The 70,023-nt window shown below is 46.3% G+C and overlaps 2 protein-coding genes and 1 long non-coding RNA gene across 4 annotated transcripts; 1 reads left to right on the top strand and 2 right to left on the bottom strand.

The window, feature by feature from the left end:
- Nucleotides 1–17,246: 17,246 nt before the first annotated feature.
- Nucleotides 17,247–26,857, bottom strand: CKB (creatine kinase B). 2 transcript variants are annotated; one of them, XM_040067057.2, is made up of 8 exons: nt 26,758–26,857; nt 25,694–25,906; nt 24,408–24,562; nt 23,366–23,498; nt 22,300–22,471; nt 20,722–20,845; nt 19,818–20,007; nt 17,247–19,234 (listed from the first exon to the last, which is right to left on the bottom strand). In XM_040067057.2, the coding sequence occupies exons 2-8, from the start codon at nt 25,884–25,886 to the stop codon at nt 19,056–19,058; spliced, it is 1,146 nt and encodes a 381-aa protein (XP_039922991.1). In that variant the 5' UTR covers nt 25,887–25,906; nt 26,758–26,857; the 3' UTR covers nt 17,247–19,055. The 2 variants fall into 2 exon arrangements, with proteins under 2 accessions (XP_039922991.1, XP_039922993.1); XM_040067059.2 differs by lacking the exon at nt 25,694–25,906 and adding an exon at nt 25,046–25,233.
- A 1,604-nt stretch (nt 26,858–28,461) lies between these two features.
- On the bottom strand, nt 28,462–31,627 carry LOC120754691 (uncharacterized). The gene is made up of 3 exons (XR_005701526.1): nt 31,503–31,627; nt 30,299–30,477; nt 28,462–28,805 (listed from the first exon to the last, which is right to left on the bottom strand). It is a non-coding gene; the product is annotated as an uncharacterized LOC120754691 (long non-coding RNA).
- Nucleotides 31,240–54,260, top strand: TRMT61A (tRNA methyltransferase 61A). The gene is made up of 4 exons (XM_040068573.1): nt 31,240–31,339; nt 33,969–34,332; nt 44,253–44,519; nt 52,858–54,260. The coding sequence occupies exons 2-4, from the start codon at nt 34,002–34,004 to the stop codon at nt 53,184–53,186; spliced, it is 927 nt and encodes a 308-aa protein (XP_039924507.1). The 5' UTR covers nt 31,240–31,339; nt 33,969–34,001; the 3' UTR covers nt 53,187–54,260.
- The last annotated feature ends 15,763 nt before the right edge of the window (nt 54,261–70,023 follow it).

The following is a 70,023-nucleotide window of genomic DNA, read 5'->3' as shown; positions in this document are numbered from 1 at the left end:
AGTGCAGGGTTCAGTAGTCCTCCCAGTCATATGGAAAGACTGTGGCATATCTGGAATTTAAATAAGAGCTCTCTCCTATTCAAAGCTCAGCTATACATGGGCCCGTTGGGATAATGTGTAGAGGCTTTTAATCAGTGTTTCCCACAGCTGCTGTGTCACAGACCACGTTGTGGATTGCAATTGAATCAGGCCTGCAGCCAACCCAGAGAGCTGTTCCCTGTGCAGCCCAGGTCTGGAGCAGCAGTGTGTGCCCAGCCCCTGGGCTGGCACCTGCTCTGCCACGGTGCTCAGTGTCCCCAGAGGGCTCAGGTACCCCTGGGTGTGGGCAGAGGCCCCTCCAGCCAGTGTCACTCTGTATTTCAGCGTGGGGCTGGTTGGGTGTTTCTTGCTGTGCTCTCCGAGACCACATCTTTTCTTAGTAACTTAAAGTGTTAAATATTTAGAGAATTTCAGTAGTTGATGGTATTTCTGCCATCTGGGAAGGGTGGGGTCATACTAATGTAAAGTTTTGCGTTCTAATTTACACTGCAGATGTTTAGGAATAAATACAGTTTTGGAAAGCTGGTACCGCTGTGGATAAACATTTAATTTAAAATATGTAGACTTGTAACTGTACAAACTCATTTCTGTAAGTTTTCATAGAAAAGTCCTGGCAGACAGGCTCATATTATTACAGGTCACTGGTGCTGCCAATTAAACCCCTGATTTGACGTTCTGATGAAGTGGAGTTTTGAAAATTCCACCTTTGGAGTTTTCCCCCTCCAGTAGCAGTGAATTATTTCATTGATTTCACCACTGACAATTACTCCATCGCTTCAGAGAATAAACTGTGATCCAACAGGAAAGGGCATGAGCTTTGGATAAAGCTTAACCTAGAAAAATTAATGATTTTTTTAGAAGTTCAGTTTTTTCATACCCAAGACCAATCGGAGATCTGCATTGCAACAGCAGTAAATGCTTAAAGAAAACCAAGAACAAGGGGGATATAGGAATTGCTGTCTCTGTGTGTGCTCCTTACTTCTGGCAAACTTAAGAGCAGGAAAAGGCAAACCAAAAAACTTACCTGGATATCTTGATGGTTTTCATGTTCCTGTTTCTGCCACTGCCTACAAGCAAAGGGGCTGGATAAAATGAGCAAAACCATGGAGGAACAGTCTCTTGACCACTGAGTGCTTCTGAAGTTGAAACGGTTTGGTATTCAAAACAAAAGGATTGGAAAGACCCTTAACTGTTCTCTTTTAGCCTTCTAAGAATGCTTTAACCTTTGGTACAAGCAGCAGGTTCTTGTTCCAGCGATAACAGAAAGCAGAAGGCTGCAATACCAACACTTTGAATCCTGCAAGTGTCTCTGCACAGAAGCAACATTTAGGGCATTAATTGTCAGCTGTGGGGAGTTCACCTTCACCTACGAGTGCCATTAACACCTTGTAGTGGTTGTGACTTAGCAGGTAAGATGTTTATTGCACGGGAAAAAAGCTTTTGCTTGGTTTTTGCTTACGTGTGTTGAGCACTTGGAACAGCACGTTCAGGCTCAGATGTAAAATCCATGAGAAGTGGCCATGGTTATGGTTGCTGTGGGAACCACAGCGTGGAATTTCAAGGCATAGAAATGTTGCAGTTCTCATTCCATTTATACCCTTATGTTACCATTTAACATCCTTTAAAAATTCAGGGCATAAAACCAAAATACTTGTACAGTTTGTGTTTCCTTGTGGTTACTGATCACATTGAATGTATTAGGTGAATAAAATCAGCTAACAAAATACCTCACCACGAAAATAAGTCTGTTAAAACATATGGGGATGCAAAATCAGAAAGTAAAGCTACTGGTGTTACAATCACATGGTTTTCATCATTTGCCTGTCTCCACGTAAAATCCTGTTTGCTTGGAGGTGCCTCTCACCACGACCTCAGCAACAAACAGCAGAATTTCTAAGCACGGAATAATTTCCTCCCCCAGCTCACGCAGTCAAAAGGCATGAAATGAAGTGTTTCCACACGTGTTTCCACATGGATGGGAAAAACACATTGATAGGAGCTTGGAGGCGTTGTTACAATGGTCCTGTGTCTGTGGTGCCCAGGGGAGCAGGGGCTGGTGGCGGGTGGTACCCGCTGAAATGTCGGGATGGATGGACGGAGGGATGGATGGATGCATGGATGGATGCATGGATGGTCGGTCGGTCCCTCCTGCACGGCAAGGCGAGCTGCAGAGGGACGGTGCAGTGTCTGCAGCAGCCACAGGATGTCTCCCAAACGCAGACACTGCTCTGGTTGGGGTTCTCTTGGAATTTTTTTCAAGAGCTCCGTGGATCACTCCCTCCCCGCGCTTTCACATCGGTAATCACTGTTACCATCCGCTCGGACAACTTTGACTTAAAAGCATTACGGAGGAAAACTGACCACAAGATATTGATGGTAACTATTTTTCAATTTGAAATACGCCCTAATGATACATTTATTTTTCCATTAAGTTGCATTGCTTTCTGAGCTGAAGTGTAGTTCCAACGGGATTTACCTTTCCCATGGAAAACATGTAGGGCTACAAAGCCCCTTTTCACTTCTTTTTTTAAGCTTTGTTCAGTCTCCTTTCCTAGAAAATGACCATGTCGGGCAGCATGCTCTTCTGCTGAGAAGGGCAAAAGTCATACTGAATATTTAAATTCATTTGCAGCTCATTTTACAAGTAACAACCTTTGGTTTCCTCTTCGGAAATTTAATTACTGAAGTTATTTTGCTGTTCATCCTTTAGTAATCAGCCTAATCAAGGCTGCAAATTGCAGCCAGCCTTTTCTAAAATAATCTGGGATCACTTGCCATTTATATTCCACTGTATTAGTAACTCTCTAAAGCTTTATGCCTGGCATTTTCCATGCCTGCAGTCTATTTTATTCTTCAAACAAATCATGTCACGTGTGCTTCAAGTAGGCAAGAAGTAAAACTTCCTTATTTGCTCAGGAGCTTTTTTCAAATCACATATTTTGCCCCAGCTTTCACTTGTATTGTAATCCAAGTTTTGCCGTTGTGGGATTAATAGTGACTGGTACTAATATTTATCACTGGGGTGTTTGGTCCTGGCAAGTGGGAATGGAGAAGCTGTTTATTTCAGGCTCCTCCGTGCTCGTTCTGTGAAGGAGTCCTGTGTCTCATCCCCTCCTTCCTGCAGTCCAGAACCAAGGGCTGCTGCTGAGCCCTTTTCTGAGCCTCTCAAGGCAATTCCTGGAGAGTTGGTTGTGGTGAGGGGCGTGCACAGGGTTCACCCCATCCTGTGTGACTGCAGCGGGAGCAGCAAAAGCTGAATTCTGCTGTTGGGAAATTCTGTTCCTCATCACTGATCTGGGAGCAGCCACCAGAGTAATTTTGTTAGGTCAAATATATTTTAGTGGTTTTATCTAACTGACCCCTTGATGAACCTCTTTACCCTTGGCTTCCAAAACTTGTTGCTTGCTCCTTATCTCCAGAGACAAGCCTTGGCTGAACCCATTTGAGCCTCAAGGGACAGTCCCTTTTTAAGGTCTCCTGTGGTGTCAGAGGTCCATGAGTCTACAGACCAAATCTGTGAGTGCTTTTTCTAGCTGGAGGAAGAGTACAAGTGCTCTCATGGGAAGCATCTCCACGCTGCTCCATGGTGCAAATCATGGCAAAAGCAACAGGATCTCCTCAGTGTTCAGTCGAAGTGAGTCCAGACCTGCAGGATGGCTTAGCTCAGTTAAAGTCAAGGCTGTAATGAATCTAGAATGCAGAGCAGTCCCTAGGACAGGGGGAAAGAGTGCCATCAGTTCTGGATGGCTTCAGTTCCTGGCTGTTTTCCAGGCCCCTGGTTAGGGAATCGACCTCCTCAGCAGAATGCTCTTTATTGGGTGTGCTCTGTCATGTGGGGGTCCGTGCAGTGATGAAGGACATCACCAGAACACCCCAGCGAGGGGCTGAGGCCTCTGGGTGCTCATGGATGGGCCAGGGCTGTCCTGCTGCTGGGGCTGTCAGGGAGCAGCCTGCTCTCGCTGTAAGACTGCCACAAACAGGAGGAAAAGCTTGTCCTGACCATGTTCCTGTGGGAAACCACGTCCATTTTTCTCACTGGTTGTCCTTTAGCTCCACTTGGACATGAGAATGAGTACTGTAAGGTGAAAAGGGAGACATGGTGGGAGCTTACCAGTGACAGAAGAAGAGCCCAGTGAGCAGCGCTTCGAAGTGTGGATTGTTTGTGTGGATTTGAGTGTGGAGCTCAGTGCACTGTTTCCCATGCTGCCTCCCGGTCTGTTGGAACACACAGCTCCTGGACTGAAGCTGCAGCCCACAGGGGCTGCACAGAGGGGCTCATTCCTGCTCTGAGCCCTGCTCATGGCACAGGCAGGGAGGTTTCTCTCTGACCCGTCCCCCTCGCTCGCTTGCAGGTGCCACAGCTCCAGGGGGCACAGACTGAGCGTACACCAGCCCAAGCTCTCACACACCGTGTGTGTCTACATGAGGCAGGTTTCTCTGGGAAATCAGCCCAAAAACTGTGACAGCTCACAGCAGGGACCAGAGCTGCTGGCCAAGAGGCATCTCGTCTTTAAAGGTCGCTTTTTAGGTCAGAGCTGCGCTTTGGGTGAATCCTGATGGAACGGGGGAGAATTCTGCTGGGTGCAAAGGGGAGCTGAGCTCTGGTTTGTGCACCAAGTAACTTGGGGAGCTTAAAATATGAAAGATGCTTCTTCAATTTTCTGTCTATTGCTGACGTTATGAGCTGGGTCTGCCAGGGTGGGTGTTGCATGATGCAAAACAGTCAGGAAAAGAATGGTCTTATGTCTGGCTAATTCTGCTGAAGAAGTGGGGAAATGTGGAACCACCTTTGCAAAGCAGTAGAAGTAAAGGCAGTGACAAAAGCATTCATCAAGGATAAAAATAAAGCAGGGGGACAAGAGCCAAGGTTTATAGGGACAGACACATGCTGTTTATTTAACCAGCATCCAGCATTTCTCATTAACTTACTGTTACCTCTACCTTACCCTACCCTTCTGTACTCCAACAACATATGAGAATAAAGAATGTTTCATCCTTTCCTTTTTTTGTCATTCAGATGATGCCTTTTCCCAGTTCTCTGTCTTGGGAGCAGTACCATTCCACATTTCCTTGCAAAGCTGAGTTTCATTGATCTAGCAGCAGAGTTCAGGGAAGGCAGGGGATGAAAACGAGTCCTAAAATGGGACTGAACCAAAGATAGACATGCTGCTAAATGAAAAACCAAAAGTCTGGAAGTAAAGCTCTGGATCAGCACGGTGCTGCATGGAAATTTGTGGTTATGCTGATTGCACCTGTTACACTGGCTATGCTGGAGGATTTTCTGGATGCCTCACAGCCAGGCTGTAGGTGTGGAAGTGCAGTGCAGAAGAGGAGGCACCCCCAATCCTGATGGTGACTAACCGAGGCTGGCACAACGTTCAAGATGAGAACTAAGCCTCAGTCTCTTCTCGAAGGGGACTGAACACCCACCTGGCTGCAGAGCACCCTCCAGCCTGGCTTCTGGTGCAAGAGCAAGAGGCTGAGGCATAAAAACAGGTTGCCCATGGAAAGAGCTGCCATCTCCAGTTGTGGATGCCCCATCTCTGGAGGAGTTCAGGGCCAGGTTGGATGAGACTTTGAGCAGCCTGGTCTAATGGGAGGTGTCCCTGCCCACGGCAGGGAGCGGTCACTAGATGGTCTGTAAGGTCCCTTCCAACCCAAATCATTCTGTGACTCTGTGAGCAGCTTCTTCAGCTCACAGACCCTCTTTGTGCAGCTTGGGAGGACCCAATCAGCTTCCTGTGCTCATTTAGAAATCAGTGTACGTGCAAAGGCTCCACAGCCACCAGCAAACCTGGGCTCCCAGACCAGTTCTTCAGCTGCTGGTGCTTGTGCGGTGCTGTACAACTTGCTGTTGAGCCTGAAGGCCACAGAGCCTCCTTTCCTCATCTTTCTAGGGCAGACAGCAAAGGAAATGAGGTGTTAAACCCAGTAGGAGCTAGAGCACAGCCCTGCTCAGCCTTGATGCCACGGGAGACAAAAAGGCCTGCCAGCAATCCCACTCACCAGCTGCCGTGTGGAAAATCCTAGAGTGTGCTGAGATTCAGGGAAGGGTACTAAAATCTGTCTTTGTGGGTGATGGGGGTCCCTAGATAGCCCATGTCCTGATGCAGGAGACTGAGCAGAAGTGGAGGAAAATTTAGAGGAGGAAAGGTTGGGGTGATCTCATCTTGGCTTCTATTTCCAAGCAGGTGGACTAGATCTGTGGATTTGAAAAGGGAGTAGCAGCAGTTCCTTCCCTTGGCACATTTCTCCCAGGCACTGCTGGAGGACTGGGTCAGTTTTTAGCACAGGCACTTGTTCCTCCTCCCAGTGCTTATAACAGGGACCCACTACAAGTGCGTGGTCACAGTGGCCACCCCTGTCTGCAGCAAGGGTCCAGCCTGGCAGGTCCTGGAGCAGCACAAGAAACAAGAGCCCCACAGCACATCCTCCTCTAGGCATGATCTGCTGCTCTGAACTTGTACAGCAGAGCTCTGGCTGGCAGGGGTGGTGGCAGCCCCAGAAAGGGCTGAGCTGGAGAGTGAAGGACAAAACTCTGCCTGATGATAGCAAAAAGTCTCTTCCTGTCTCAGCTGGTTTCATTTCTCTGTTCTGGTCTGGGTTGGGGCCAGGACACTTCTGAGCTCTGGTTTCTTGTCTGATTGCTAAACCCACTTCTTCTTTGGCTGGCTGAATGCTTTTCTGCTGCCATTCCACACGGCCAAGCCTGGTGCCTGCGTGAAAGAGGAAGGGAAGGTCCTGCTCTCTCACAGAGGGAGTGGTGCAGCTTGTACAAGCATCCGTCACAAGGCAGGAAGAGCAGAGTCAGACTTTCCCAAGGCCCAAGTTAGATCTCTCTCTGGCCGCTGCGGTGAGCGCGGGTACGCTGACGTGCAGGACCACAGAAGCTCTGTTTGTAGATGTAAGTGGAGTACTTTGAGAAGGCCCCAAATTTCCTTCTCAGCAAAGTGAGGTGATACATTTTCACAGTACTGTGAGAACCTCCCTCCAATTTTCTCTTGTGGGGAAGGGATTCACAGTATGCAAGGAGGACCTTCAGGTTTGTTTTATAGTCATAAGTCTCAGCAAAGAACCAGGAGGAAGCCCAATACCACAGCCCTGTGACTACTCGTCCCGTGTCCAAGCTGCTGCTGTCCTCCCTGGAGGAGGACAAATTCAGTCAGCTCTGAGGGCCAGCCAGTGATGTCTCTGGGGAGCCAGAAAGTCCCTTGGATCTTCACAGTACAGAGCTGGTGTCTGTCTGCAGCTGCTGGAAGGGACTGAGCATCTCAGCCCTGGCCGTGGCTGAAGCCTGGGAGCTGGGGCATCGTGTGCCTGTCCCAGGGAGGGAGCTGGGGCGTCCGTGCTGAAGTCCCCCGGGATGGATGACTGTGACTGCCCCACTTCCACTGCTGAAGGAAGCAGCAAGAAGCTGTTTTGTGAATCTCTTAGCCTGCAGCGATCCATAACAGCCTGGAGCACGGGCTCATGCTCAGACTGCGATATGCTTGAACTCAAGAGAAGCTTTCTCCTTTGGCAAAGAAGCGAAGCCACCTCTGGTTTGGTGCTAGCCAGGAGTATCAGCCCTTCCCCTCCTGCCCCATCCCAAGCTGTTCCAGGCTGCCAGAACTCTGTCCCTCCTGCCGTGGCCACCGCCATGGTCCTGCTCTCCTGGGCAGCTCCTCCCTACCTGTGACATGCTGCAAACATTGTCCCCGGAGAATACAAAGGAAGGAGCACTTGTCACCAGGAAGGACAGGTCTTTCAGACATCTTTTGAAGTCTCACAGCCCTGGGAGTGGGCAGGGCTGAAGTAATTTGTTCCCGGAGCCAGAAGTCTGGAGGCAAAACGGTTATAGAAATAACAACAGTGACAATCAGAATAGGTGGGATCAAGCTCAACACAAAGACAGCGTGTTGGCTGAAGGAGGCTTCTGTTTCTGTGGAAAAAGTCACAGTTCCTGTGATGAGCCTGCACCCCTCCCTGCCTTTTGGGAGCTGGCAGGAGGAGGAGACAGGAGGGATGGAGGTGGCTCAGTGCACTCATGGCCGGGCCTGGCTGTGCCTGAACTAAAGGCAAAGTGTAAGTAGGAAAAGGCAAGGGAGCTCTTTGCCATCCCCGTTCCTGGACAGCATCAGCTATGGCTTTTGTGAACCTCTGGGCCAAGCTACACCTCAGTGGGGTGAAAACGTCAGCAGAAACCCTAATGCTTTGCAGGACACATCGTGTCAGGATTGGCCCCACTCGGTGGACTCTGAGGTGACAGTAGGGACCATTTGTGGTTTAAGACAGGTCACTCACAAATTGCAGTAACTCACGGCGGCTCCAGGTGTGTGGCCTGAAGGTGAATGTCTGAAAATAGAGCTTCAAAGGCAAGTGGAATCCTGTCCACAACCTGCTGCTGGGCTTGGAAAGTGGTGCAATTGGAGGTCCTGAAACCCTGGTCAGTGAAGGACTGTGCCCTTCCTGCAGGCACCGTTTGATCATGGCCCGTGCTGGAGGCAGCCTTCACTCGCCAAGCCCCGTGTCCCTGAGCCCAGCCCAAATCCAGGCAGGTGCTGGGGTTCCTGGTGCACGTGTGTGACCCCTCAATGTCCACTGTATCTGCTCACCTGTCCTGTCCCCCTCTCCTGACCCGGGGTCTTGTCACCTGCAGAGTGACATCCAGGCTCACAGAGCATCCCCCAGAGCTGCAGGTCTCGCAGTCCCACACCAGCGTGGGTCTGTCCCGGGGCAGGGCAGGGGGCAGCGCGATGGGGGCTCAGCACCCTCGGCTGCGGCAGCAGCACCCCGCCCGTTCGGCATCCCAAAACAGACCCGAAGTCCTGATGACGCTTGCCAAGGATTTCTGCTGGGCTGCAGCTTCCAGCCCGCGCCGGAGATGAAAGGATGTCCTTTAATAGGAACAGGCGGCAGCCCTCCCCAGCGCCGGGAGCAGAGAGCGCTCCGCAGCGGGGCTCGCAGCCGGCCTGGGATGCCCTGATTTGGAAGTCTCTCACTCGACCCGGCTGCTCCAAAGGCGGCTGTTTCCTACGCGGAGGCCAAGCGAGGCTTTTCATTTAGAGGATGCTTGGCCTGCTGAGTGTAGAGGGGAAGCCGAAGGACACCGGCTCAGCTCCTGGGCTCCCGGCCGTGACTTTGACCTAGAGCAGACCCAGGAGCCGCCCCCGCCCTGCCAGAGCCCGCCGGGGTTTGCTGCTGCTGCCATTTATGGGGCTCCCCCGCCGTCCCGATTAGATAACGGGGACCAGCTCCGGGCTGCTGTCCCTCCTGTGGCCCCGGCAGTGCCCTGCTCCACCCGGGAAGGGGCTCCCGGAACGCTCCCCTGGGTAAACAGGAGCTGCCTTTCGAAGGGACTGAGAGAAAGCGGCCGGGCTGCAGGGCATCGCTGCTGTCTCCATGAGAACACAGGGAGCACAGCCTGCCACGGCAGCTCAGCTCTGGCCTCGGCTTTCTGACCCCGCTCTCGCACTGCAAGATTTCTCCCCAGCTTCTCCCTCCTTTTACCCCCTTTCCCTCCCGGGGCTCCTTTGGCTGCACCCTCGCTGTTGCCCCTGCTCTCTCCTGCTGCCTCCCAAGGGCACCGAGCCTTCCTGGGCAGCAAAGCCCCATCCTGCCAGCACCAGCACCCCAAGGTACGGAGCACAAAGGGTCCCTCCCCCAAAACGGCCCAAGCTTGGAGGATAAAGCCATCCCTAGCAGGGTGACATTGCTGCCAGCGCCTGGGTTGGCACAGGGATCTGTTCTGAGTTGGAGGATGGGGTCCCCTTTGATGCTCTCCCCATGCTGGCGGGAGGTGACCTGTGGGAGGGACCAAGGTCTCCAGCTGCGAGTGGACCACAAGGATTTTCACCTTTATAAAGTGCTTTTTACAGTCTTTTCTATTCCCAAGAGAAATTCTGCAGGAATTTTCTATTTCTGCAGGAAAGGCAGCAGGGAGAGGAAAGGTTGATCTCTCTCGAGACCTCTGTACTTTATTTTTACTTTTGTTGTTGTTTTTATTTTAATCTTGAGGAAGGAACAGACTAAAAGGCACATAAATAAATTCCAGCTAGTTGGGACAAAAATATTTGGTTGAAATCCTTGCCCAGCACTGTGGATCAGTTTCTAAATGAGAGAGACACTCAGCTAAAGGAGGGTTCTGTATCCCAAACCAGGATTTTTTCCTCTTTGCTCTGTGTTCCATCTGGAGGAGAAGAGTGACCACGTTAACCTTCACCTCTGAAGAGGGTGAGCAGCAGAGCAGATCGTGTCCAAGAGCCACCTTTGTCACCCTGTCCCCAGCCTCAGCCAAGCAGCTTCCTCCCTGCTGTGGGATGGGGCTAAGATACTCTCCAAGGGCTGGTTAAAAGCCTGAATGATGCTTTGTGAAATGTAACCTTACAGAAGCACTAAGTACTGTTAGCACTAAGCCTGGCATAAGCTGAAGCAGCAATCTTGTTTTCTCAGACAGACTTTGGGATCTCCTTCACCTGGGTCAGCATCATGTCTCTTCACCTGGGGGTGTGGCAGGAGGCTTTTCTACTTTGGAAAGGAAAGAAAATGCTGTCAAGCTTTCATCTGCATCTAAAACATGTTCTAGCCTCGTGCTTCATGCAGAGTACAGTGCCATTGCTTAGAACAAATATACACATATCTGATCTCCTTGTGTTACTTCCCAAGGATCCCAGCCTTAGTACGGCTTGGCAACAGTCACTCACCACAGGTTACCCTTTCTGAGAGGGTCCTTTCCAAGTCCCCAAATCTCTCCCACAACAGTTCATTGGGAAACTGCAGCCCCTTGGCCACTGCCACCGTGTCCTGGGTGCCAGTGTGAGCCTGGCCTGGCCACGTCTGCCAGCACTCGGGGCCTTTCTCAGTGGGGCGGCAGGACAAGACAGAACATGTTGAGAAACCGAGGAGAGAATTATGCCAAGTTCAAAGATTAATAGCTGGCTTATTAGGTTTTCCCCTAAGCTCAGTATTAAGTAATTCTAAATGACCCACACAGAAATCAAAAGGGAGGATTAATAAAGTTTAATGGTGGAGGTTTGTGTTGGGAAGTGTCCTGGGACTGAAAGTGCTGGCAAACAACAAAGTGTTTCCCCCCTCGCTGGCAGATATTTCTTAGTATCTTAAAAATAGTTTTATCTCACTTGCTAGTTTTCTGAGTCTTTTTAATAAGTGTTCCCGTGCCTATTCAGCCTCAAATAGCTCTTGGGTTTATAAATGTTATTTCATTGTTTCTCTGTATCTCTTTGGCATTTATTCCAAATCCCTTTTAGGTAATCTAATCTCTGGTTTTGGTGGTCCCTGCTCAGGGCTGGCTTTAACTGGAAGTGAATAAACTGAGCTGAAAGGCAAGTCAGGTGAGCACTTAAACAACTCCTATAGAAGATGATGGCTCTCCAGGGAAGTTGTTCTTCATGGAGGCTTCACTCTTGAACTAAGTTGTATGAAAATAATCTCCATGTGGCCACGTCATGGCAGTGGAAAGTATCTTAAAAGAGAAGAAGGTTGTACAGGTACCCCAGGAAAGTCCAGAGTGATGGAGAAGGTACACTAACCACAAAAACATTGCTGGTTTTACATTGTTTTTTTATAAAAGTAGTTGGAAAAGATACACTGGCCATCTGCCTCTTCAGCTTGGTGTAATTTCTCGTAAATACTGTTACAGGGACAATCCTTTATTCCTTGTGAGGAAAAAAAACCCCACAGCTTCAATCTGCTTTTAAGGTAGCATTTTATACCACATTTTATACCCACAAGGGTCTTCCCAGACACGTTCTGGGGTGTCACACCCAAGCAGCAGGGCCACCAAAGGCATTTCCAGGGAGCAGGAGGGGAATGTAGGAGAGGTGCTCCACCCCAGGAAGCATCCTGGTACCCCCAGGAGAGGAGAGGGACACGGTCTCTTTCTGACAGGGGGTAGCACGTGAGGGCTGCACCCCAAAACATGCAACCCTGCTGCTTGTGCGAGGACACGAGTGACCAGCAGAACTAAACAGTGCTGAGCATCTGTGCCTGGCAGCAGGGAGAGGGGCTGGAGGCTCCACGTGTGGCTGCTGCAGCCAGAATGATCATTCCCAATGGGACTGGGGCCTGGTTCTGTCCAAAACTTAGGTTACTGTCAGGAAGTGATGCATGTGAGCCAGGGCAGAGCCCCGTGCTGCCACAGGGACCCTTCCCTACTGACACACTCAGGACCCAGCCCCGTGCCAGGGCTGCTGCCCTGCTGCAGCAGGGGACAGGTCTTGTCTCCATCCCGTGCTGAGGCTGTCCTCAGCACCTTGTTCCAGCTCAGCAGTGACCCAGGCTGCCGCCTGCCTCAGATTGCAGGCAGCTCCCCCGCGCTAAGCTGCAAGGTCTCTGTCCTGCTGACGAGTCTCTGCAAAGCACAGGGTTCACCAAAAAAAAAAAAACCAAAAAGGCCAAACCACCAAGTAAGAGAAAACACACAACCTGGGGCTCTGGGCTGGCCAGTCCCTGCTTGCTGGCTCAGCCCTGCGCCCAGGTGAGCCCTGGCCGAGTTCACGGCAGCGCAGGGAAGGAGCCGGAGCGAGCGCAGCGGTAAATGGGCAGAGGGCAGCTCAGCTGCTGCACGGGGTGGCTGCTGCTCAGGTGCAAGGTGCGATTCCCAGCAGCTGCTGCAGTGGGTGCCTCTCACACAGCCCTGCCCAGGCTGGCTGGAGCAGCCCTGCTGATGATCATCTGCCTGGCTCTCTTCCTCTTAATGCAGTCAGGAGCTGGCTTGCAGTGAGAACCAGTCTGTACAGTCAGCACTGGCCAGGGACTCCACCAGGGCTTTTGGGGCTGTCGGGAGGTGCAGCCACCCCCAGCTCTTACCTCCTGCTGCTGGGATAGGGCTTCAAAAAGAGTTGGAAGGTGGGAAGCAGGGACACCGTGAGATGCTGTGAGCACTACTGTGGGCTGGGGATCAGCCTCTGGAGAGCCACAGGCAGATTTGGGAGGTGCCCAAGCACCTGGTGGGCACAGAAGCTGAACTCTGGGGCAGCTGGGCACACTGCAGCCCCTGCGCATGTGGCCGTGCACACCTGACCTTGCATTTGCTCCTCAGCTCTCCTTGGCCTCCAGGACAGCTGTAAGAAGCCCTCCAGCCTCTCCTGAAGCTCTCAGCAGCAGGAAACAGCTGAGCTCTTTGATTTCTCACAGCCCTTCCTGCCCTTTAGGCAAGTGCAAGGTTTGGGTCGCTGCTGGGGCCCCCCCAGCCATCCCTTGGTGGGAACAGAGAGCATGCTGTGCCACCCAGCAGCTGGAGGAGGGGAAGGGGCACTGAGAGGGGCAAAGGGAAGGAGGTAAGTACCCATTCCAACCACGAGGGAAAGAGCATCTTCAAGATGCTCAATGACATTTTCCCTTAAAATAATGGCTTATTTTTATAGAAACAAAAAAAAAAAGACAGCCACGACTCTCCCAAGGAGAGGAGCTGAAACTCTGGGGCCATGCATGGCAATCCTCTTCTCATGCATATTCCCACAAGTATTTCTGGAGCCATCTCTTCCCAGACAAGTTCCAGCTTGGAGGCTGTTACAGCAACAATCCAAGACAATGCTATCTCCATGTCCTCTGCCGAGCACAGCCCACTCGCTCACGGAGCAGAGTGGTTCCACGGCCCTCCTGTGTCCAATCCCACTGGACACCTCTCCTCTCCTGCCCACCCGGACAAACCCAGTCACTGGCTCCAGCACGGCCCCTGCATGGGCTCTGCCAGCGCGGGGTGGCTGCGCCGGCGTCCCGGTAATGGCAGCCTGGGAACGCCGTCAGCCCCGGCGGGGATTAGTGATGATTCAGGGGATTTCACCACAGCCCACAGGGAGACCGGCCAGTTTCTGTGGGCAAACCGCAAGGCCTCAGTGAAACAGCAGGTTCCCTGCCCGAAATGGCTTCACCAGCCGTGCCCCAAAGCCACCTCGTCTGCATCTCACTGCCTCCAGCCTGTCCCTGGCCAGCCGGGACAGCGCAGCAGGAGGAGTCACCTCTGCGCCAAAGACAGTGCCCAACCTCCATCAGCTCCCATGGCAGAGCTGGCACTAGAGCTGAAGCCTCCAGCTTCGCTGCAGTTTGGGTGTGCAGCAGCATCTGAACTGCAAACAGGCACTATTTACACCCCAGCAAACCTGTCCTTGGTGCCTGCGTTCACTGCTCTGCTGGACCAGGCATGGGGGATCAGGTGAGTGAATTCAGTCATTTTCCAGTCTCACTCTTTCCTGTGTAATCCAGGAAAGCTTTGCTGTGCTTGAGTGCTACCATCAAACACCATCACAATAAGTCACTGCAAATTTATAAGCTGACACTTCCAAGGTCCCCCAGGTTATTCTCAGTTTCGCTCTCCGGTCATCGATAATGGCTGTGGAAAAAGCAACCAGACTGCAGCTGTCAGCCAAACCTCACACCCACCTGCCCGAAACACAGGGAAAAGCTGAGGTCTTTGCAAAGATCTGGAGCTTGCATGTATTTGGTAAATTAAACTTCAGTTCTGCTTTTATTCTGAAATTACATTGAAGGAAGCTCAGGGTTGCCCATTCTCGTATATTTTTAGCTGAACTTTTCACATTCATTAAAAACTTCAACGTTAACATTTTTCTACCCATCTTCCTGGGTGTTGAGCATGAGGCATTTTGCCCTTTTAAAAGTTTAATTCATATATACATATATATGTGCATATATATATAAATGGTTTCTCAGAGTCTTACTCACTGGCTGAAGGAGAAAAACAAAAATCTTTGGTAGGCTTGGATGCATCTGAATTTATTTTTACCCTGTCTGATACTGCAGAATTTCCCTGTTAATTGTCAATCCCAGGCTGAGCTCATGCTGCTCACACTGTGGGTGTAAGCAGGTAGTACTTCTCACCTGGCACACTCAGCCTGGCTCTGTGCAGCATTTGGACCAAAAAACCCACCCAGATGGTGTTTCAAAAGGTGGGGGAAGCCCTCTGGCCAGTGGCTCGTGGCCAGTGAGGTGCTGGGGGCCTGGGAGTCCAGGGCAAGTTGCCCCAATGGGCCTTGAACAGCAGCTGGTCAGCGGCTTGTGTGATTTCTGTGCAAGAAAATAAATCTAACGTGTTATAACCAGGGGAAGAGGGTCAAGCAATGCAAGAGGCCCAGCTGTGATTAGCTTCCCATCTCGTGCTGTGGGGTGTTCTCCATCGCTGCGCTGGGCTCCCCCTCCGCTGCAGAGAAATAAAGCCCAACAAAGCCCCATGATGGTGGGGAAGTGCCCTGCCTCACTGGGGGAGAGCTGGAGAAAATGTTACCCAGTCTATTTCCAGCTTTGTAACTATGTTTTTTTAGGAGGAGGGAAGGCAGACTAGCCAGAGGAATGTGGAGCAGCCAAAGGAGCCTGCTGGCCTGCCGCTTCCCCAGGGGAAAAGCAAAGCAAACAGGAGATGAAAAGCCTGTGATGCCATCTCCATCCTCAGAAGAGTGCCTTGCCTACCACACTACCACATTTTTTGTGTGTGGGTGGGTGGGTGGAGAAAAGAACAAAGATCACTCAAAGTCTTCTGCTCAAGTTATTCCATGTTGCGTAAAAATATGGTAATGTTCATCTGAGGACAGGCTGGAGCCCAAACCCTCCCAGGTGAGTGCTGAAGACATTAGGCAATAGCACCTTCCTTTTCCTTCTCGGCCTAGCAATGGATGCTGAGCAAAATGGAAAGCTGGAAGAAAGCATTGCCCTGCCCTAGACTGTGGTTGGAGCTGTGCAAGAATCCTCTGCGGAGAGCAGGACTCGAGCAGGAGCCTCCTGTGCCCCAGGCAGAGCACTCACCAGGCATCCAGCAGGTAAAACCACCTCGCTGCATCCCTTGTTTCCTCCTGGGAGGAGGCACACGGTCTGGTCACTTGTCCCAGGAAGCAGGAGCCTCCCTGGAGCAGCTGGAGCTGCTGGGGAAGCAGCCATCCCATCCCCTCACCTGGCCAGAGGCACAAGGGAGCGCGTGGGGAGCTTGACCGCTTCGCGGAGGGCCGAGAGCCCAGGACCGGTGCCGTGGTGCTCAGCCCACAAGACACCATGAATCATTTTCCAGTAGATAGCACAGAAGTGGGATAAAGGAGCATTTATGCTGCCAGCGACTGTAACACGAGAGGCAAATGGTTTCTCAAGCAGCTTCGTTTCTTGAGCAAGGACCCTGGAGTGCCGGCAGGCAGCATGCTGCCTGTGCCACGCGTGTCCAGAGGCAAGGCTTGGCACCACACCAGCCAGGGCTGGGCAGCTGCTACCTGAGGGAAGCAGGAACAGTTAGGAAGAAAATGTAATGACAAACAGAAATTTCTCTTTAAAACGTTATGAAAGTGGTGCGTGTCTCGCAGCACCCAAGGGACAACGTGCCAGCCCGTAGGAGCAGGGGTACTGAAAGAGGACAATGCAAGGGGGGTGCTGCCTCGCAGCAGCAGGATGGCAGTGACTCTCCCTGCTCCCCAGTCTGTGGGGGAGAAAAGCTCAGCTGAAAAGTCACAGAAAAGCCCAAAGGGCTCCTGGCCCCTCTCCTTCCCCAGCCACACCCCCAGCACTGCTGGGACCAACAGAGCAATCCCCACTCCAGGCCTGGTGAGGACACTGCCATCACCATGGGGTGTGGTGAGAGCAGGAGCCACATGGCTCCTTTCCAAAAGCTACGGGACACTCGTGGTTAATTGCAGGTTCCCTGGGAAAAGCACAGCACTGACCCATAACCTTCCTCTCATCTCCTCTCCTGGGTTCAAGGCCAAGCAGCCCCAGCCCATGGCAGCCTGCCAGCTGGCACCACTTTGAGTGCCCAGGGCACAAGCAAGCGCCTGCTCCACACAATCCACGACGGGCACCCAGGGCACAAGGGTGAGTAATGCCAAAGACCAAACCAAAGCTTTTAAGGTGAGGGGGCAGGAGCTTCAATTTCAGAGGTTTTTAGCAAGCCCCACCTGGGGTTGGTCACAGTGTCCAGCTTTTGCCAGGACACATTCTTTCTCTGAAATATCTGCAAGTGCTTTGTACAAGCTGAAACAAAAGCATGGTCGCATGGCAGCAACACGAGCGAACACAGTAAAGGTAGTGGGTGGGAAAGAAAACCAATTAAAAAGAAGTATTTTCTAGTTGGATGCAGACATTAAAGACTGGCTTGCTGCTTTGAGCACAATTGTTTAACCAGCTACAGGCGCTGTCTCAGACTGCAAGGACTCAGGGACTGAAAGCAGAGAGATGTTAACAGCTCTGATGGCTTAAGAACATAAGAGAAACAAGATGCATAGAGAGAGAAATGTTTTTATTAGTCCAGCTGATATAGCTAGAAAAAAATAGACAAGTTTTCAGGCAACTCCTTCCATTAGGTAATTGCTGTGAGCGCAGTAACAACGCTGTGTTGAGGAGAGGCACCACTAAATGAACACTCTCTGATTACAAGAAGCAAAACCAGCTATTTGCCAAGCGTCTGTGAACAGTGACATGAAGCACAGCATGGGGGATCTAAAGAATATACAGAACCAACCGGTTGTCTCTTGCACCATTTTCTCTTCCCTGCTCTCACAAGCTTTGTACAGAAAACTCCTGTGCTGATTAACTCAAATACAGGAACACCCAGTACAGAACAAAACTCTTACATACGCTCTGCTCTCCCCCACCCAATTAACTTTGAAACACATACAAAGCTGTATTAAAACAACAACAAAAAAAATCTTATCTGAAATGTTCACTCAGCCTTTTCTCACCAAAATTAAGTTAGCTTACCCCAGCTGGAATCATTTCTTCAGCTAAAGTGACAGCCTGCAATCACAGCCTTAAAAATACCACAGCCTTTACAAAAGAAAGCTTCAGTTATCTATGCAAACTTATATAAAGCTGCACGTCAAGAAGCTCAGCATCAACCTCTCGTCACGCTCCCTCCATCAAAGCTGTGTTTTAGCAGTGGGTAGAGCTGTAGAGCAGGTGCATCTGCATGAGCTGCAAAGGCTGCTCTTTCCAAGGGTCTGAGGCTCTGAGTTAGCAATACATGTGGAAAATGCTGCTCCTGTATGTTAATAATGTGATGCTGCGTGGAAGCAAGCACACATGTACAGCCGTTCTGGAGAACAGACCTACTTGATGCAATCTTGAGCTCATAGCCAGAGAACTACCTGAGCTTGCAAGCCAGGCCCAGTTTGGAAAGAACTATTTAGCATGTTTTAATTGACTATACTGCTCAGTTTGAGGTTCATGGGGCACTGGTGCAGGGGCCAACAAGAGTCAGTTGACTAAAGCTAATTAGCTGGTGTTTTCCTGTAAATGGCAGCTTCTAGCCCCCAATCCCTGCCCTGGCTGAGCTGAAATTATTTAAGAGAGAAGCATGGGCTGAATTAAGCTAGGTTTCACCTCACCCCTTACCCTCAAAAGAGCAAATGGCTGTTTACACTGGATCTTCACACAGCCCTAGATTGAAGACAACTTTCTCCCCACAAAGCAGCTCAGGGTCAGTAATACCAAGGGCTGTAGTCTGACCTCAAAGCCTTGCCCCTGCACCCCCGAGGGCCCATGGGAGAAGAGCAGCAGCCCTCTGTACCCAGCCCTGTCTCCCCTCCCTTACAGGAGCCAGCCTGGCTTGCAGTACTCAGCATAATGAGTTTACAGCTGGCATGAGCAGATGCACAAGTCAAAGCCTTGGAGGTAGGGCATGTTTGCAGTGACTCATGTTTAACGCTAGTTCTCAAATTTACAGCAACCACAATCAAGTTAAAAGGTTCAACTTCTGAAACTGCTTTAACAACATTTCAACTCAGCTGGTCTGTAGCAGTGCACGTGGGAAGATGTGCCTGCACACAAAACCAGACCATCTAGCATAACTATGAAAACCAAGTCACTTAAATCTCAAAGACATTCAGTTAACGCACCTAAGACATCTCAGACCAAACAACAGTTTATTTCATTTTCAGCAACATCTCAACCATCAAAAAAATAAACTCTAACACAGATGGATGGAAGACTTCTCTACAGTGTAACTAAGTGGGCTCTGACCCCAAGGGTTTGAATTGGAGTGACATTTTATTATTCATCCAATAAGTTAGGAAGCATGAGAATAAAGTGCTTTATTTCTGAGCTGGCATGAGGTCATCAATGGACTGGCCTTTTTCAAGGCGTTTCTCCATTTCAATGAGAAGCTTCACTCCATCCACCACCATCTGCACCAGCTCCACCTCAGAGAAGCCAAGACGATCAGCATTGGAGACATCAAACACTCCTCCAACAGCAGCTGTGTCCACACCACCTGCAGCAAGAGATTCAGTTACGACATTGATCTCAGCTAGAGCAGGTGACTGCCTTTCTTCCCTCACTAGCTCGAGGTAGGGTCACAGCAGGACCATTCATTACAAGCTGCCACTGGCACCTCCTCTACATGCAGGAAGATAAAGCCGTGGGTGATTGCTAACATGAACCACAGAACATGCAACCAGGCCAGCTCCTTATTCTTCTGACCCACGAGCAATCTAACCTGAGGTCACAAGTATCTGCTGGAGCAATCTCCTAGCCATAGGTTAAACCTGGATTCCCAGCCTTGCTTGTAACAGGAACAGCTGCCAGCAGCTCCACCTTATGTGCTCAGAATGACACACAGGACATTAACTAGATAGCCAGCACAGGACATACTGAGGAGAGCACTCACACCCTCAACTCCTCCAATACACAATTGGAAAACTTTTTTCTCTTCATGTGCTTTACAAGGGTTTCAACTTTTGCATGGTGTGACAGGCGCTGACAGTGTGAAACAAGAGATGGCTTTGGCCGTAACCAGGCTTTTGCTGGTGTCTTAAGGCAGACTGACTCAGCCCATCAGTGTTACCAACTCTCACCTGTGCCTCGTTTCTGCAGCCGAAGTCTCTTGAGGACTTCTCCAAATTTCTCATGTTTCCCAAGGTGTGGGATCTTGATGTGCACACCAGCACGGAGCCCTGTTCCAAGGTTGGATGGACAGGTCAGGATGTAGCCCAAGTGTGGATTCCACATGAACTCGTAGTTTTTGGCCTTGAAGAGACTTTCTATCTATAAATAGAAAGAATTAATGTTTAGAGATTATTCTCTGCCTTAAGATTGTAGGACATCTATTAGTGCTCACTTGCAGCTTCAGTCACTCAGCAACAGCCACAACACTCCAAACAGCTATTTCAGAGACATAAGCCCCCTCCCAATGGAAAAAATGGGTCACCAAGGGGTTTTAAGGCCTTCATCTTGCTCCTAGCAGTGAGACAGGCTAAGTTTAAAACCTACACTTTTAGATGTCACTATCTGTTGGGAAGCTGGATTTAATACATGTCAAGCTGGCACATCCCTTAGGATCAGGAAAGGGGATGGTAAAGCTCAAGTTCATATCAAGACTAGAAACAGAGAACAGCATCCATCCTAAAAACTTGAGTCCAGCTTTGCCCATGCACATTCAAGCAATTTTTCCTGCCCCCCAAGGTGCCTCAAAGCTTAAGAGAACTCTGCAGAACTTCTTTAAAATACAGTTGAGAGATTTGGATGAGGGTGCCACCACATCAAGCAAACATATTCTAGATTACACAGCCAAAAGACTTCTTGCCAAAACACCTGTTTTGGAGCCCTCACAGCTCTGGATCTCATGAGGATGTTCCCAGAGATCTAGGCTACAAAACACAACCGCGGAGGACTCTAGAGGAGGCTTGAAAACTGCATTTTCAGATCTAACCAGAGACTCACTTGCCATTTGAACCTACAGCCCAGACAATAGTGATTTACCTTCGTTAGTCCAGCACAGAAACGGGTAAATACTTCCTTCATGTTGCCACCTTTCTGCATGGAAATAACTCTAAGGTGATCCTCCTCATTGATCCAAACAAGGAAAGTCTTGTTATCATTGTGCCTAGGAGACAGAGCAATCATTTGCTGTCTTTCCCACCTCACATTTTGAAGATAGCCCCAAATTGCTCATTATTGCCATCTTTAGTTCAAGAGGCTCACAGAGCTGCCTCAACAAGATTTATCTTCCTTCTTTTGCCCATGCAGGACCCAGAGTTAAGCTGGTAGCTGTTACCCTGCTCTTTCCAAGAGGTAATTTGAACTGGCCTTTACAGAGTGAGTGGCATTACCTAATCTTGCAATATCAAAACCTAAAACACCCTTCAATCCCCCTAGCTCACTTGCAGCTCCAGTTTACAAATTAAGGTATTTCTGCTCAGCAATTTGCAGGAAGGTGATCAGCAGACTTCGAGGGAGTCCTTTACAATAGTGTTCATAATGACATTACACGTAACAAGCCTTTTTAGCAGTATTTTGTCAGATTCTGTCAAACTGCACTTTGTACCTTACTTTCATTATGAATTTTAGATCAGGGCTCTTCAGAGATGCTATACAAAAACCCTCTGAACAATGAGCTCCTCCTGTCCCAGCTTGCAGCTGACAGCAAGTACTACCACCAGTGTTTATCATGCTAGTAATTTCTGAACTTGATTAGGATCAAAAATTAGCTAGTACCCGAGGAAAGTTATTTATGCAGACAACACTAAGACATTACACTTCAAGTCTGTAGATTAGTCATGCTCAGATGACAGCACTATCTGGTGCTGGCAATCTGCAGGTAGATGATGCAATCTTAAAGGTGACCTACAGAAACAAAGTGTGCTTCCTCTGGATTGTACCGAAACAGCTGCAGTAATAAGACTGGAGCATTCCTGTTGATAAAAACCTAGCCCTTATCTTAACAAGGGAGCAAGTTAATTATGCTGCAGAAGCTCCTGAGATGCAGTTTTATGTAGGTGACCCACATTTAACACAAGCAGAGTCCTTCTATTCCAGACTTCTGCATCAGTCAACTCCTGTCATTGCATCTCTGGGGGCAGGGCAGAGAGCCCATCACTAGCACAGATAAAGCAATACTAGTCCAGCACCAGTGAGCTTCTGCTAGCAGAAGTGAAGAGACCACAAGGGAGTAGCTATGCATCCAGGATCGACTCTGAGCTAAGGCAATGCCATGGTTTGTACCACAGGTTACTCTCAACTCTTGTGGGAAGAGCCAACTGTAGTGGCACATCTGCTCCTTTACAAGTGATCTACTTCAATAAGCTGATTCAGGTTTTGTATGGTGGTTCACTAACCCACGCAGGCTCTGGTTCTGGGCTAGCCAAGCTGGTTTGTTTCTTACCAGCATAAGAACACTTGTCCAAATTTTTCTGGTTAACTGCAACTTCTCCCATAGAAGCTTCTCATCAGGTACAGTAACACAGGGTGAGAAGTTACTATTTGACCCGAAAGTACACGTCACCACCAAAACTGCAAGATTTTCCTGACTTCTATGACTGCCTCCACAGACACACTCACCAGATACCCCTGGCATCAGGCCAGTCCCGTGCCATCCCAGATGCCAAGAGAAGAGGAGAAACTGGCTTGTCAAACAAGAAGTGGTCATCAATCAGCTGCTGCTGCTCTGCATCAGTCATGTTCCTCAGAGCATAGTACTTCCCCTTGAGATCACCATCCAGACTACCCAGAGCTGAAAGAGAGAGGCTCTTTTAGAATGGGACTAAAGGTGCTAGACTTTGCCAGCACTTTGGAGACCACACACAAACTATGGCAATGTTTGATCTCCTGGGTCTGGCTCCTCCTTTGCTTTCATCTGCAATGGCAATGCCCTTGTGGCAGTACAGAACTCGAGGCAGTATCAGATGATTTGTCTACACCTTCCAGGTTTATAAAGTAGCCTTTGTTCCCTTACACGCAGTATAGAATCATTACCGCGGCTGAACTGTACAAACGGAGACTGCTTTTCCTCCAAGGAGAACCAAGGTTATGAATATAACAAGCAGTATTATTCTTGTCAAGAACTGTTACCCTGCCCTTGAGAAGTTTTGAAACAACTACACTCTCAGTCTCCAGAACTGCACCTTGAGCACTGGGAGGCAATAGGGGAAAAAAAACCAAAAAGTGTTTCACTGCAAACTAGGGCTTATTCAAGTCAGCTGCAGATTTGGAACAAGACTACATCTCTAAGCAAGCTGAACATTAATGAAAGTCAATTAAAAGCAGCCACAAAACACTGCACCCCATGACTCAAGCTCTGTAGTTGCTACATACCTGTTACATTTCAGGTTTGAGCCCTGATGAACCAACCTCTTTCCCCACACACACAGACAGAAGCTTTTGAGATCAGCGGAGGTCAACTTAACGTAGTCCAACTACCCTCTGCCACGTGCTCTTGCTCACTGCTACAAGCTGCAATGCTGAGGCAGCTCTAATGCAATGAGCCTTCTCCAGGCAAAGCTCCATGGCTCAGACTGAGTCTCCAGGGAGGTGACTTTTGCCAAGCACCTCCATTTTCAGACTGCAAAGAACACCTCTTGTGCAAAGGACAGAACTGTGTCCCCGATGCACCCAGCTCTCACGTTACCTTCAACAGAGAGCTTCTCGATAGCGCGCCTCTCTCCTCGACTGCAGTGCGGGGGAAGACAAAATCCACGGATGCTTCTCCCAGTTCTGACACGGGAACTTAGCACATAATTGGGATCCAGGTCATCACCTCCCTACAAGATTAGGAAACCAGCAAGTACAACCCTGTTACCAAGATATCTCCACTAAATGCATGCAGCCCCCACGCATTTAAGAATGCACTTTACACCTGAGATATTGACTACCTGGCCGATAAGCCAGCGCCTCACTTCAAGGCTATTTTCTTCAGCTTTACATCTGTGTAACCCAACCCTTGCTTTGAGGCCAAGGCTACAGCTACTAAGTAGCCTTAGAGGACAAGGGATATCACAAGAACATCAGTTTCATGTCAATTTCAAACTGTGGTCTGGGCTTCCGTTACCCCTTACAGATTCTCAATCTAGAGGTATCAACGTGAGGCAAAACCTTCTTTAGGTACGTGTTTACTCTTGCAAATGAGAATTATTCATTACTGTTCTCCCAAGTCTCTTATTTTCAATATGATTTATGGCTAGTCAATCAACATGGAGTTAGGAACTTCCAGAGCTTAGTTTACAATAACATTTAAAATCCATAAAGTGATTAAGAACCCTTACTCCTAGCCGTAAAAATATTTATCCGATAGCAGGACACAGTCAGCTGGTAATTAAGACCCAAGATCAGACAGAAGAAATTTTATGATAGTCCCTGATTCCCAGGACAGCATTGTTTAGTTTGACTATTAGAGCCCACAGCTCATGGAAACACACACTGAAGGTGTTTGGCACAACTCACGCTGCAGCAGCACCTGAAAAAAGCTCCTGCTGCACACAAGCTCCCCGTCTGTACCCAGCCACTGGCATCCCACAGCAGCAAGCTCTTCAGGCTGACTGCAGCAGGCCCACAGCCCAAGGGTCCCTGCTCAGTGGAAGCAAGCAGGCAGAGTCTGAGCAATCAGTTCAGGCAGCTGCCAACAACACTACAGTCCTCAGACCAATAATCTGTAACTGATCAAAACTTTATACCTGCAGGTTATCAGCATTCAGGTCGGTCTTGTGCTGATCACTTGGTTTGTAGCCACCATGCCTGTCTTCAATAACTGGATCAAAGAGCTCCTTGAACACTTCATAGGATTCTTCATCACCAGCCACGCATCCTACTGTCATTATGAAGGGATGGCCTGGAGTGGTAATAAAGTCAGAAGAGCTAAAGTTTGGGCGACATTTGGCTGTATTCCAGTGCAGCACTAACCAGGCAAGTTCTTCAGTGGCAAGTCTAGTCACTTAGAAATTCATTCTTACATAGAAACATTTTGGAGAGACCCTACATTTTACACTTCACCCAGTTAGTCAAATGCAGTGCTATGGAAACCCATAGCTGTTGTCATTAAACCATGCTCATTTGTCAAGCTTGGTTTAGGACGAATTTGCACAGCACATCTAATTTCACTAGCTAATTTAGATCACTGCATAGAACTTTATGTCTAAACAATCACGCTTTGCTGCAAGCAAGCATGCTTCGCTTTTTGCTCCTTCTGCTACAGAGCCACATTTCTGTAGCCTGCTCATAAATACCACCTCCACAAGATTAGTTTTAAGTCACCATATTCAAAAGCACCAGTTACTTCAGCTGGTTCACACGGAATATTCTCAATGCATTTTACCAGGATTATCAACCCCAGTCTGAATGACATCATCCAGGGTGAAGCCACTGGGCGTGACTCTGTCTCTCAGTTTCTTGTACAAATCCAGGGTTAGAACTTTGGCCATGTGGTTGTTGTGGGTGCTCAGGTCCGGGTACTCCTCATCAGGAGGCAGTCTCTGATTATTTAGTTGGGCCATTTTGATATTGCTAGAGTAAAAATAAATACTGTAATGTTAACATGTAAGCACATCTGCTCCCCCTTTTTCATAGAAGTGCTAGAGAACATCACATAACCAGTCTGGAATAGGAATAGACCAGGACAGCCAGGTAAACGGACATTTTTTTTTTTTTCTCCCCCTCTCCCCAGATGATTTATAATTAGAATGCATTTGGCTGGGCTTTTTTTTTTTTTTTCTTTTCAGATTGAAAGTATTTAGCAGAGCAGTTACATAATTGAAATGTCTGGGAATTGATGTGTCAGATCACAGCATGGAACATAGCTTGATGGAAACATGGCCTCCTAACAGAGCCATGGCTTTAGAGCAGTCTCTCAATGCTTTGGAAGATTTGTCCCTCGGTAGCTCGAGAACTTTGGGTACCATTGTCAAGAAGCACTTCCAGTCAGGAGGGAGAACAGATCATCATGCAGACCTAACAATCCCATTACCTGGGTTGTCAACCCCAGTCTGGATGCAATCATCCAGGGTAAATCCACTGGGAGTCTGTTTATCCCTCAATTTCTTGTACAGGTCCGGGGTCAGCACCTTAGCCATGTGATTGTTGTGAGCTTTCAGGTCAGGGTACTCCTCCTCAGGGCTGTGCTTCATCTTCAGGAGGTTGTGGCTGTTTGAGAAGGGCATGGCTGACCCTACCGCAGTCACTAGGGGAGAAAGATGGGAAGCCTATCACCGGGGGCTTGGCAGCCTCTGGACCGCCCGGGGGAACGCCAGGCACCCAAAAGGTCACCTTGGCTCACGTTCCACCCGCGCCTTTCACATCTCTGCTGCTACACCACCTTCCACAGGCGACAAGAAGGAGGAAAGAAAAAAAAAAAACAAAAAGTTCTTCACCTCCACCAGCCTTGCCCCGTCCCCACCATCGCGGCAGCAGGGGCAGAGGCGCTCCCGGGACACAGCCCGGGCGAGGGGACGCGCCCAAGGTCGCGCGGAGCAGCCGCTGCAGCACCGGGCAGACCGCGCGCGGCTCCGGGGCAGGGGGAGCGGCCGGGCCGCCGCCAGCCGGGGGGTGCTCGGCCCCGCCGGGACCCCGGGCCGGCCGGCAGGTGAGCGGGGCGGCACCGCTGCGCCCTCGGTGCGCGCCGCGCCTCCTCTCGCCGCTGAAGGGCGAGGGGATCCCGAGGAGCGACGGCGCCCTCCGCGTCCGCGGACGCCCGGCTGCTCCCCGGCCGGGGAGGGGAGGGCAGCATCCAACAAGCCCTTACACAACAGACGGCTCCCTCAGGGGACCTGGATGGGGGGAGCATATGTAACTACCCTGCTAAATACCGGGTTAATCTGGTTTTAGAGCCGAACCAGCCCGGCGAGCACCTGCGTCGTTCCCCGCACCCCCCCGCCCCGGCTGCGCCCATGCCCCGCGCCGCCCCTCCTCAGCCGGCCCGGCTCCACCCCACAGAGCGGGGGAAGAAAAAAAAGAAAAGGAAAAAAAAAACAAAAAAACATTACGATCCTTTGTTTTAAAGCTGCAGAACGGTTCAGCTGCCCCAGGACTTACCGCGGACTTCGCAGCTACAGGAAAAATCTCCGCGCTACTCCGCGCACTGCCCTACCCGACTCCGAGTGAAGCGCCAACAGCCCCGCCGCGCGTCTTTTATATAGAGCGCAAGCCGGCTCCCCATTGGCCGTTATTTATAGCCCATTCATTCCATTGGGCCGCGCGGCGGCGGGCGGGGCGCGCGTTGCGCCGCCGGCCGGGCCCGCGCTTGCCGCCATTTTGCCCGGCGTCGGGGAGGTGGGTTGGGGGTGGAGGGAGCTCCCTGGGGCGCTCTCACCGCGCCGGGGCGGCCCCGGCGCCGTCCGGTCCTGCGAGCGTGAGGGCAGGAATCCGCCTCGTGTGCCACCGGCCAAGGCGTGCCATCGCACGCCAGCGCGGCCGGTTGTAGGCTTCACACCTTTGCCAACACCTTGGTCGAGGGTTCAAACGCGGGTCTGATAGTGCGTCGTTCCAAAGGAAGGGTTATGTAGCTTGCGGACTGGCCGTGCTGTGAGCCTTGTGAGTGGCAAACGCCCCCGAGCTGGCAGAAACCCCTGTGCGCCTGCAGATGTGGCGCCCAGCCCCCGGCAGCCTGGTTCTGCAGAGGGAGGACCTGCACCTCGCCTCCAGCACCTGCGAAACCGTGGGTTCCTTTTACAGTTTAATTTCAAAGGAAGTAGGGTGATTGTGTAAATAGCAGTGAATCCTCTGCTCTTGTCGTGTGCCAAAAAAAAAAAAAAAAGTCTTCAGCTTTCATTGGAGGGAGGGTGATTTCCTGCTAAAGACAGGCACAGGAACTCTGGGATCTGACCCATCTAAAGCACACCTGAAATTCACGAAAATAGTGACTTCCACTGGTCTTTTTGTAGGAAGGAGTAGGTTTGTCCCAAAGCTAAGATGCAGCTGAGAATCCTGCTGTTTTCAGAAATAATGTTAACAATATGAATGAGCATCTTCATTTGACTTTCACCTTTACATAATGGTATATTTATCTTTCTCTGACGTGTTTCTCACAGCAGAACCCATGTTTATCCTCCTGTCCAAACAGAGTGTGCTTATCCATGATAGTGTGGATCTGAGTCCCAGAGTTGCTTTCCTTGACATGAGCTGTGAATGTCATGAGACATCACCTGAAACACTTTCCCCACCACAATCCTTTCAGCACCATGACCAGTACCCTCACCCTAACAAGAAGCATGTGCACTTTACAGAACTGCTTAGCACTTAAAAATAATAATATACATATAGAGGAAATCATTGCAAAGTAAAAAGCCTAGACTGCTTCAAATAAAAATGTGCTGTGTTTGGCTGCCGTCCAGATTTCCGAGTTATTCCAGGTCTGGTAGACTGAGATGCTGAGTATACAGATCTCCAAGAGAAGCCAAAGGCTCGGCATCTGTGCAAGTCCAGTCTCAGCTTCCGGATCAAAGAACAAATCCTCTCTCTAGGTCTCCTCTGCACTTTTAACCTCACAAAATCTTCCCCTACACACTAATAGTTTCACACAATGCTCATGCTTCAGAATAGTGTAAATTGCAAATGACGCATGGCTAAACAAGTATGAAATGATTTTAAGTGTAAAAGTGTACCTTGAGTCCTCAATAAATTACAATATAAGTGTAATATTACTGGATTCCCTCAGCTGCAAACATAATTCTCATTGTGGGCTTTTTAATGTAAAACACAATTATTTTATTCCTGATTTGAAACAGAAATATACTAAAACCATTTTCTTACATTACGGCATATTTTTGTGGTGGCGTCCTCCACAATAAGGAAAAGAAAAAGCCAGTCAGGGTAGGTTCTGAAGGCTCCTTTTATCTTATTCCATAATCTATTGCCACACAAACAAAGAAGCAATCAGCTGTTCTGTAATTTAATTGTTCTGGAGATTTGTGGAGTCAAGGTCACCTCAAGATCCAAAATCCAAGGACCTGTTTCATTGGATGTGCTCTTCTTCTCCCAGTCTTGCGGAACAGGGAATACCAGTCGTGGTAAGCAGGTAGAAGTCTCAGTGTGCCACACACTACAGCACTTCCAACACAGACACACATCTCTCCTTCACAGCACTTGGGTGACATGGAAAGAGAGCCAGGAACATAAAATCACTAAAATATATCCAATTTACATGTTTGATAAACAATGCACCCTCTACCCCCTTTTCTCACCACTATTTGACGAATTTCTAGCATGCAGTAAGTCAGAAGTGGCTGGGTTTTACTCAGACAGCATTTTAAGATTTGCTGAAAGCTGTGTGTAAATTGGATCCTATCTTTGTCACAGCATTCCGTGCCAGCTTCCCTTGTGACTTAATTACAGATGCTGTGCCCTGTGTCAACAGCCTCTGATCACCCGCTTTATCTGCCTCATCTGCTGGGAAACACTCTTTGGATAAGCCTGTATGGCCTGTTAGACTGTGATAAAGGCACCAATACTCACTTTCCATGCCCGGATGCTATCTTAGTGAATACTGATTTATATGCTACATTTCCAGTGGGAAAGGTGGGCTGATTACTCCAGAGATCTTTGCACTGAGTTTTAACAATGAAGAATTAAGAGAAGTTAATCATGGGCCATGCAGCTAACTTCCTAAGAGGCTTAATTATAATTGTTGTGCGGTATACAAGAGCAAGAGGAGATGGGTGTTAGCTAGTGAATGTGTCTTCTGAAATTACTTTTGTGAACATAATATGAACCTGAAGAATTAGGAGATAAACATCATCTTGGAAACAGAGAATAATATTCCAAATTAGGAAACAGCAAGAGAAAGTGGTTTGCTGTGAACAACTGAATTGTTTCCAATTCCTAATCTACAACTAAACACCATTTGAAAATTAAACATAACACTCATGTAGCAGTAGATTAAAGAAATTGGCCATAGCTCCATGTGCTTAACTTGTCAAATGAAACTTCTCTTCCCATTTATCACTTAAAATTTTGCTTAGTTGTTATCCTTAGTGTATTTTGCTCACTGCTTAGGCAGTCTGTTGAAAATTACTGATTGTTTCCAGTGAGCTGAGTGCCTGTGGAAATGAGAAGTTGCCAAGTGTCTCAATCTTGCACACAGTCAGGCCCACGGTGATCTGAACAGCAGCCCATCATGGGAAAGAAAGGACATGAGAACATAAACAATGACAAATATAACCAATGACACTAAAAATGACAGAAAACTAAACAAAGTGGGTGCAAATATAAAGGCACAGTACAGCCATGATTGCCAGTCAGAAAAACAGCTGAGTAGGAGTTTGCAGTTTAAGAAACCTCTGAAACTGCATACATTATGTTTAGATTAGATGGAGAAGAGTTTCATAACTAACAAAGACTACTGCAATTATGCTATGGGCAGGTCAACACCATAACAAAAAATATGTTCTCACTGAAGGTAATGGGAAAAGAATCCCTTATACTTGGTGGAACCATAGATCATCATCTAAACAGCTCTCCGTTATTGGGTATGTGATTGTGAAAGGATGACTTTTTCTCCATTATTTTGTATTACAGGTTACTGGTGAATGCAGCACAGTACAGAACGTTCATTATCTGATTTAGCTGGGAACACTACCTGCACATCCAGGGTGATTCACTTGCTCGCTGCTATGCCCATACCGCTCCCATGCCAGGTGGCACGGGCTTGTTGTGAGCAGAAGATGAGGCAATATTCTCCTCCTTTGCTCCTCCTTGCCTCCTGACTACAGCCCCCGTACCACCAGGGCACGCAGGGCTCTGCACATCACTTCAATCCTAAACACGAGACAGAAGTAGGAGTTAGTACCATCCTGTTAGGGGGTTAGATAACAATTCTGCTGCTTCTGAGCCCACAGTGTGGTTTCTCCTGCAGCCTTGTGAAACCCCTGTGAAGAGCTTGGTTGGCCTTGAGCTGCCTTTCCCCAAGGCTGCCTTGGGGGAAGGGTACGCGGAACTTTCTGGAAGCTGCCTGCCTGGGCCCTGGAGGCAAGGCCCACTTCTGCCAGTGGTAAAGGCAGGGTCATTCCCTGGGGAAGGCCCTTCAGGCCCTTGAGACACCCCACATGTTCAAGGGGTGATGAATGTCAGGTTCCCACTGGGGCTATCAGTTCCCATTGTGGCTTTTCAGTGACCCACTGGGACCCCTCAAGTTTCCCTGACAGGGCAGCTGCCCGAGGCAGGAGCATCCTGCCGGGGTGCCTGGGGGTGCTGCTGAGGGTGGCCAGTGACGGTCCCCACGCCTCAGGACCCAGCAAAAAGCGCTGAGAGGACGGCGCGGGGGCGGTCACCAGCGGACCGCGGGGAACAGGCGCCTCGATGGGGCTGAGGGACGAGTGTGCTGCGGGGGATGGATGCATGCTTCGATGGGATTGTGGGCATAGCGGGCTGAGAGGAACAGGCGCCTCGACGGAGCTGTGGGTATGACAGGCCGAGAGAAACAGGCGCCTCGGGAGGGCTGCAGGAATTAGGTCTGACCGCGCCGGGCAGAGGCGGCGGCGGCTCCCCGGCTCCAGGCAGGGCTGGCGGGGGCGGAGGCGGCGGGAGCGTCAGCAGCCTGCGACCGAGGCGGAAGGAGGCGCTGGGCGGGCTCCGCGTGTGAGGAGAGCCGGGCCGGGCCGGGCCGGGCCGGGCCTGGGAGGTAAACGGCTTCGGGCACGGGGACGACCGGTGGCAGGCGCGGGGCGCTGGGGCGAGGACGTTCCTCCCCCGCGGAGCCGCCGCCCGCGGCCGTTACGGGTTAATGCTGCTCTCTCGGCGAAAGCCGCCTCTCATCCCTTCCCTGCCCAGTCCGTGCTTCTCACCTGCTCAGGTTCCCGGGCCCGCTGGGCCGGGCTGATGCGCTGCTGGGGTGCAGGAGCCGCATTACCGCCCTCGGGCTACGGAAGTGGGCTGAGGGGAGCCCTGGCACCGGGGCCACCTCTGAGCGGGAGCTGGGAGCGACTCCCCGGCCTGCGTGTGCCTGGGCGGGGAGGGGGCTGTGCCTGCCTCGTCTGCGGGAGGTTCCCCTGCCCCCGTGCCAAGCAGCCAGGCGTCAGGAAGGGAAAGGGGCAGCCTGCCAGCTCCCTGTGGGAGCTGGCCAGGGAAGAGAGATGTGTGCCTGGGTTGTGATTGAAGGGAACACAGAATCGTGTTCGTGGTTTTATTGTGTGAGGCTGCGAGGGATCGCCTGGGGCGTTGGGTTTAGGTCTCTGCAGCCATGGCAAACCCAGAGAAAAGTCCTGACCCCGTGTCAGGGGGCACCGCCTAAGTTTCCCGACACTGCCATCCCCTCCACAGCGTGTGGCAAGAGCGGTGCTGCACCAATTCCCTGCGTGCTGCTCGGGGAAAAATGGAACAGTGTGGGATCCTCTGTACTGCCAGGGAACGGGAAATACTGGAAGTAGTTGTAGCTCACTGCGCTCCTTGACAAGGGGGGGTGAGGCAGAGAAACTTCCAAAATTCCTCACAGACTCCAATTTTACCCCAAATGTATGAATATAATGTGGCAGGTGAGGTCTGAGCCTTAGAGACGTGTCACTTGGGATGTCAGTGTGCGCTGACATGGATGGGCTTGCTGGACTTGATGATATTAAAGGTCTCTTCCAGCCTTGATGATTCTGTGATTCACTGCTGTGACTATTGGCTATGGCAAGTGTAGTGGCTCAAAGGAAGGCAAAGGAAGGGAGCCAGTTGGTGTAATCAAAGGGAGAGGAATTAGCTCATTGTTCCTGCAGGCTTGCTACAGGATTCTTTTGCACATGGATGTAACTACAGTAAATACTGTGAAAGAAATGGATTCCATTCGAGGTCCTTTCAAATAACACTTGTGAGGGCTGAAAACTGCACTGCATTAAAAGTATCTGGAATGAGAACTATTAAGTGTCATTTATGAAAGATTAAGACGTGAACATAATCATAAGGTGTGAGCTATAAAAGGCAGCATTTGTTCTATCTCACAAAGTCCTTTATGTATACATTTCTAAATTCATGGGATGCCCTTCTTACTATTTCACCAGGTGTCCAGACAAGCCTCTTCTGCCTTGGCTTTTGAACACCTTATGCAATAAGCATGTCATAAACTTTGGAAGTTTCAGCCACAAGCACGTCTGTTTATCAACCTCAGTGACTACAGTGAAAAAATTAAAAATCTAGCTGCTTAACAGCAACTTGAGCTGAATGGAATTCCAGTCAGGAACCAGACTACAGACACCAGACTACATTTTGAGAATGGAAGGTTTTTAATTAAAATGATGAAGCAGGACCAGACTCTTAAACATGCAACACAAAAGTACTGTAATTCAGTAATTATTCTGAAACTAAAAGTAACACTGCTTTTGATTCTGCCAGGGATGGTGTACCAGAAATCTAACTTTCAAAGCCTTCTGTCTTAGGCTTTCATTTCTAACTTTGGGATCCCTAGTACTTCATTAAACAATTCATGCATGAACTGATCAACCTGCAGCTTAGACAGTTAGCTGCTTTATCTGAAAGGCAATGTCAAGTTTCATTTTTAAGCCGCCTTCTGATTTCTAGATTGTCTTCTCAAAGCCATCAAAATTTAATTGTAATTCTCTAAAATTGCATGGGGCTGAAGTGATTCGACTGTTGGCATTAGCTTGCAAATGGTTGTTTACATTTAGCTAGAGCAGAGATTACTTCCCAGACAATTACTTTGCACCCCCAACGGCAAATTACAGGCCACAATATTCTTTTTTTTTTTTTGCACATAGTTAGTCAAGTTTATGCATAAATTAATGCCCTTAGCCTATCTCTAAAGGTTCATTTGGAAAACTTTCAAGTATACTTTTGTTAGCAGTCCTAATGGCTGGTGATTGAGGGCCAGGGAAGTAGCAGAATGTCTTTATGTTGTAAATCACCAAGAAATAAGCAAGAAGATGGGAATAGAAGTTACAACTTAATAACATGCTCTGAGTGCTCAGGAACTGTAATTGAACAGGGTGCTGAAATTGTTACTAACCTGTGGTAACATTGTGGAGCAGGCTGAATAAATTACAACGCATTTCCCGATTTTTCTTTAATATGTACCATAAACCAAGAAAAATACTTGTTATTTTCAAATCTGCAGGATCCTTTCAATGATTATGATTGGATCAAGAGTACAGTGGATGGCAGGTCCCTGAACTTCTGGAGCTCTCTTGCTAGCATCCGATTTGCACAGTGTGGTTTTGTTCTGTATCGGAGAAAATAAAATTACTTGCTTTTATGTCTGTAGGTTCGGTTATGTTAAGGTCCTGTGAAACTCTCCTGACATATTTATTCTTCTCTAGGTGACATCATCAGCCAACTACAGGATTGTCACCATGAGTTTTGTTGAATATGGAGACACGATAAAGGATGGTGACACAGCTATTGTGTTCCTGGGCCATGAGTCCATGTTTCCTGTGAAAGTCCAGCATGGCACTGTCACACAGACTAAGTACGGGGTCATCAGGCATTCCACAGATCTCATAGGCAAGAAGTATGGCTCCAAAGTGACCTGCAGTAAAGGAGGATGGGTGTTCATTCTTCATCCAACTCCAGAACTGTGGACCATGAATCTCCCACACAGGACGCAGATTCTGTATTCCACTGACATCTCTATAATCACCATGATGTTGGAACTGAAGCCAGGCTCCATAGTATGTGAATCAGGTAATAAATACCATGTGGAAATCCTTTATTATAGGAATCCTTTATTATATAGGAACTAACGCTAACACTTTTCATGAAAAAACAGGGTTTTCTTTGTATTTTGCAAAAAGTTGCACTTTTTTCCCCATGGTGATACAATTTTCCCTGCCCACCTGTTGAAGAATTCTCTATCATGTGCACGTTAGCAGCTGCTGTTTCTTCAAAAATTGATGCTTCCTCGGTGTGCAGCCTCATGTATGTGGTATCTCTGAGCATGTGTTTGGTTAATTCATCTTCTTAGAACAAATATGTAAACATTTTCATTTCCCTTTTCTAAAACTGTTGTTAAGTACTTAAAAATGTTTTAAAATACATGATTTAAATCAAGATTCGGGCTTCGGATTTGCAGTTTCAGAGGACATAGTTGAGATAACCTGATGAAAGAGACTGGTTATAGGATGTTGAACTAATAAGGTAAATAAAGTGGCAATATTTATATATGGTACTGTGTAAGTATATAAATTTCATTCTTCTCTTCCCAAGTGTAATCTACTTGTAGCACCATAGCCTCATGCAAAAAACACTGATTAAATAATGGATGATGTGTTCATCACAGGGCTGTGTTTTATATCTAAACTTGGTTTAATTTATTATAGCTTTCATGATTTTGCTTCGTTTCGAAGTAAGGAGTGAAAATTGACATTAAACTTTTCTTGGTTACATAGAGTTTATAATAATGTCTTCATGACTTTATTACTACAGGCAGTATGAGGATTACTTGATTTAAGTGAATCTCTGTAGTTTGGAGAAATAGCAACTGAGGTAGTTTGTCCTTGTTTTTTCTGGCTGTTTGAGCATTTTTATGAAGCAGTTTCATACACTTCCCTCTCAAGCATAGATATGGCACAGGATCAGCATGACTGGCCTGTGATGCAATGTACTTTCTTGCGTTTACCATTTTCTGTTCCCACTCATGCATAATTTTGGGCAGCTTTTCAGGCATAATGACCACTTTCTAACACAACTGAAACACCACTTATCTCTGCACCCAGTTTTACCTGTTAAGAACCAGGCAGTGCATTTAGCTGGTTGCTGTACAGCAGCACTTGAAGTAGGCAAAGCCCTGTGCAGTGGCCTCTGATACTGTGAAAGTAGTTGGGTCCTGTGAGTTTGTGCTTTGGCTTGTAGGATGATCAGACGTTTTTAGTTCTGTCATGGGAATTTTCTGTATTCATCAGTCCTTCCCCTCCCTGCTATGTTTAGACAGGATGGGAAAAATAAACAACAAATGATTTGGGGGGTAGAGGGGAGAAATTTGAATTGCTCCATGTCCTGTCTCAGACTAGTCAAATGCACAGAGCTGTACATAAAATACTTTCAATAATGTCAAAGGTGCCTAGAGGCGATTAAAACGTTTAATCTCTTGCTTATCTAAACAGCTAAGAAATGGAAACACTTGATGATTTCCAAAAATGTTGTGAGTCAAAAGTCATGGCCACAAATCAATCCTTTTTGCTGAGGGGAAATTGTCCCCAGGTTCATTTTAATGCTTGTACTGCCAATGTATTGCAACTTCAGCTTTCCAGGTAAAGTGAACAGTTCTACTGCTGTAGTTAGGCTTGTATTGTTTGCAAGGTTCACTGTTCACAAAGAAAGGAAAGAAGAAAGAATACTGCAACAAATCCATCTGGCTAACCTTGAAGCAAGAGACCTTACTGCAGATTTACTTTGAATTAAAAACTTGACAGGAATTGACAACTGGAGCCTCCAGTGTGGTGGTGTAGCCTGCTTTGGTGCCATCTTAAATTCAGTGGTATTTGGGGATCCAAAATCATTAGCTCTAGAATAACCTTGTGTGGGCTAGACACAACCAGCCCCATGGTGATGAGTAGAAACAAGACAGGAAATCTGGTCTAGTAAAACTTGAGTCTGCTTTCTGCTGGTGCCAAGTTTAGGTGTATTTTAAGCATTAATTAGCACAGAGGTCCATCTTTTTTATTATTTGAACTTATATACACAGTTGCTGGATGGATTTGCAAAGCAGGCTCTGTAAAAAAAACTGGGCTGTTTTTTTCTTATCTTACCAACTCAACTGTAGAAGTGTGCCCTGTGTTTAGCCATTGTAAGCTAGCAGAATTTCGAATTAATCTCCACAGCTGTGAGAAGAAATGATTGAAAAAGTAAGATGAAATATCCTCTGCATCATGTTGAAATGCCGTGAATATAAATGCTCTTCTGCATGTGATTATAAAAATGGAGTAGAATAACCAGAAGGATTAATTTTATGTCACTTTAATTATATAGTTTGAATTGATTAGTCATGATTTTTCCTAAAAGATAAAAATGTATTAATACAGTTTTTTCTATGTTTAATCATCTTTAATAAACACATAAAGAGCGAGCTTGTCAGCAGCACATGCATAATTAAAATGACCCAGGCATGCTCTGTTGAGGAAGCTATAAGGAGACTCTGCATCTACCTGATGTTTCATGACAGAGGTGTAGGAATATGATCCTTTTCCTGTCTTCTGCTAATTTCTTATTTATGAAGGTATGTTGAGTTTTAAAACTGTTAGCACTGTTACTAGAGCTAAGGTCTTTTTAAAATACTGGTCCCTGCCCTGAGAAATTCCCCACTTGGATACAGTTTTTGACAGCCCTATCCTTCTGAAATTATGATATTCAGAATAGCTGCTTAAATACCGCTGTGAGTGGCCCAATAGTGTGAAAGTTTCATTCTTGTCAGGTAACTCTAATAATATCATTTGTGTTTATTGCATGTGCAGCAATGCCTAGATAAAGGAAAAGGCTAAATCTTTGCCTTTTGTCTCACCCCACTCTCCAAATTTAATCTTGATGTCAGCTTTCCAGGCTAGGCTCCCTGTAGGATAATAATTCCATTTAACAGCTGATTTTGAGGGGTTTACATTTATTTTTAACACTATACTGGAACCAGTATGAAACCTTTCAAATATTTTTTCCAAACAAAATCCCCTTCTTTCCAGTCCCCACACATCAAGGCATTTTTACTGTCCTCTCTCCCTGGTGAGACATAAGAGAGTGCCTGTCTTCATAATACAGCATGTGAAACCTCATTTAATCTGATAAATCTCAGAAATATTTTGGCTTTGATGGAGCATAATATTCAGACAAAATGTAATTTAGTCAAAAGTACTTTAACCACCATTCCAGTGATCCTTCAGCATTCACAAAATCAGACTCACATGAGCAAAAATGTCAATTGGATTTTTTGTTTCCCTTTAGCTAAATCCCAAATTAAAAATTGCTAAACCCTATTCATTGCTCTACAGCAATTGGGTTTCTGAGCTCAGGGACTGGATTTCTGAAGGCTGAGAGCAGTGTTCTGGGCTCTCATAGTTTCTCAGAGAAGGAGTAACAGGAGCTGCCAACCAGCCTTACACTGGAGCTTCTCAAAAACAATTATGAAATTTTCAAACTCAAAGCCTGGGTATAGATTTTGTTAAAGAGTACACTCATAAAAAATTAATGAGGACTTAATGATTAATGGAGACTTAATAAATGATTAAGACTTTATTGTGGAGTCCCAGCAAGTCACCTGTATGCTTATGACTCTTCTGAAGTGCTTGCAGACTTTTTGACAATTACTGCTCATGTCTTTACTATTTTTGTGCCATAAGTATATGTAAATTGTTTGCAGCTCTGTTTTTAGTGGAAACTACAGACCAAAGCTTGGAAGTATTAATTTGATTCTGGAATGTGCCCAAACTAATTATGTCTGTGTTTTTTAATGTCTCCCTTATCTACTTCTTTGCAGCTGTTCAGGTTAGAGTAAGAGAAGAATTAGAAAACTTGATCCTTGTACTGCACCTTTGAAGTATTAAGAAAGGCCTCATCAGTACAAATGTCATAAACCACAATATTCTCTTGCCATACCAAAGCAGTGAATTGGTGCTGGGGCCCCTAACAGAGGGGGAGTAAGAAATATGTGGATCTATTGGAGCAAGTCCAGAAGAGACCATGAAGATGAGAAGGGGGCTGGAGCACTTTCCCTACAGAGACAGGCTGAGAGAGCTGGACTTGTTCAGCCTGGAGAAGAGAAGGCTCCAGGGAGATCTTATAGCACCTTCCAGTACCTAAAGTGGCTGCAAGAGATATGGGTAGAGGGAATTTTACAAGGGCATGGAGTGATAGGACAAGGGGTAATAGGTTTAAAGTATTAGGAGGAAACCCATTAGTGTGAAGGTGCTGAAGCCCTGGCACAGATTGCCCAGAGAAGCTGTGGATGCCCCATTCCTGGAGGTGTTGAAGCCCGGACTGGATGGGGCTTTGAGCAACCTGGTGTAGTGGAAAGGTGTCCCTACCCCAGACAGGTGGGCTAGAACTAAAGAATCATTAAATGATTTGTAAGAATCAACCCAAACCATTCTGTGAGTCTGTGATGATTCTGTGAACCAAACCTGTGACCACATGAGGCATTACTGTAATGTATTCAGACTTGTGGCTGTCATGCAGCTAGTGAGGAATGCTGTTCATACCCTAAAGGGTTTGTTTCCAGACTTTCTGGACTCACTTTCATCTTGTAATTACACCTGACCACCAAGCACGCTTCTCATGCAGCTCTGAACCTAACCATATGTTTATACTATGTCCATTCTGTAGAAGATTCCTTCCTAAAAGATTCAGACTTTTGAATCTATAAGGAAAATTTATTTCTGCACTTGAATCTCTAAAGGAAAAAAAAAATTCTTCATATTCTTTTGTAGGCTGTGCCAGCCTTGAAAACCTCCCTACTATCCTTCCCTCAGCTCCTCAGTCTGGTCAGTGAGCAGTGGCCCTCTCTGACCTCCAGCCTGCTGCCTAAAATGCTTGCTTCAGCACAGTGTCCATGACAGATAGGCAGATAAGCTAATTTTCTGTAAAGGAAACTTCTTGACTGTAAAGTGAACTTTCTGATTCGGTGTTTTCTCTTCCAGACATCAGTTCAACTCCTTGAAATTCTCTCCTTCCCTCTCATCTTCCTTCTCTCTGTCCTTGCTCTTCCTGTGTCTTACCTCTGCTACCACGATTTGGGCCCCTTAACTACCTTCCCAGTAAGATATTTGGGTTCATTTCCATCAAATGCTTAACGTCTTTTCATGTATTTGTTATAGATCATTACACAAACTTGTCATGTACAGTGAGCAGTCTTTGTCTGTTCAGTGTTTCTTGACAGATTTTAGCTGTGGAGTTGTTAGCTCAGTCTCAAGATTAATTTTCCCTTGGTTTTAAGGTTCCTTCCGTTCTCATGGCTGATTCATGACCTATCTTACTATTTGCTAGGGCTAAGTGGCGTAGCTAGGAGACAAATAGAGCAACACTGTCATTGTTTTGTTGTATTTACTCATTTCAGAATATCTTAGGTAGCCAAATTTTGCATCAGAAGCTTAAGTTCTACTAAAATGTTACTAGATATTTTAGAGACCCAGTATTAAATAACACTTTGCATACTTCTCTCTTTTCGTGTTTCCAAGCAATATGAACCTTTTTATGCACTTAAGAGCTTATTCAGCTGTATTCCAAAATGCTTTTGCTTACACACAGCTGTAAACATCTGTAGCTCCTAAATGACAATTTGTAGCTCCTTTTTTAAAAAGAAGCACCACGATGAGAAATTTCTAGGGAAGACAAGCCAAGCAATAGCCTGCAAAGGGAAAATGTGTGGAACACAGAATCAGGTCACTTATAATTATGGCATGGGTAGGATTCCAGGAGATTAGACAAATATCCTTTGCAATAAGGAAACAAGACCAAACAGAAAAATGTACTTTGTATTCTATATCAGCTAAGCACCGTGCTTGATGCCGTGGTGACAATCAGTCTTGCCAGTATTCCATGCTGAAATAACATGCTTTATTTTTGAACAGCTCAGATGTTGTCCACTGCAACTTTTGAGAGGGCGAGAAATTATTTTAACATGGACATTGTTTCAAGATGGATGAGGTGTGTGGAGGCTTCTCTGTGGAAAACCTGTCACTTGAATAAGCAGAGAGTGAGAAGAGCAGATGTGTTGGAGGTCAAGGCAATCGAGAAGTTAATCTGATCAATACTTGCTTGTCTGCAAATCAGAAGGAAGTGTCAGTAGGTGCTGAGCTAGAGTATTTTATATAGGTGTCCACTTGTTAGGACTGAAATCCTAAAACTGCAGTGTTCTGCTTGCTTTGGGAGGGGGCAAAAACACTCCTCTATAGCTTATATGTATCAGAGCAGGAGAATGTCATGTGCTTGAGCACAAGATGGAGGAAAGGATGCTGCATCCGTGTGCAGGCCCATTAGCCACCTAAATCATGGGTGTAACACAGGAGCTTAACTCCTGCCTTTGGACTGAAGTGGAGCCCATTCTTAGTTTAGACTGTGCTGATCTCCTGCACAGTGCTGCCTCCTCAGAAGTTGAGCTTTGAGTGTGGCATATTGGGGCCCCTATGGAGTCTCATTAAATGCCTGCAATGCAGATATCTGCTTTTTTGACTAAGATGTTTGAGTTCACAGAACAGGCAATGTAAAAGAGCATCACATTTTCCAAGTGAAAATTAGCAGTGACATAAGTGCTCACCTAAGTGAGCTCTAAAGCAGCAGCTGTGCTGTTAAGGTTGTCTTTGGTACAGTTTGAATTGTTGTTTTAGACCTCTGTTCTGTAGAATCCGTGATGAAAACGTGGTAGTTAAGTGGGCATTGTCCTGTGGTAGAGAGCAAACAGTTTCTAAAGCTATTTATTGTGCAGGCTGTCAGAAAGGGAGCATCCTGGTGATAAAATTATAAATTACTTGTTCTAGTTGTCTTGCCTTCTGCTTTCTAGGTCATATCAGGAAGACAGGCATTTCACTGCACCTTTATGAGAAGGAAAATCCACTGAAGTTCTTCCTGTTCTGATCTTGCCTCTTCTGATAAAAAATAGTAGTTTTTGAGTATCCAGTTTTTTGGTTCATTTGTATACAGGTAATTCAAGTATGCTATTTCTGGTTTGGTAGCATTCTAGTACGTGTGCAGTAGTACTGCTTGAGTTTTGCTGCTGTCCTTACTCATCCTGTATCATGCTAAGGATACCTTTCATTTCCCAAGGAAACCTGTACCTGACTAGAGCTTAGTCCAGACTGGTCCCTAAGACTCTTTGAGTCATATTTTGCTTTTTATCAGTAGTGATTTTGAAATAAGGACAAAGAGAAATTGAGAAGGTAGCAGGAGGACAGAAATGTTGAATGTTGCAGATTTGCAGGGAAGAAGGTGAATATAAACGTTAATTTCCCCTTCTACATCACAAAAAAAAAATAGGGTTGAGCCCCTGCCTTGTGTAGACAGTACTGAATGGGCTTTAGGGTTTGTGGCAGATACGGACTTGTGCCAGACTATTAATGGATCACATCAAATGTGCTGATCTATTTGGCACAGGAAGAGTTAAAGATCATCATCATGTCACATGTCTGGGATCAGAATATATTTTTAAGGAGAGATTTTACAATAGTGAGTGATTCATAACCATCTTGCTCCTTGTTTCCTTGCAGTTTCGAGAGTGTTGTCACGGAGAAGGCAGGCAGCATCTTCAGAAATACTCCCATTAATAATATTAATGTGATAGAATTTGATAGGTTAAAATGTGATACATATGTATTGTTCTCATGTTTGTGGTAGCCAGACAACAATAAATAATTCCTGGCAACCTTTTTTAACAAAAGCTCTGTCTGTAATACGCCCGGAAGTGGTGACTTCCAACACCTTGGTTTTAGTTCAGGGTTTGGCTTGGAGTGTTCGTGAATTAAAAAAAGAGTTTTAGAAAAGAAGCCAAAAAATCTTGATGGGTTTTCCTATGGAGGAGACAAATGGTATCTTCTGTGGTGTTTTTAAGAGCAGACTTAAAAGGAAAGTGATTAAAAATGTAAAAGAATATGAACAAGGAAACTGGATACATGTGCAAGCTGCCTCCCTCTTCTGCTTACAGCCCAGGCCTGTTCACTCCTTTAGATTAGCAGAGAGAGATGCAGAAAGTGTGCAGCACTTCACATTTGAGAGGTAAAATAATTAAATTCCCTCATTTTACAATAGTTCTCAGGTGTGTAATCCTCCCTTTTGGCATGAAATGTAAAGGCAGAGTTTCAGTCTTTAGCATCCTGTGGGCAATAGTTCCCTGCTTTTGTCATTAAAAACATGTCAGTGGAATACTATTTCTTTGTTATGCACGTATATCACTGAGTTTTCACAACCACATGGCTGCTGTGCTACCGTTCCTCCTTTTTTGACCAGGGAAAAGTTCACTTTGGCATTGAGATCCTTCAGGTGCCGTGACAGGGTGGTTTCTGATGTGTGCACATGTAGGTGTGTTTTGCTTTTTCTTTGTTTTATTTTAATACTACCTTGAATGCCCGTATTTTCCCTTCATTAAATGCACGTGTCTAAAAGCTTCCCTCTTCCCTTGGACCCCTCTGAAGCCGGTGCTGAAGTCTGCGGGTGCTCTCTCGGTCCCCGAAGTGCCGTGCCAAAGCTGCGGGCGGTGCCAGCCTGCCCGCTGGGCTCGGAGCCCTCTCAGAGGGAAGCAGGGGAGCAGTGCCGATCCCGCCGTGCAGCCGCTTGATCCCCTGGCAAACGTGGGCCCTGAGCTCTGTTTACAGTCTGAGTGTCTCCCCTTTCCGAGCTGTCGGATTAAATACAGCGCCGCAGCGGTGTTCCTCCCCTTATGCGACTGGAGGGCAAGAACCTGGCATCTGCCCGTGAACTCAGGCTTCCTGTATGATTATGGAAAGTACTGCGCCAATTAAGCGGCTGTACCAGCCCCTGTGCCCCCTAATTAATTTCCTTTCTACTTGTTTCTGAGCTGCTGTACTTCAGATTCTGTCCTTTATAAGTTTTTGAAGACTTATGTTAGCTGAAAGAACCTGCCTCGGGCTAAACAGTCATTGAAAATAGGAAGAAATAGATTTTATTTCTACAGGAGGAATGTGTTCAAAGCACAGAATTACGAATCAGTAAACACAGATAATTTGGGGTTGCTGTGGGGTTTTGAATTCGAAGGGTTACTCCACTAAATGCCGCTTGAGTGACTAATTTGCAATGGGAATTGGTATATGGGTGTTTTCTTAAGAGAAAATCTTTGTTATTAGTCATTCATCTTCTTAATATGCCAGTGGATCATTTAAAGTAAGTTTCCTAAATTATCGAACTAAAACAAGGAAAAAAAAGTCTTTGTCTTGTCAGTCCCTGTTTGTATGTGGTAATTGTAGTTACCTACAATTTTGTGACAGATTTTGTTAGACTTAAGTTAAGCTTGTAGGCATGTATGTGTGTAAGTGACCTGTGAAAACAGGTGTTTGATCAGTGTGGCTGCAAGGAGCCAAGAGGCTTTAGTTTGGGGTAATTCCAGTGGGAGTTGAGGATGTCTCTTAAGAGATCCGTGCAAAGCAAACTGTATCCTGACAGCCATTTGTTTGCATGGATATTAATAGGATTTCCAAGCACGGACCCATGCCAACATCATTTCTTTGTTTAGTGAAGTATATGGTTTTGAAAATCCATTAAAATTTGCCTTAATCTCTTTCCACCCTAGAAGAGTCTGACACTTTGAAAAAAACCTCTCCAGTTAATTTCCCTGATTTTTTTTCCTGTCGCATTTACTTCCTCATGTTCTCTAGTGGCAGTTGTTAGAGCTATAGCTGACCCTTGGCATTAGTTTCCCACTCCAGGGAGATAGGACAGATCCTGGGTCTGCCAGATTTTTTCAATGAATGCTTTGAGGACCAGGAAGACTGTTTCCTAGGTCACCTAGTCCCTCCCTCCTTGTGAAGGAAGGACTGTTCTCTTTCAGGAGTTGAACCAGTGGTTTGTGTTCATTTGAGTTTTGAAACGAGTGTTCCAAGCAGGAAGACTAATGCAGAAGACTTTAGTTCTGATGTTTGGCACTGACAAACTCAATTTCATGAGTTGCTTGTCTTTTCTAGGTACAGGCAGTGGGTCCCTCTCCCATGCTCTCATCCGGACAGTGGCTCCCACCGGGCACCTCTACACAGTGGAGTTCCACCAGCAAAGGGCTGAGAAGGCGCGGGAGGAGTTTCGGGAACACGGGGTGGAGCACCTGGTCACTGTGACCAACCAGGATGTCTGCAAAAATGGCTTTGGGGTCTCAAACATTGCAGATGCCGTGTTCCTAGATATTCCATCTCCATGGGAAGCCATAGGACATGCAAAGTCAGCATTAAAAGCTGAAGGTAACTGCATTTTTCTCTTTCTGTTCAGGAGTACTGCGCACAAATCTCTGCCTTTAAGCCATACACTAGATGTGCTCCCTTACTTTGTGTGATCACTGTTCTCAAATGTCAGTCTCCAGGCATTTCTAAGGCTGTAAAACCTTCAAAAGGCATCTTCAATTTACAGTGGAAGATTTGAAAGGAGAAAACCATTTTTTTTCCTGCAAACTCGTGAGAGCTGCTACAATTAGCATGGGCAGTTTATAAAAACTCCTTTGAACTATTCCCAAGTGCATTTTGGTAGATCTGAGGTGTGTGGGAAGCAGAAGTAACAATTAATGCTGAGAGCAAATTTCTTTGGCAATTCAGTGGAAAAGTGTTTGTATAAAAGGTGTTCAGCCTCAGTTCACATCAATCATTGCAGATTTGTACCTATTTAACAGAGCACCCCAACAGTAATGTTAAATAAAATGTGGTTACACTTATATATGCTTGCCAGTTTATGTCCTGAGTCTTTGTGGTTGGAGCTAGGGAGAAGTTTGCCATCGGATGCAGTGGGAATGGAACGTAAAGGATGTTCTAACTTATGCCAGTTACTCAGGGATTGTGACAGTAAGTGAGAACTGATGTTGAGGTTTTGCTTTTTTATACCTCCTTTCCCTACTGAAAAATAACCTTCAGTGAATAAATAGTTCTTTTATCCTGGAATAAGTTTTCCTCTAATTAATGTCATAGTAGTGTGGATCTGAATTAACTTTTGCCAAATTGCTTCCATCTACAAAAGTGACTTCTCTGATCAAGAGAGCATGGAGTGCTGAACAGTGTCCATGCTGGGATGTGAGCTTAAAAAAAACTTGATTATGTGCCAAGGCCCAGTCCTTTGTTAAAATATATAATCACAGGCTGGACTTGAAGTGAATTGCTAAGTCTTCTTGAAATCATAAGATTTAAGCTTGTTCTTAAAGGTCACTGAATGTGCACTGGCTTGCTGAGTCAGGACCAGCCCCGCTGTTAGGCTACCTCAGTTACAACTGAAAATTTTCTACAGAGCTTTGTGATAACCCACGTAACACACTTTCTTTAAAAAGTGAATAAATGGAGTGAGCCTTGTTAGCACTCTGTACCTGCAATGGTTACAGCACAGTTTGTAGCAGTTTCCAGTGTGTCCTGGGGGGGAAAAAATCACTGCACTGTACAATGCCCTTCCCATGCTCAAATTATCTAATCTAGTGAGCACAACACTCAGCTGACTTCCCAGCTTAGAAGGCGCTGCATTGCGCAGCCCAATTTGAATTATTTAAGTGGTGCATGCTTAGAATACTAAGCAGGGCTGCTTGAACAGTTCCAAGTTTTGAATCCTTGTCTCACTCCAGCATTTGAAATCCTAGAAAATGTATTATAGTCCCAAACCGGCCATACCATCTGGCTATGCTTTTCTGTGCTGTGCTACAAGGTTACATCTGCTTAGGCAGTATAAATAAGACTTCAAAATCCCACATTTTTGTGTTTGTGAAGTGGCGTCATTCACTTTATGAGCCGCTCAAAAAGCGAAGTTGCTGATCCTTGCTGCAGTTTGTACTGCAACCAGCCACCCATGTCTGAGATCTGGTGCTGGTCTAAGGCTCCTCTTTTGGGCAACCTGATACCTGACTGGCTGGGGGCAGTTTTAAAATTCTGGTTTTTTGCATATAAGCAAACTGTTTTTTCGTATAAAATACAATTGATTCTAGTAGTAATATACAAAAACTTACATGCTTTTCTGTTTTATTCTGAGTCATGCGGGTAGTTTTGTTGTGTTTTTTTACTGCTGTTAGAGCTAAAATATGGCAGAAGGTTATCTGTAACTGCTTCCTTTCCCTACCACAGGCAGATAATTTAATAGTGCTCCTTTGTTTTGTTTTCAAAGAGTTAAAGCTCTTCTGCAGCACAGCCTGTGCACATTCTGCTGTTATTCAAACCCGTTCCAAGGGTTCCTGTAGTGATAAAGCATCACTGCAGGAAATGAATTCCACTCTTTTCTGTCCACACCCTCTCTCTCAGATCTGGACAGGGTCACATTTGACCCATTCACACTGGGTTTTGGTGTGATGTGCCATGCAAATATCACAGCTGTACTGCCAGATAGTGGTGACTTAGTCCCTAAAGTCTTAAGGTATTTTGAATTAAATCAGAACTAAGCAAATTCAATATACAGCATTAACTACTCTCTTCCTTAAAACCACAATACTTGTGATAGAGAGTTCAGCTGAGACAATATGGGAGAGTTCTCAACCTTAGCAAAACCTTATCAGATCAGTGTTTTCTCTCCTTTTTGAGCTCAAGGTCCTGAATAGTTACAGCTCCTAGTAGGCTGAGTGTTAATGATCCTCTTTACAGAGTACAATTATCACTCACGTTATGCCTTGCAGTATGCTGTAAATACACTTAGAGCAGCTTGGCCTCCCATTTAAAGCACTGTCAACCTGTGAAGAGCTGAAAGAATAAAATGGCACAGTAGTTTTGTGACTAGAAGGTTCTTGCTCTCTGCTGATGTTCTCTGCCGATGTTCAGGTTTGCATCTCAGCTGCATCCTTTTGTGCTGATGTCACCAATCACACTTCCAGCAGAAACGCTGCTTGTAGCATCTCTGAGGCACTGCTGCACTGCAGAACTTCCTTTCATTTCCAGACCTGCACTGTTTGTCTTCTGCAGCATCTGCTGATCAAGGCTTTTCTGTAGTCACAGCTGCTGTTCTCAATATCTGACCTTGGCAATTTTTGCAAAGTTGACGTTAACCCCTTCAGGCTAAACTTTTAAAAGTTAGGAAAATGAGAAAATTGTGAGGTAACAAAAATATCTTCAATATTCTACAGTTCTTAAATGCCCTGAAACTTTTGACTCACAGTCATTTCACAGCTGAATACTGTAGTGCTTTGAATATAATTCTGCACCCACCTACTCTACTCTCATAAATACTGTCTATTTCTTCCAAGGCTGGGGAAGATGAGGGAGAAACCCACTGGTACAATAATTTTCATACAGATTTTAAATTTTCAGGTAGGGGGATGGAAAATTACAGCCATGTATTAGATTGGATTAGTCTCTTGCATTTTAAGTTGTTCCTTATGATGTTTAACAGTCTGAGTCACAAAATTATTAAAGCCACCTCTCTTTTACTTCCTTGATTCCTTTTAAGATTTTACTCTTAAATTCAGATTCTTCTATTCCCTCTGGAGCATCATAAAGCCCCTAAATTATGAGTTTGTCAAATTGTGATCCTTGAAATAACACCTGGATCAGGTAATATGGTGCTGTCAATTCTCCCCCCAAAACTCTGCAGCTAAAGTTCTCTTTGAACATCTCCTTCTTTGAGCCTCTGCACTTCCATGTCCATGTAGGAAGCTTCACTGGCTATTTTTCTTGAGCTCCAGAGGTTATTCATGGTCCCAGTTTTAAACCACCCAGGTGTGGCTTTGAGGAGCAGTTTCTGTCCCTCATCATATGAAGTACTTGGACACTAATTCATCCCTAACTTGGGTCTGTCAGGTGCACACAGTGGGCCTGGACAGAAGTACCAGTGATTCTTTCATGTGTAGAGAGTGAAGCAGAAGGATTCCTGCATCAAAATCCTCACTGTGGAAGGCCAGCCAAAGCTACTAGCTTCTACACAGTAAGGAAGGAAGGAAGGAAGGAAGTCGTTTGAGATGAAAGGGTCCTTAAAGAAAGTTGTTTTCTTCCCCAGTATGGAGCCAACTGATTTTTTAAAATTTCTTTGTTACATGCTTTTACCAGCACATAATAATGAGCAGGAACAAATTCCTTTTGAATGATGCACCTACAAGTGCAGAGGTTAAGGTCACATTTGCAGAAAATCACATCAAACTCCTGTTAATGAGCTGGCAAGTGATTTGGAGAAAATTCTCTTTTCTGAATCAAGAAACATCCTTTAATTTCTTCCAACAGCCAAATCCTCTAATTTCACTTGTCAGGGAAGCTACATCAAATCGCCCACGAGCACACGCACTTAAAGGACATTCTGTCCCCTTTTGCAGAGACAATATTTTTAGTGTCCTACTAGCACAGAGTAAATGCCACAGTGATGCTGCTCAGTGACTCTCCTGCCTCACCCCTACACAATGATAATGCTTGTGTGGATTTTTTTTTTCTTCCTTGAGGTCTTTGTAACGTAATCTTCCAATTGTGACAATGCACTGAAGTCCCAAAACCCAAGCTGTGTTCGTTTGCCAGAGGTAAAAATGCTGTGCTATATTCTTTATGTCACAGAATCATTCTAAAATTACTGACCCTTTTCCCTAAAACTTGATGGTACTGCGCTACATGTGCATCATCTGAATAATACTGGGATGATGAAAGAACCTGTCAGAGCCCTTGTGACACATAAAATAGCCTACAAAAATAAGAGCACATTTCTTGGACGTGTTTTCTGTATCATAAGTACGCACCGGAGTTCTTGTCAATTGGTAGCACTGAAATTTCCACACATGAAACCTAATGCGCTTATTAGCTAAATAGAACTTGCAGAGGTGTTAGTCCTTGCTCAGACAAACCAGAAACAAAATTGTTTGTTGGAGTTTGCACAGGAACATTCTGGCAACTTTCGAGGCACTGGCCTCGTAGAGATGCAATAATGTGTCCCTCAATTACCAATTAGATACAGTCTGTTGAAATGTACAGTACTATGTGGATGAAAATCTTCTATTTCCCTCTTCCCTTAAGCTCGCTTTTCTAGTCATTCCAGTCTGAATTGTACTTCCATTTTCATGTCCTCTCGATCCTGTTGTTGGTTATAATGACTGCCAGGACTGTGTGAGCTTGTTCCAGGCTATGGGTTCAGGACATTTAACCTCTCCATTAAATGCTTCAAACTAACTCACTGCCTGCAAAACTGAAGGTAGAAAAAACCTTAAATCTTTCATACAGTCTCATTATTCTCTTCTCCTCAACTCTAGCACTTGTCAGATGCGTTATACATGAATAAACACATTTTTAGACAGCTCTTCAGATCAAAAAGCTCACACAGCTTCCCAATGTGAACAGGATTAATCTCTCATAATTACTATATCAATTTATGATGACACACAGATCTCATTAACCAAATTTAGGAACGGTAGCTTTCCTAAAAGGAGAGCTCTGAAAGAACACAAATCCAATTTGTACAAAAAAGTTTCCATTCAGATGTTTTCCACTGCTCTCTAGTCTAGTCCACCCCTTTGTGATCAACAGACAGAGCAATGTGCCCCAGGGAGGAGAGGAGTGGAGAGGAGAGGGAGGGAGTTCATGTCTTTTCTTCATTCAGTAAGGAATCCTTGGCATAACAAGACATAGTAATGCATATTCAAGTCCTTTAAGCCCTAAAAGCCTCTTGGTGTCTAAAGGACAAGAGGGCTCTCAAAGAGTCTGAGAACTGTGAATGCTGAAATCTAGATTTGTATCTGTTTGGCAATTGTGACAGAAGGGGTGTTGCCTGGCTGGTAGTCCAGCCGGTGGAGAGGGCAGCCCACAGTGTGCAGAATTCAGAAGCATCTGTTCTCTTAAAGATGACAATGTCTCTGCTCCTGGGACAGATGAGCATATCCTTCTGAGTGCTGGTTTTCTATTTTTTTTCCCTCTTCTTTTTTTCTGGTCTAAACACACCATAGGAATTGAAACTTCCCAACTGTTTCTATTTTAGACAGCCTCTCTCAGTCTGGAACTGCAATTTCATTTTTGCCTTCCAGCCTTCGGCTAATTGTAGCTTTCCAATCTCTGCTCCTAATATCTGCTTAATCAAATAATTCCAGCCTGTAACTGCAAAGTCAGATCTGGCCTGCCTGATAGTACAGGAGAAAGCAGAAGGGACCCCTCTCCCACTTGTTAGGATCTATAAGGACAGATTGTTGATGGGTTTGCTTCTAAGCCCTTTGTAAGTATATTTATTTGGGAGGGGTGTCTAAAAATAACGAGAACAATGTGCATAAAAAGGGAAAATAAAATTGACAGAAATATTAAAACCCATTGGATGGTCTCAGTTAGATAGAACACCAGCAGTTCACTGTTTTCTCATTTTTCACACCTGAGAAACTTCCAGCAGTGCAGGAAGTAAAGTAACATCATTTTTTGTGCTTGCCCTCTGGATATTTGCTACTGCAAGCAAGAGCTTTCTTCTTTCCGAAACGCCTTGAAAGCCTGTTTTCTGTAACCCTACATCCCCCAGCAGTTGTGAGGAGGCAGCCTGATAAATCTTCACCAAGTTTGGTGTTGACGTGCTGTGCTCAGCTGACCAGCCCTAGGCAAGAGGAAGGGTGCTCTGCCTTTAATTGAAGGCTTGACAAGAACTGTAGGTGGCTTTGCAGCTTGTATGGCAACAGCTGTGTGCAGGCTTTGAGATTTTGACTGTAAATCCAGAGAATGTGAATTCAAAAGCCTAAACATATCTTCAAACCCTTAGAGTCAGAGTAAATAAGAACAGACTTACCGTAAACGTAAATATATTTTGCTTTTTTTTATTGCAATATAAAACCTCAAAACCGAAAAGCCTGAATGAAGTAGTAGTCTCTGGTCTCTGGGCAGATTCTTGCTTTGCAGACAAAGAGTTATTGTGAGCTGACATTTAGTTAAGTCAGACATTTGTTCAGTTCCTTACACAATAAGAATATAAATTCTTTCTTTGTAACATGCGTGCATCATAGTAGCTTTCTAATTATGTAACAGAGTTTTTTTCATGAGCTTTTCTGTTCTACATCTGCAAGTATGGTAGAAGTGTGTAAGTTCTTTGGCCAGAAAAGATTAGCTGTCAGATTCAGGAACATTTTGGTAGTGCTGGCCATCCTGATGAACATACAAATCTAATTTCATGGGAGTTAATGGACCGGGCGTGCAATTAAATCAGCATCAACAGACTTGGTTCATAAAGACACATACCGGCATTAATTTTGCAGGTGATTATTAGATTTGGGGTTTAATTGTCACTCCAGGGAATTACTTGTCCAGGGTACTTTGTTCTGAAGATTCATGATAAGAACCCCTTGGTGCCAGGATTTTATTTGAGGACTAAAATTAAATCCTACTTAGCCTATGGTGGATTAATGGTTGTGGAAAGTGTTCTTCCCCAGGCAGTACCCAGCACATCATTGCTGCACAGTAACTAGAGTGCTACAGTGACGCTTTCAGACCTGATGCTTTCTTTTTTTAGAGATCTGACTTTAGAAACGAAAAAGGAAAAGAAAGGGGAGTTTGAGATAAAGCAGGCTTCATGTAGTCCCAGCATTGCCTCTATTTTTAGCAGGATGCTTTGCTCTAGCTTGCACGGGTTCTTTAACTGCTTAGGTGACTGGTATTGGAAGGTTTGACTGGAGCTCAGGAGAGGACTGGGAAGGAATGCAAATTAGGTCAGCAGGCATTTTCATCTAATTGTAATAAACGAAACAATAGCTGAAGCTGCATTGCCCAGTGTTCCTTCCTCCTGCACAAAAGCTTTTCAGGAAGGGCAGTTGCCTTGTGGGACACCGTGTCCTGGGTGAAAGCACATGCCCTGGCTTTATGGCAGACAGTGTCCTTATAATTCTTTGATCTGATTTGGCTGTGGCTTTTCAGAGTAAATCTGAACCATTCTATTCTCAGCTGTTTAAGGTGACATTGTAGTACTTAGAAAGGTGTAGGGGGCCTATTAATACTCCGTATTAAGAATCAAGAATCAGAACTCTGCGAAGACAAGGGGACAAATGTTAGTTTATCACTTTAAAGTCCTGTCCTAGAGTTTCACAGCGTTTAGTGTAAGCTGGCACAATGTGATATCCAGTAAACTTCAATGCTCAGGAGACATGCTAGTCAGCTTGACTAAAAGGGTAAAGCCTTAACAGCGCTCCATCTATGGCCTGGAGAGATCCCTTTATTCTGTCCACGCATACCATCGTCCTCAACTAAACACAGCCGCTTTTGTCAGGGGCGTGTGCGCGCGCGCTGGGGCTCCAGCGCTCTGCAGTGTGTGGAGAATGACTCCTGGCTTTGTGTACGTGCCAGCTGCAGTTTGGTGCCTCAGTCCGAAGCAGTGGAGAGTGATTCTAAAAGAGTCACTGCTCTAAAGGGATCAACTTTAACAGTTTTGCTGTGAACAAATGTCAGGGGGTAACAAGGGATATGGAAGATGAAGGAAGTTGCCGTTGTTGTTTTTAAAGGGTCTGAAGCATCCTGTAGAGTTGTCCGTGTTTGATTTTGTGCTGACGCTTTAAACCAACAAAGTTTCCTTGTAAAGATTTTCCTGAAGAACGTTTTCACTTTGTACAATTGTAATTCTGTGGGCACCTGGGAGAATTTGAAAAAAGACGAAGGGTGCTTCATTTTGGCTTTTGCCTTCTTTTCCCCTACCTGTCTTATTTTGCAGGTGGCCGCATCTGCTCTTTCTCCCCCTGCATTGAACAAGTTCAAAGAACCTGCCTAGCGATGGAAGAATATGGTTTTACAGAGATTAACACCTTGGAAATTCTGCTCCGAGTGTACAATGTAAAGACAATCAGTTTGCAAATCCCTGACCTTGGAAAAGCAGCTGAGGATAATTCTAGCACTGGCTTTGACAGCAGCAACCCATCGCACCAAGGTAGCCCGTGTGCTAATCTGCAGCAAGGGACTGTGCAGTTCAAGAGTGGCGTGCCACTGAGGGAGGTGGTTGGGCACACAGGGTACCTGACCTTTGCCACCAAGAGCCTCGTGTAGTACATGCCCGCCCTGTGCGGTCTAGAGCGGAGTTTGTGTGCATTCTGTCGTCGTGGCTCTTTTTTTGTATGGTGTCCAAAGTTGTACTTGTCAGGGAATTCCATATATAGTCAGATTTGGTTGGAATATGCTTTGTTTAAATAGCACACAGGCATTAAGCAGAGCAGCATCAAGGGAATGTTGAAACTCTGGAATGGTGCTCCACTTGCTGTCAGAAAGAAGATAAATTAATAGCGAGTGGCCATTCACTGGAATGTTCAGAATTAAGATCTCTCATAAGAAAGCAAAACAAACAACAAACAAATTACAAAGAAGTTGGATTTTTTCCTCCTTTTTTTCTGAATCACTTTCCCAAGTTTATGTTTTTATTTTTTCCTAGCACCGCTGGACACTATTTTTTTAACTTCTCTAGAGTCTGTGTTGCTCCGGAGAATGTGAAAGTGCCTACTTCCTCCATTTTAGATAAGAAAGTTCCAAGATTATAGGGTTGCCAGCACAACTGTTCACAGAATCAGTGTTTCCTTGGAATAGTGTTCCAGAGGATTATTGGCAGCCCTTAGGAATGCAACCTCTTACTCCATTTCAGGCTGGCATCTGCAAATCATTTTGACTACACAGAGGTCAAAGAAGTGTGGTAATTGTTGGATTTAATTTAAATTGGTATATTGTGCTCATGAGTTTGTAGTAGAAATTTGAACCTGGATCCATACAGTCATGTTCTGATGGAACAACCACTTGCATAGTTGATGAATCCACTGTGAAAATTAACAACAGCTGCCTAATATTATCTGAGCACCTCTTTGTAAGTGGTGTGGATGAGGTTCCAGTTGTTTATCTCCATTATGGTGTATTGTTTTCCTGCAGCTGAATGACAGAAAGATTGCTTTTGGCAGGATTTCTGTCTCCAAATTACATCAATAATGCATACTTAGTAAAATCCTCAACCGGCCTTATTAATTAAGTTTTCAGATCATTTACTCTTTGGTCTTCCATATAGAGCTGGTGGGTGTGATGAACTGTTTCAGTGCTGGATTACATTTTGTATTTATAGATTAAAACAATCATGCAAATTTATTAAGTTCCTTCTTTTTTTAAAATTTATTTTTTAATAGTAAGTTCACAGATATTCCTATTCCAGCCACTAGTGCCGCTACTCAAAGCATTTAGCTGTGCCTTGCATTTGGTACCTGAGCGTATCGATTGCTGTGCAAGAGAAACAGCCATTCATAAACTGCTGCCTGAACATTTAACCTGACATCCCTCCCCCATTCTTGACAAAAATAAACAAAGCTAAGCTTTTAACGTGTTTCAGCAGAACGCTAATCCATAATGGTTTAAAGAGAGCTCAACCGATCACGACTGCAAAGATAAACTGTTGAGCAGATTAAAGGCAGAAAGCAATTCTGTTCAGCTAAATCAGTTACATAAGTTGGCCTACAACTGCAGCATTTCCCCAGAAATTATGGGAAAGTTCCCTTTCCGCTGCTGTTCATGTTCTTCAGGCTGTGTGTGGGGTTTGGTGGCTGTGTTAGAACGTGTGTGCGTTTTTGTGTGCACGTGTTTGTGTGTGCTGGGATCACCACCAAGCAGCACAGCACAGCTACTGACAGACTCCAGAAGAAAGGGTGGGGAATTCCAACCACAAGGTTCTTAACTTCCTTCAAGGTGATCCTCATTCACTAACAAGGGGGATGCCCAAGCTTCTCCAGGGATAATTCCAGCCCCAGGCTTGATTGTTTTTTCCAGACAGACCTTATTTTAAAGTAATGTAACATTTAAACAGGACTAAAAAGGAACAATGTCACATTTCTGTGCTACAAATAGATGTGGAATGGAAATACCAATGTGTTTTCCTGGAGTTTGAAACAAGGCTGATGCATTTTTGCCTACAAAGCCCAGTTCAAAACCCCTTGAAATAAACCCTTGACTTTGCTTCATCCCATATTGATTTGATCTCTGCTGAGGAAGGGCAAGCATTGCATACAAAGAGGATTTCATTTCTGTCTTTGCAATATTAAAAACACTTCTGTGTTTTCATTGCTGATGGTAGCCATGGCCAGCAGCACTGCACCGCTTCCTGCTGTTGCTTTCTTGTCAGGGTCACAGGGAGGATCCCACACTGTCCAGCACGGACAGTACTGTGCTGCCAGACCCCCACACTGTTTAATGCTGCTTATGGTCACCTGTGTTCTACATTCTGACTGCATTCCCTGCCAAAAGTGGTAGATCAGAAAGGTGGGTCTTTCCCTCCACACTGGGGGAATCTGCCTGGGCCATACTTTTAGACTCATTTCTCTTTTGAATACATTTTAGTCTCCAGTATGGAACAAAACACTTCTTCCTGCCCTGGTGCGGTTCAGTCACATGTTCAGGGGCACCTTTTCACTGCCGCCATGCACCAGGATCCCTCAGTCATGGATGAGCTCTAGGACGCAGCTCTGCACAGCAGCCAGGTCCCGTTGTGCCCCGTGCCCTGCAGGCTGGCGTGGAGAGCAGGCTGTGACACCTGACAGCCCACAAGGCACACAGCAGTGACTAAGATGAGTGACTAAGAAACACTCAGAGCTCTGCTGCTGTTCACAGTTTACCTGTGCTTTAATTAAAGCATCACAGATCCGTATCTCACTGTGGTTGTTTCCTGCCTACCTGTTAGCACAACACTCTTCTCTGAAGAAGATCGTAAATCCTGCTTGAGAACCTTAAAGGGATAAAGTAGCAAAAGTTCTAGGAACTCTTCTGCTTAATTTCCTGGTCTGCCTTCTCCTTAGGTACTTTGGGATACGTGATGGTGAGGAGATGGTTCTTCCTGGGAAACACTCCAGAGATGAGGGTTCTGGTTCACACTCACTCCCTTGAGAGTCCATCTGTGCTCCATTAGTCCTGGTGAGCAGGATGATTGCGGAAGTCGTGGTGACCTGGAAAGGAGAGGGGCCCAGAGATGCAGTGATGCATTTGGGAATGAGTGCTCATCCCAGCAGGGTCTGCATCACTTGGGTGCAGGAGTGTGCTGGGCAGACTGTGTGTTCATACCTTCCCAGGTTTGTTCTGGTTGGAGACTGGAGAGCTGTGCCCTCCTGGGCTGCAGTTCAGGGGTGTTTGATGGTCCCAGCTCACCTCTGTGCCAGTGGGAGCAGTGCAGGCTCGGAAGAGGAAGGTTGAGAAATGGCTGAGCTCTTGTAGGCTGTTGTTGGGCTCTGTCTTGGCTTCTGCTTGCACAAATAGGAGAGAGGCACGATAAGAGCGGAGTGGGAGAGTCAGCATTGCATAACCATGATGTTACACCAAAGGTACGTGCAGCTGTGACCAAAGGGAGGAAGGGGGTTGCTGTAGTACAAGAAAGTTCTGTGTCACCATGAGGGAAAGCATTTACATGCTGCTTGGCCTCTTGAGTGCTCCTGAGGAACGATGTTTAGATTCCAAAAGAGGGGAGTCAGACTGTGTTATTTCCTTTCTCCCTACGTGACAGCTTCTGAACTGGAATGAATCTGCATCAGCATCAAGACGGGGAACAGAGGCACCTTGAATTAAATAAAAATAATTCTTCTCACTAGTATCCAACCCTTTACCTGCATATCTCACCCAGGAGATCTGTGTCCTTTCACAGGCTGTTGTCCTCTGCTGCAGGGCAGCAGCTTTGAACTCTGAGGTAAAGTGGCTGATGTGCTGATAGGAAGGAACAACCACTGAGGCCAGCTGGGAACGCTGTCCTGTGGGCATCTCACTGAACCTCGTGTCTCCCCCTGGCTGCCAAGGTCAAATGCCCACAACTGGGCTTCCCCTTGCTGTGAGTGCTCCCTTCCCATCATCTCACTGCTCCTGCCCTCAGACCCAAAGCCCTACCAACAGCATGCACCAGCTCTTCCTGCTGCTCCAGGCCCTCTGAGATTGCACCGCCAGGCTTTGGGCAGAGCATTTTCCTCTCCTCTTTACTGGAGTGCAGGACAAGGGCTGTGTTTTGCCACCCCATCAGGACCTGCAGGTACAGCTGAGTGCTCCTGACCAGGCACCCTGCAGAGAGCAGCACGTTTGAGCTGCTGAAGACCTCAGCCTGAAGTTATTTCGGTGGGGGCTGAGTGGGTTGATGCTAAATACCGTATTCCTTTATAGTTGTTAAGAGGGCAATTTGCATGAGTGGTTCCAGTGGAGCTCTGGAGCTCTCCCCAGGGGTCCAGATAGCTGCAGGATGTGTTGGAGACCAGGACAGAGTGAATTCAGAGCTTCTGCTCCCAGAGGTGCAAGCTGAGTAGTCAAAGCTACGTAAGGAGAAGAAAGAGCCTTTTCCATCTCTTTTCTGAAAGCTGATCCTGATTCACCATGAAGCCCATGTGCATGACTAGGTCTAGCCAGCTCAGAGAAACTGTTGCTTTAGCAACCTCCCTTTGTATTAGGCACCTTGCAGGAAAGGGAAGTCTGCAGTGGGATTTTCCTCTTCCTCCTGTTGCTTTGAGAGAGCTGTAGTCCCCGCTCCTAACCTGAGTCAAAAATACATCTGCAAGTAGTTTCGCCTACCAAGTGTCTGCAATTCAGTGTGGCTGGTCCCTGGGCATGTGGAATGAAAGTCTGTGATGTCAAAATATCCTGAGCCAGAAGTTTATTCCACTTGAGGGGTGAAGAAGATGAAGTTGTAGGCTCTGATACTTTTTACACTGGTCCCCCATCCCCTTAGAAATTGTCCATAAAGTACCTTTTCAGAATAATTACAAGAATGAAGAGCCACCTATTTGTAGGAATCAGCTAGATTTGAGAACCAAATCTGCTTGGAGGGAGAAGGGGAAGGAGCAGTAGCAAGGTAGAGAATGATTTCTAGGACAAAGCTTTTCATTTTCTGGCCTTTTGCTATAAGGTGGCAATTTCCCAGGAAATTCCAGAATCTCCTTGAAAGCTGTGGATCAGAAATGCTCATTAGTGAGCAATATTAAAATCAGGCTGGTTTTAGCAAAGGATGTAGGGTGGGATGGAGTGGAAAAGAGGGAGGGAGAGGGAAAGAAGTCTGCTCAACCTGTTGGATTACAGGTGCATCATGTCACACTGTTAGAGGAGTTCAGTATGGTTCAAATTATGTCAGCAAAATACACAATGTAGTTATATACTGTACCATAATCACCCATTTCAAGACATTATGGGGCAAGAGCATTGAATATGAGAGATTTGATTGCCTATGTTGAAAAATCAGGCTTAACTAAGAAACTAGCTACAGCTTCTGCACATTCTCTTGATGTGTTTTTTTGTCCTCCGTCGGATAGGGTGGAAACATGTAAGAAAATGGATAATACTTCAGTGAAATACAGAACACACAAGCACATCAAGCTTCCCAGACAGGAGACTGACTTCCAGTTTTTACCACCCAGTGTTCCTAGGAGGATCCTTCATTGCTAACATTTCCTCGCTGATCTTAACAGCCTTTTAAAGAGAGAGGAAAGTGCCCTTTTGCAGCGGGGTGTGCAGATATTCTCATGGTTACAGCTGATTGCCAGCCTGCAGGCACACGTCAGAGCCAGGATGGCAGCACTGGACTCCTTTAGGTTTGTACACGGGCTATAAATGGGACTGTATTCCCTCTGAAGGCATTACACCCAGCCCTGTCACTGCTGGCATTAGAGCAGCACCAAGAGGCCCAGGTGAGCTGAGCACATGCACCTGGGACCTGTCACAAGTGACAAAGCCACTGGCAAAATGTGACCTGTGCACCAGTGTGGCACCACAGCGAGCCCAGAGCCTCCTCCCGCCTCAGGGGACAGTGCTGGCTCTTAAACGTTACCCCTTGGAGCATCTTCTGCCCCCAAGGGAATGCGAGGGCTCAATTCCCCTCAGACTGGGTGCCTTTGCACCTGCCACTTCTGTGCCACTTCTGACAGAGCTGGAGTCTGAGTCAAGGTGCAGCGTGCTTGCCTAGGAAAAGAAAATGCAGTTCTTCCTCACGGTGAATCTCAATTTGAGACAGGATTTCTGCCTCGTAAGGAAACAGTTCCTCATTTCTCATGCAGTTTGACTTTGATCCTGCAAACATTTACTAAGAGAGGGGAAGGGATTTGCAAAATGGCCATGGCAGGAGATCGGAAGTACCCGTGGCTGCTGTGAGAGTGTGGTGGTACCTCCACATTAGGGAGCTGCTGTCTGCCTGAAGAAAGAGCAGGTTTCTCAAAGCTGAAGGGATTTCATGCCCCAGCTCCTACTGACTTTTCTTACTTCAGTGGGATTTCAGCACAACTCCCTTGATCACCTGGGCCCTGGTTGTGTAGGCTTTGGGAATTGCACAGCACCGTGCTCCTTTCAAAGGCTGATGCACGAGGGGATTGTGCAAGGCAGTGGCAGAATGGAAAACAGAACCTTACAACCCAGATCTTCTCACAGCTCCTTCTTAAATGACAGCGCTCTCCTAATGCTCAGCAAGAATCTCCTCCAGAGCAAAACTCTCACATGGCAGCATCTCAGTGCCCACAAGTTCTTACAGTACCTGGATGCAAATACAGTTAGATAATGTCTTGACTCGTGTCACAACTTAGTACCAAATCAGAGCATGCAGCCATATCAGTGCTTAATGATCGTCTGAAACTTTAATTCATTTTACTCTGTAGCCATTTTCATTAATTAGCTGCATTAATTTTATACAGATTAAAAATGTAAGTCAATCTCTTTGAAGTAGAAAAGTGGCATTTTAAAATCTACATTCTATCCCAAGCCTATAAATACATCTGCCTCATAGAAATCAGCTGTTTATGGTAGTTCTTATAGCAGAGAGGGTGACTCAAAGAGGCTTATGTGCTGCATTAGTTTTATCAGAGCTGGAAAAAACCTCCCAAATTCCCTGTGAATTAGAAGGATCAGTGACTATAGATAGATCCTGTGTTCTTCCCCCACCAGCTGAAACATGGCACTGGTTTTGGATAGTCTGGATCCAAAGCAGTCACACTAGCAGAAAACAGTCACATTTTGTTGCACTTTTACAGAATACTTTCTCAAGTAAAAATCAACAAAGCAGCAACCCCACAAAGGCTGCTAGTTGCACAAAACACACAGTCAGTGTTTTCCTCTATGCCTGCACCATTTTGTTGTAGAATACCTAAGAGTGGTTGAATTCAATTACACACTCCAAAATAATATTAAAAGATCATGAGTAAGGCTGCAGAGCCACCCATGCAAAAAAGCTAGGGAATCTAATAGAATTAAGGCACTTTCTGAAGCCATTAGTTGTAGGATAAATAAGGCTGAGTAATGAGTTCAGGGATAAAGGACAGAGGGATGAGGTCCTAGCTGGGTCTCACAGGAGTCTGGAGGTCACCAGTGGCATCCTGGCGTCTGTGCTGGTACTTGTGCAGCTCAGTGTTGCTATAATTGACCTATAAATGCTAAAAGGCCTGAGCACTTTGTCAGGGGAGTCTGCTGATGGTGCACAGTTATTTATGGCACTAAGGATGGGACAGGTTGTAAGGAGACATGGAAAGACTTTTACGGGTGAGTCCTGCCTAATGCTGGACTGGGCAATAAAGTGCAGGTGAAACTCCTGCAGATAAATGCAAAGGGTCACCAGAGGACAGCCCTGTTGGGAACTGTGAGTTGATGGTTGCTGGGGCTGCAGCACCAGGACAGAGGTCAGTGCTCAGATAGCTGCTCCAGGCTGAGAAACACCATGAGAGGAGCACTGTCATGCTCTGAGGGAAGTACAAGCTTGTTCCTTTCCACAGGAGCTGCTTAAAACCTCCTTGCAGAGCGTGACTAAGTGGAGCTAATCTAGGAGATCATTCCCATTTTCTCCAGTGTCCCTCTGTACTTCCCTGTCAGTGACGGTCTAAAGCTCCGTGACACTTCCCAAACATGTAATGGCTGCTTGCTGCAAGTCAGAGTCAAGATCCAGTTGTGTTTTCAACCACATAATAAGATTTATCTTGTGGTTCTTAACAGTACCTTTGCCCACTTGTAAGATAGGAGGTTTTCATTTTGACTTTGTTTCCTAAACATTTGAAAGCCTTTGAAAAGCAGAGGGCTTGCTCAGCTGTGTCCATAAACATTCAAATTATACTTGACTTATTTTGTGGCCTGTATTTATCCTCTGTGTGTGCATGTTGCTGTTTAGCAAGTGCAGCAGTCCTCTGAGACCGATGATGGAAGATACCTCCTACCTGCAGTGCAGCTCGGGGAGCTAAACCTCCTGGCTCCCATGCTTGAATCTGCGCTGGACCAGAGAGTAAGACTTTTAAATTACTTATTTGAACACCATCACAGCCCAAAACTGCGGGCAGCAGCCGCTGGGGCGCCAGGAAGGGCACTGGCAGGTATCACCTTTGGCTGCAGTGGCTGGTTGAGGGCTGGGCATCCCTCCCTGTCCTGTGGCTCCTTGCCTGCTCCAGGGCTTGGGCTCCATGGCTGCAGCGGGGAGCAGCTCCATTCCCCCGCCCGGCAGCTCCGGTGTCCTTCGGAGGCAGCACAGCTCAACAGCAGCAGCTTGTTTGCAGGCTCTGGGATTTTACAAGGACTTTCAAGAGGCAGCGCTGCCTTGGGAACAGGCGAAGCAGCAAACACTGGTGACGGTGCTCTCCCCTGCAAGGCACCACACAGCTGCGGGGTTTATCTGTTTCACTGCTCCCAATCACAGCTGCCCATCATGTTTCAGCGTACTTATGACAACTGTAGGTCCACCTCTTCCACTTCTTTTGGAAAAAAAATGCAATAAGCACATGCTACAATTTGCACATTTTTTCAACAGCCCAGGCTAAAATCAGTCTTTATGTGCTTGGAATTTATTTAAAATAATTGCTATTTATGCTTTTTTTTTTTTTTTTTGGCTTTTTACCAATCTAATCAGCATAATTTGACTGTGCTGTAACAAATCTACAAGACTCCAGAACTGGTCTTGCAGATCATGCAGATTAAACACGAACCAATTAGTAGATTTCTGGATCTCTAAATCCACAGCTTTGGAAAAAGCTAACAATGCCCATCAGTCTTCACACAACAAGAGAGAAACAAAACTCAGACATACAAGAAAAATGACTACAGATGGACATATGTGTGAGAAATCTTTGCAAAGGAAAAGGATTAAAAAACTAAACCAGAAACAAACAAAAAAAAAATTGGGATAATAAGGAACAGCATTTTGGGTTTTTTTCCTAAATATTTCAAGAATAAAGGCTTTTTCTGTCTTTAGTTCACTCTTTTGTGGAAATTAAACATGGTTCTGTAAGAACCAGAGGCCATAAACCACCATGGGATGAAAAGGAAAAAGTAGCAGAAGCTGCAAAGATGAATATTGAATTCACCCACGAGTTAGTCTGAGCACATCCAAAAGCCATGACGTCAGTAAAAAGGAAAAAGCCTGACTATCGCCCTGGGAATGAAACCAAAAACTTGCTTTGCCAGTATGTGAAGGTTTCTGAAAGTCTTCTAAAAGTTTCCTCAGGAGACAACAATGACTCGATTAGAAATGTTCCAGCAGATGATGAAGAACAATAACAGCTGCTCCAGAGCTCACTGCAAACAATGGAAAGTCCCCGTTGATTTGTTCAGTCTTGAACAGGGTCCAAAATTCACAGAATTTCACAGAAGAGGTAAAACCAGCTGTCTGCCTGCGACAGCAGCGTTCACGCAATGAGGGGATGGGAATGGCCCCATAATTCAAGCCCCATCCAAAAACTGCCACTGACAGGCAAGAGCCTAAAAACAAGCACTGGAAAAGTGCGTTCAGTGCTGGTCTGGAAGAAGGATGTTCCCTTCCCAGGCTTGATGGGATAACACAGACAAACTCAGAAAGGTCTCTCTGGGATTAAACCTGTCATGCATAAGTTGACACCATTAATTCCTACGTGCCTTAAGGAGGTGTTTTTTCTTTCCTGCTTGCTTAGTCACACGCAATCAGGATGTGCTCCTGATCTCACTGGTGCCAGTTTTATGGGAGGTCTCTCGGCTGCGTTTCTTGGCACTGAGCTTATCAAGCTGCCCATGGGGGCTGAATGGGCTGGGCAGGCCCTTTGCTCTGATCTGATAAACACCCCACACTGTGTCACCTTCTGAGCTTACTTGGGGCATACCTGTACTTAGGATGGCTCTAATGATTTCCCCTAGTCATCACCACCTAAAGCCTTCCTTGGCATCCAAGAGCAGGAAGCTGCCGTGTCTCTGCCCAGAGCCCCCATTCCCATGCCCAATGCAATTAGAGCCTGTTGCCCTACACGGTGCAATTAGAATTAATGAGGAGATTTAAACCAATGACATCAGAAATGTGTTTGGCTCGTTGCCTTTGAAACACAGATAAAAGAAGTGAGACAGCCTCAAAACCATATGACAAATGTGACAGTGCTGGAGTCTGAATTGCAGCACTGCACCAGCAGGGCTGAGGGGCACAGGCTGTGGGTGATGGAACAGCCTCGTAAGGAATTTAACGACAGATAAGGAAGTGTAGGGGCAACAGAGTAAGCAGTGGGTTTTGCCAGTGAAAGGACAAATTCCTCTTTCACCTCTTGAGGACCTTGGTGTAAACCTGCTCAGCGAAGCTTTGTGCCTTCCCACAGTTCAGAGCAGAGCAGCTTTGTGCTGCAGTGCAGGAGCTGATGAAAAAGGAATAAACTGAATCCTAGTAACATCTGCTTCACTCTCCTAGCTCATCTTCCACCACCACTTCACAAAAAGAGAAGCATTTGGGAAGTCCAAGAGAAGCTTTCCCCATGATGTGGTCTTTCAAAGAAGACCACACTTCTCTGCAAATGAAGCTTTAACAGCAGTATTATTTATTTAACAGGAAAAACAAGCCAAAGACAAAATAAAAATTAACCTTATTCCTGAGCCTTTCACTAGGTAGATTTTATTTTGTCATTTCTCACAAAACTCTGTAGTCTTGTATTTGAAGGGGGCTTGTGTCACTCATACTCTTTTGGCCAGGTACAATAAATACTCCTAAAAGTAATCTTAATGAAGTTTGTGCAAGCATGCACATTATGAGCATGCTCTCTTCCCAAATTCCTGTCCCTGGCCCATGGAACTGAAAACAGGCTTTTTCCATTACATGGTTAAAGACTGTGTACAGGCAGAGCAGAGGCTCTGGATCCTTGTCCTAGTAGTTAAAATCCCTCTGGAATTTTTGTCAATTTATCCAAAGGGCTACTTGGAAATACTGTGCAGGGCTTAAACCCTCTGCGCTATTTTTGAGCACAAGCTCTAGCAGCTCTGAAGCATTTATTCCCAATTGCACCCACAACTTTTCATTTTGGTCTCTTTAATGTGTCAGTTTAAATCTCTTCCCCTTCCTCAGGCAGCTCTCGGGCTGTGCGGTGGCGTTGGGGCTGATCTGAGAGCAGGAACTGTGCAAAGTGCTCTCCCAGCAGCAGCACTTCCTCGCTTTGTGCAATTGCACATCTTGGTAGGCACAGGAAAGGCTGGTTTATGCCCCAAAAGGCACATTGGTACTTTGGCATGTGCCAAGGCCATACAGCCTTTGCTCTATCTCCAGAATCACCTGTATAGCTTCACCTGCCTCAGTCATGTGCTGCAAATTCAGACATCAGCTACTGATGGGGATTTCTTGCATTAAAAGTTTTATTTGGGGAAAAAAAAATCAGTCGTACCTCCACCAGGAACAATCCCACTCAGCCATCAATTTGCACTTGCAAAGCAACAGAAAGTCCCCCTCTGAGGTGGATGTCCCCCAGTGGCAATGCTGCTGTGAGCTTCAGGAGCAGGAGGATACATGTGCTCTGTGCCCATATGTCCCTGCCACCTCGTGGGACACTGCAGGGAACGGATGTTATCCCTCTGGAGGAACCATGCTGCCTCCACATCTCTCACCAGGAGCTCACGAGGAGGGAGGAGGCAATTTCAGAAACTCACACCCCAGAACTGGGAAGGATTTTTCCATGTTCCTTGCTGAAATTAGTCTTTCCACTTCTCTGCCAGTCCTCCTCCTCCAAGTCAGGCCTGTCACCGAGGAAATGCTAAACTCCAGGAACACCAGTGCGGATTTGGTGCACAGGCAGGGAGACTGCTCCTGCTCCTCTCTGGGGAATAAATCCCTCCATTAGCAGGACAGCTTCTTGCAAAGAAAAGAAGGAAAGAAATCAAAGGAAAAAGTGATTACCTACAAGAAAGCTTCAGCTGATGGAGCAGGGCCAGTGTCCCTGCTTGCTGCTAAGTGACCTTGGATGGGTCACTTGGGTCCAGCACAGCACTGTCACAGGCAAGGGCTGTGCAGTCAGCCAGCACGGGGCCAGACACTGCTGCTGGCTCTGCCCTTAGTGTTCTACTGTTCTTTTATTATTCATATCAAGCCTTGCAACATGCTTGTTTATAATATTACTTTCTACTTTTCGAAGGCAGTATGGACATGATGATCAATTATACGCTAAAAGCAAAGGGAAGGGTGCTTTGTAAAGTCAGCTTATTAGGGGTTTATTCAGTAAATTAATGTCTTTTAGAATGCTTATGGGCAAGGAATAAAAGATGTCTCATAATTACATCACGCAGTTTATATTTCTGAAAGCCAGGGAAATTTCCCATATAATTCAGCCCCATCTCTGCACAAAATAAGGATTCTGTACTCTTCATCTAATAAGAAAGCAAAGTGTTTGGAGGTCTTTGGAGTAGCGATGCAGTAGCCAAATTCAGCTTTAACACACACTGTGTTAGGGAGCCAGATGAGCTTGTGGTAGCACCTCATGAAGGGATTAATGTGATGCGGGCCTGGGGCATCTCCTCTCACCTGCATCCCACAGGCCTGGGTTACACAGGGGCAATGCTTCCATTTACTAAAGAAAGTGTTCTGTCATTTTTCTCCAGATCTTCCCAAGATATAGCCTTTTCTCAGTGTAAATATCAAGAATCTCAAAAAGTTCTCCCTTGCACACAAAGGTAAATGAAAATGCCCCTTCCTTAGAGCTGGCAATGTTTAAAAAGACTTAATGAGCTTTTCTTATTCATAAAAATGCCTTGTTTTTAAAAGCTTGCCATTTTCTTAACAGCTTTAAATGTGTCTTTTGCATCTCTCCAAATCTGCAACCCTTTTTCCTCCCACTTTCCTCCAAAGTCCATGTTATGGAGTATACATGATATGGTCCTGCAGCTGCTTCTCCTTGAGGAAAGTCCAACAACTAACGAAATGGCAACCAGGAGAAAGTGTTGGTGGGGAAAGTTAATTTTAATGAGAAGAAAAGAAAATGCCCAGAGACAAAAGTCAAAGCCAGGTTGTGTTGTCAGTGTAAACCGCTTGCCTCTGTGGGACACCCAGAAAACACAGAGAAGCTTTCTTGAGCTTTCTCTCAAACTTTTCATCCTAAAGTCCAGCCTGACACAACGTAATGTGGACGCCTTGCATGATGTCTCTCAGTTCTGCCTGCCTGCAAAACATCAAAGAATTGACATTCTCTGCTAATTTTTTTTCCAAACAAGGACTATTTTTTAATTACAGGTTTTAAGATGATATAATGTCCCTCCTGTGTTTTCAGGCACCCTGCTCAGTGCTTTTGCTGAGCAACAGTAGTATCTGGCAATGATAAGATCTTTATAAACTGTTGTCCTTGTTAAACAAAGAGGAGTTTGATTCTACAGTAACATTGCATATGGTGAAAACCTGATTTGCAGGCAGTCTTTTCCCATCAGCCTACTGTGAAACTCACCTGGTGACCTTCAAGAGCTTTTGAGCTCCTGTCTAGCAAAGCAATGGTGAGTGCCTGACTTTCAACCCATTTGTCAGACGTGCCACTGCTGGCCACACCTCAGCCTGTAACCTTCAGCCATGGATTCAGAGCTTGTAGTCAGCTCTTTTAGCACCTGAGCCCTTTGAAATGCCTTTCAGCCCCGTTGCAAATGGCAATACAAAAACGGTGATAGAGGGAGATTAAAGGCTGATGGCGGATGTCAAAGGAACTGTGCTATCTCTCCAGTTCTCTGCCAATATTTTCCAGGAACTTACTTCCTCTTATATAAGTTATTTTTATTTTAAAAAAATCATTCTACCTTATGCAAATATTTCTTATCAGCAGATAATGCACTTGCAGCCCCAGACATAGGTGATTAGGGAACCTGGGCTCGAGGTGACACAGTGGTAGCACGTGGTACCATGCAGAGCAGCAGCTGGACTCCTTCCACCTAAAAAGTAATTTGTTCTAACTATAAGGAATGAACCATTAAGCACAAATGACCCATTGAGCAAAATGCTTTGCAGACCACCACTGTGGACCCTCCAATGTAGAATATGTGTCCCAGTTCAGAAGTGAAGGGAGGGGAAAGTGTGGCTTTACTCCCTTAAACTCCTGAGATTAGAAAAATAATATAAAGGTGTGTAATGCAAACCACATGTCTGTGATCCAGGGTGCTTGCTACTGCGGCACCCAGAAGGTCACCAGCAATGTTTCCTTTCTTCTCACGACAATAATTTGGGGACCAGTTTTCCCAGGTGCCATGTATTGTTTTTCTCAATGAAACCATTCTCAGAATTTGGAGGTTAGACCTGCACCCACCGACGTCACAGCGGCCTTTGAATCAGCCCCTCATTTCTGTGGGTGCTGTGGGAACACGGATACACAGTGCTCTGGCAACAGCCTTTAAAAAATGTATTTGAGATAATTTCTCCCTCCGGCAACCTCTAGTTTAGCAGCTTAATCATCAGACAAGAATAAGAGTAGCGGAAAGATCTTCCAACCTTCCTACAACGAGTTAATTCTCTCCCCTGCTATATTAGCCGTCATACAACTAAATATACTGTCATTTGTTTCTCACCCTCCTCCGGATCAGAGAGCTGCTTAATCACTGCCTGTCAGCTCCCGCCTTGCCATATTTCAGCCTGTTCATTTAAAATGTTGTTATTTGCTCCCCGGGCAGCCAGTAGTAAACCAGAGAAGCAATCAATAAATGTCCTTAACCGGAGCTCAGGCTGCAAGCGGAAGCACTGTCTAAAGCGCCGGGGGGAGGATAAATCCCTGTTTCCTTCCCCCGGCACTGCCGATTGCACATAGGCACTGATTCACTTGTCAGCTTGCCATTAGCAGACACGCTCTGCCTCCCAAAGCTGAGGGCTGTGAGGGGAGAAAGAGCGACCCGCCCCCGGGGAGCAGCCGCGGCCCCCGTGGCTGCGCTGCCCCGTGTCCCGCGGGCCTCACCCCTGGGGACAGCTCCCTGGGGAGGGCCGGCTGCCTGCAGCCTGTCCCCGCTCCCAGCACCGGGGAGGCCCTGGCATGGCCGGCGCCTCACGGCCCCGCGGCACCCCACGGGCAGGCCACGCCGCAGGGAAGGCCCACGGCATGGCAGCAGCCCACGGGCGTGGTGCTCTGCCAGCCAAGGCATCCGAGGGAGCCAAATCCAGGGTGACCGCAGCCACTGCTGGTAGCCCTTGGACCTGCAGGTTGGAGCTGCTGCCCCTTCAGAAGGGGGGAGGAGTTGGTCTCCTCTCCGTCATCACGGCTGATGTTAAGTTGCTCCATCCTTCCCACCTGTTGCCTGCTGTGCAGCTCATCAGCAGGAGCCAGGAATCGCCTCCTGGCCTTGAGCAGCACCCCAAAGCCTCCAGACCCACAGCTATTGTCAGAGCTGCAAACATTGCTCAGATGAAAGCAACATCCCCTCTCTCCTGCCCTCCCAGCCTCCTGTGGCAGGATTCCTTGGATGCAAACCAACGTTGCACTCCTGCCAGCCATCCCTTTGGAAACTAGAGGGATAATTATTCTTCTTACCAGCGTTTTGCACTTGAACAATACCGCAAGGCTACGACAAAACAAAAGCAAAAATCCGTCCTGAGTGTTGGCTCCTGCAGTTAAATTCAAAGTCAAGGTCCAGACTGTGAAGTTGCCTCCTGCTGTAACTTGGCAATTAAGTAGATGTACCAAGTGGGTCTTTAAAGGGCAACCTAAATAAGAGCTGTTAATTCCACTGCTGGCACAACCAGTAACTGCTTGCAAAAGGGTTGGTGCGTGAAAAAAGTTGTAGAAATCAGTTTTATTTTATTCTGCCATGATGGAACCCTTTTAGATGGCTCAGTCCCTGGATGCCTTCACTCACTGCCGGAGCTCCCATCAGTCAGTGTCTGGGTCACCACACTCCGGTCTGGTCTCAGCTCCTGAGCAGATGTTTCCATGCCATTTAATGCCACTGTGATGAACATCATAAGGCATAAACCTGGCATTAGGTGAGCAACAGGGACATCAGCTACCCTTCTGGTGCTTTTGAAGTGCCAGACCAACTCCTTAGGGCTGGAGGAGCTGCATGCTTTGGGACATGCCAAATGTGGCATAAAAAAGCCGTGGCACAGTCACTTTTGTCCCTGGGTGTACAGACTTAACTGCAAGACCAAACTTGTTTCTGTGCTCAGTGATGGGAGCTGGGAAACTCCTCTAGAGGCAGATGCTGCTTAGGTTTTTGGTTTTTTTTTTTTTTAAATTCAGTACTTATGCTCTGATCATCCCTGTTGACCCAAATGTAGCATGACAATTCTCCTACAAACCCCAGAGACAGTTAGATGAGAAGTCCCTTCCAAGTCAGCAGAGTGATTCCCAGGGGTGCCAAAGCAGATCAGAAGTATATATAACATAAGAAATAGAAGGGGAGAATATTGTAGGAAAAGTGTAAAGGAAACATAAGGTTACACATATAGCTCAAAATATCCTTTCATTCCTGCCAGATATTAGTCAGTCTTGTCTCCAACCATAACACGTCCTTTACTAAAGAAGCACCATTCTCTATCCTCCTTCTCCAAATGTGATCCAAGATCTTCTTCCTTGACACTGGAAGTCAGGAGCAGGCACCCAGCTGTCACATTTGCAGCTGCCAAAATGGAGACAAAATATTCAGGCAATCCTGGCTGATCCACTCGTGTCTGCCAGTGATCAGCTGTCAGCAGTGACGGGCTGTCCATGTTGTCCTGTCC

Source organism: Hirundo rustica, chromosome 6 (genome assembly GCF_015227805.2).
Source record: "Hirundo rustica isolate bHirRus1 chromosome 6, bHirRus1.pri.v3, whole genome shotgun sequence".
NCBI classification, from domain to species: domain Eukaryota; kingdom Metazoa; phylum Chordata; class Aves; order Passeriformes; family Hirundinidae; genus Hirundo; species Hirundo rustica.
This window is presented reverse-complemented; position numbering and strand designations above follow the sequence as displayed.

Bases quoted from the DNA above. Each gene is read 5' to 3' on its own strand.
- CKB (XM_040067057.2), bottom strand. From the start codon at position 25,886: ATGCCCTTCTCAAACAGCCACAACCTCCTGAAGATGAAGCACAGCCCT. The intron at 23,499-24,407 runs GTATAAAGTTTT...CTAATCTTGTAG, and splicing joins TGAATGCTGATAACCTGCAG to GGAGGTGATGACCTGGATCC. The intron at 20,008-20,721 runs GTAAATCACTAT...TTCTATTTATAG, and splicing joins TCTGTGCTGGACTAACGAAG to ATAGAAAGTCTCTTCAAGGC.
- TRMT61A (XM_040068573.1), top strand. From the start codon at position 34,002: ATGAGTTTTGTTGAATATGGAGACACGATAAAGGATGGTGACACAGCT. The intron at 34,333-44,252 runs GTAATAAATACC...TGTCTTTTCTAG, and splicing joins CTCCATAGTATGTGAATCAG to GTACAGGCAGTGGGTCCCTC. The intron at 44,520-52,857 runs GTAACTGCATTT...CTTATTTTGCAG, and splicing joins GTCAGCATTAAAAGCTGAAG to GTGGCCGCATCTGCTCTTTC.